Source organism: Musca autumnalis, unplaced genomic scaffold (genome assembly GCF_047663935.1).
Source record: "Musca autumnalis isolate F117 unplaced genomic scaffold, ASM4766393v1 scaffold_3, whole genome shotgun sequence".
Classification (NCBI taxonomy): domain Eukaryota; kingdom Metazoa; phylum Arthropoda; class Insecta; order Diptera; family Muscidae; genus Musca; species Musca autumnalis.
The window spans coordinates 91163167-91235255 of NW_027411866.1; the positions used below are offsets into that span (position 1 = coordinate 91163167).

The 72089-nt window shown below is 33.8% G+C and overlaps 1 protein-coding gene across 7 annotated transcripts; it reads right to left on the minus strand.

Moving 5' to 3' along the window:
- Positions 1-25867: 25867 nt before the first annotated feature.
- Positions 25868-47618, minus strand: LOC141396875 (cytokine receptor-like). 7 transcript variants are annotated; one of them, XM_073972560.1, is made up of 14 exons: positions 47291-47599; positions 46963-47190; positions 37746-37828; positions 37160-37314; positions 36492-36603; positions 36188-36318; positions 31467-31638; positions 30469-30958; positions 30103-30409; positions 29569-30043; positions 29399-29510; positions 29141-29322; positions 27736-29078; positions 25868-26867 (listed from the first exon to the last, which is right to left on the minus strand). In XM_073972560.1, exons 2-14 carry the CDS (start codon positions 46971-46973, stop codon positions 26658-26660), a joined length of 3783 nt encoding a protein of 1260 aa, XP_073828661.1. In that variant the 5' UTR covers positions 46974-47190; positions 47291-47599; the 3' UTR covers positions 25868-26657. The 7 variants fall into 7 exon arrangements, with proteins under 7 accessions (XP_073828661.1, XP_073828660.1, XP_073828658.1 ...); XM_073972559.1 differs by having other exon boundaries at positions 46963-47618; XM_073972557.1 differs by having other exon boundaries at positions 31467-31701; positions 46963-47599.
- Positions 47619-72089: the final 24471 nt, after the last annotated feature.

Sequence of the window (72089 nt, forward strand, 5' to 3'; positions counted from 1 at the left end):
GACAAATTATATCGAAATCGGTTCCGATTTGAATATAGCTCCCATATATACTTTCGGCTAATTTTCTGTATTTTATGCACAAAATACGCTATGTATGTTCAATTTCAATGAAATTTGGAATGTGAGATGGGATTTGGTCTAAAAATAAATTTGACAAATTATATTGAGATCGGTTCATATAGGAATATAGCTCCCATATATATTTTCGGTTGATTTCATGTTTTTGTTACGTATGTATGTTCAATTTAAATGAAATTTTGAAGACTTAGCAGTCAGTAGAAGTCATCATTATTTACACAAGTGCTTATAGTTGGGAAGGAATTGACCAAGGCTACAGCCATTAAGTATAATATATTTGAGAGACTTCTTAAGATTTATGTTTTATTATGTTATATCTAAATCATTAGGAATACTTATAGGCGGAAAGGCTTTCGGAGGAGTGTTACTTTACACCAATGTAAAGGTAATATTTTGTTCTTCCATTGACAGGCTTTGCCGGTGGAATACCCCTACTAGAAACCGATATATTCACAAAGAATAAAACTTTGAATTTGTCTCCACATGAGTTTTTCCCCATTCCGACCCCTAAATATTATCCGACTATAACCAAAATCAATAGGCTTTTTCCTCTGTGGGGCCCCCATCAACCCCCCAGATTTCGTGACTATCCGATTAAAATTCCAAACTGTAGCGTGATTACAAAAAATGGAAAAAATTGGATATATTACTGACTTTTGCGATATCTCGGTTGTTTGCCCACTTACGCCAACATACTTTACAACAATATAAAGGAGATCTTATCTTCTTCCATTGACGGGATTTTCTTTGACCACCTATGACAACCTTCTTTACATCGTTGTAAAGGTGATATTTTCTAATTTCTTTGCCTTGGTTTTGATTTTGATATAGCTCTTATAGAAACAGAGATATTGGCTTTGAAATAAAACGTTGACCTTTTCTCCAAAAAAGTTTTTGCCCATTCCAACCCCTGAATATTATCCGACCATCATCAAAATCAATAGGCTTCTTCCTCTGTGGGACCCCCATTAACCCACAAAATTTCGTGACAATCAGATCAAAATTGCGACCTGTAGCGCGATTTCGAAAAAAAATTAAAAATGGGATATATTACCGACTATTGCTCTATCTCCGTTATTTGGCCATACTTTGCATCATTGTAAAGATGAGATATTCTTCTTTCATAATCAGGCTTTGCTTTTGGAAGCTCCCCAACCAAAGCTGTGATATTCGTCATTATAATTAAAATCGCAAAAATGAAAAGTTGGTTTGTATTAGCCACTATTGCGATATCTTCGTTGTATGACGACAACTTACTATACATCGTTGTAAAGGTGATAATTTCTTCTTTCATTAGCATGTTTTGCTTTTGATATACCCCTTATAGATGCGGAGATATTCGCTTTGAAATAAAAAGTTGACTTTTTCTGCAAATAAGTTTTTTGCCCATTCCGACCCCTGAATATTATCCGACCATCACCAAAATCAATAGGCTTCTTCCCTTCCGGGAGCCTCATCAACACCCAAAATTTGGTGACTATCCGATCAAAATTGCGACCTGTAGCGTGATTACAATGTTTAGATGGACAGACGGACGGACGGACCCACATAGCCAGATCGACTCAGCTCGTCGAGACATTAATTTTGGTATATATAAGTATGGGTCTACGACCATTATTTCGATGCGTTACAAACTTTTTGGCCAAAACCAACTTACACTCCACGTCAGTAGAATAGAACACCTAAATTTCTTTTAATGTTAGCTTATTTATCCCGAAGCGAATTAATCTGTGCTTTTAATCTTGTGGGTATTTAAATACTATGATGTTCCGTATCAAACACAGAAAAAATTGTGTTTCTAGCTCTTCGCGAAATGATTTTCTGATAAATTTTGCGATAGTATTATAAAAATAGGCATTTATTTTTGGTCATCAGGATAGAACAGTCATTTTATTTTCGCGAAATTTTGAAATATTAACGCCGAATATTCTTTCAGTCGATAAAGCAAGGCTTTCTAATCCAACGAAATCCTATAAATAATTCCGCGAACACCGAAATAACAGCGTAGTAGGGTTTAAAATTACAGATTTATATGAAAAAAATGGTCGCAAGGTGCAAATACTCATTACCGTGGCGTGTTCCCAGTCGTTTTGTGCTCAAAAAAACACTGATATTCAAAATATATTATATAAATGAAATACGCAGAGTTATTCTAGAAGAATGAGCAAAGTCTATTTTAATTTCATAAATATAATTTTATTTTTTAAATTATGATGTTGAGACATTTTAGTCGCGTCTCTATTTTTTTTCATTACCGTGCGCCAATTTGTTTATAAAAAAATGCTTTAAACTGGTTTTTTATTTATATGTAATCTGTCAATGTAACGACAATTCCCGTTAGTTTTAAAGATAATCGACAGAAGTGAAAAATATAGTCAGTTGTTTCAGAACTGTTGAAGTGTTTAGTTTTTTTTTTCGTATTTGTATTTGTATTTGTCATTCCCGTGCCGAATAGTTTTTCTTTTATATATATTATAATTTCCAAATTTGTGGTAATGGTGTATTCATTTCTTAAGCCTTCATTGAATTATATTATATTTTGTAACAAATTTTGAAGATTAAAAAACAAAAAACTTTGTTCCACAACATCCCATACGGGACAATGGAGACTTCTCTGATATCAATGAGTGCACCCCGATTCATATTTAGCTCAATGATATGGAACCTACTTTTTATCGCCGAGTCCGAACGGCGCGTCTTAAGATACCACTTGTGGAGAAGTTTCTCAAGGCTGAAATACTCAGGAAATGTCGCCAACATTACTGAGGGGTATTTTGCCACCGTTGAAAAATGTTTGACGTTGCCTGGCCGAACACCCGACCTTCTGCGTGCAGGGCGGGAGTGCATACCATTGCACCACGGTGGCACCCGTGAAGATTTCCACATTTAAATCCAAGAATAGTCACGTTTCCATCATTACCGTGGGTATAATTAATGTAAATTTGATATTATTCAATCTATAATAATTATTAAATAAATTTATCATAGGATTTCAGATGAGATTTCATTTGATGTATACACAAAGGAATTGACAGCTGAAATAATAAATAAATAACTAACTATATTCAAATATGAAGTTTTTTATATAAAAATTTACACATATGCATACGCATTTGTAGAAGTACAAACAGAGTTTTGAGCACAAAACTTCCTTTATTTTCGGCGATTTTATTAGTATACTCTTTAATTAAATACTTCTTGGATAACATTTATTTTAACTTATGTTCCATATCCAAGTAATATTTTTATTGTTCCTTTTCTTTTCTCCGGAAAACAGCAATTTGGTGGAGTTCTACATATCAGACACAAGCGTTGAAATTAAAATTAATGACATCAATCTGTTGTTGGTACATTCTCTGCTTAGTTAGTACGCACAACTCTTGCTTATGAGGATTTGTCTGGCGCTGTTATAAAGAAAAAATGTTTCCAAAAGCATCCACCCATCAACAACGCTACACAACAAATGCAAATGAAACCATAAACTGTTAAAAAAATAGATATGAGACTCCTCATAAATCAACATATGTACATTAGGGTTATAATTTTTTTGCAATTTTAGCAAATATCAAAAATGCCACCGCATCAGTGTGACCATTTTAGCATTTTTGCAGCTAAATTTAGCATTATTTTTTTGTATTTAGCCGCAAATTTTCGATTTAGCATTTTCTTTAGCATATTTCAATTATCAATTTAGCATTATTATATCCTTAAAATCCCAAATATATTAGTACTTTTGCCTAAAAACCTGATAATTTTTAGTTAATTATTATACATTTAATTAGTAATTTAGGCATGGTATAAAATATGGCAGGAAATGAAAATGTGAATAAGAAAATAAAATAAAACGAGCAAAAAAAGTTAGGTTTGGCCGGGCCGAACTTGTTATACCCTCCACCATGAAATATGCTGAACTGATATGGAATAATTAGTTTTTCTTTTTGTTACGAAAGTACCAATGCCATTATTTTAGATAGACAAGTTTTTTGACCACTGGGACTTTATAAATATCAAATGGCATCCAATTTTGCCAAAAATTTTGATTTAAACATAAAAAGCGGGACCACCGAATCGTGGGCATGTCTCCTCGATTTATGTTGAAGAAGTTTTATATCCACTTTGAACCCAAATGACACCTAAGTACCTTAAATCGGCCGGTACCAGTTTGGCGGTGACGTTTGTTGATCACTGCGAAGTTTAAATGCTAATTACAGCCAATTTAAACCAAAAATGTATATAAAAACTTAAAATACCTGAAACCGGACAGTACCGGCATATGGACCGATGTCCACAATTTTTATGGAGAGGTATATTGAAAACTCTAAATACGAAATTACAGCTAATTTTGGTGTATCAGTTTTTTGGGAATCTTAAATACCAAGTCATAGCTAATTCGGCCTGAAAACGCAGCCAAAAACAGCAAAAATACCAGAAAATACGGCCGGAACCGTTATAAGGGGGTATACCAAAACATGGACCAATATAGTCCATCTTCGCCTGCAAACAAAAGACGCATGTTTCCGGAGTTTCCTATCTCAATTTTTGTGATTACCACAGATGGACATGCATAAATCGACTAAGAATTTTACCCTGATCCAACCTGCTGTAAAGCAGACCAACCAAATTTTGGTGTGTGCATTCGTTGAAATTCGACGACACATACTAGTAGAAGAGGTTTGAATTGTTTTCGCAGACACTTTCGTCGGAGTTGTGTGAGGTTGCCAAGGAAAAACTTCTCACTGAACTTTTTTATTTGCTTACCTTTATACTTCGAGCTGACGATTGATGTTTGGGTATAAAAAGTTTCTTGTTGAAGAAGTTAGTCCCAATTTACATTAGGCGAGTTTACTTGCGGCAATTGTCAGTTTGACGGAGAGAGAGGTGAGGCATATGGTAACCCTTTGCCTCTCAGCCCTCTCTCTCACCTACAAACTGACAATTGCCGCAAGTAAACTCGCCTAATTGAAAAATAACTTCGGTGGAGAATATCCACAAACAAGAAACAAGGGAACTGATGAGATCCAGTGGCGTGGATCGAAACTATAGTATTCCCTGCCTTACCCCTTGGCGAACAATGCCAAATCTTTTCCACTAATAAAATAGTTGTTTTTAAATATTAAAACAACAACAATGGGGTTAAGCCAGACCATTTTGAAAAAAACAAAATTGCAAACGCTATCCCAATAAAAAGCGCCACAATCTTTCTGATCCAAAATATATATACTTTATAGGGTCGCAAATGATTATTTTAAAGCGCTTTAAACGGAAAAACAAACTTAGTTTACCTTCCATATTGTGGCGGAGGGTATATATTATTAAAAACGACGTTTTTAAATTTAGCATTATTTTTTGGCGTTTTAATATTTATTTTAGCATTTTTTAGCATAATTTCAAAGCAGATTTAGCTGCAACACTTTTTTAGATCTGGTCACACTGCACCGCATAGCTGTGTAGAGCATAAAAAACAACTATGAAATACGGTGTAATTTTTTCTCTATCGCGAAAAAGGTTTCCGCACCAAATGCGTTGATGTTCAGTAATGCACTATTTAATTTTATTTGTTATAATGATGTATACGCTTTTCGTAATAACTTATTAATAGTTTTAATCTAATTTACAATCAATATCAAACCATTCTGGACCAATTTGTTATCAAATCGCGATATTTCAGAGAATTTAATGCACCTTTGACAATATTGCAATTCTTTGTTTTCTCGGGAATTTTATGTTTATATTTCATTTGCAACGAATTCGCTTAAGTTTTAGACTGTTTTTAATGACTTTGTGTGAGAAAATCGTATTTTTTCTATATTTATTGAAACAAACAAATTTAAATTTTTAAATAGAAAAAAATATCAAAGGGGCTTGAGCAATCGCAGTCGATGCGAAAACTTTTTTCAGCGAATCGAACTAAAAACCGTTATCAGGATAATACTCCGCACATGGTACTGGCTTGGTATTTTTTTGGTTATAGCCCTAATGTACATACCCAGCAAAACAAAAGGGAAATTCTTCAATGTATAATATTTATTTGGCGATTTGTTTAAACTAGATAAAACTGAGCCGTAAAGCATGTCAGTTAATCACTTCATACAGGATTTTAATTCGTATCTAAATCATTTTTCGCAGTTGCTAGGGTTTGTGGCAATATTCTTTGCATGTCATCTTACATTGTAGCTATTTAGAATTTTTTCTCTAACATTTTTTATAATGTCCCCCCGGAATTCGGCATTTCCCGGGAAATTTTAAAATACGAGGGTGCATCAATGTTTCCGTGATTTATTCATTTTCCCACCGTCACCATAAATGATCAAAGACGTAACTAACAAAACCATAAGATTACGGGAAAAGCAAAAGACGTTATAAAACGAAAGGCAAATTTTTCAGAGAGTAAACACGAAACAATTATGGAAATATGGATAATTCGTTTCAGGCAATTTGGAGTCTATTTACCCATGTCCGTCAGTCCGTCTGGCTGGTGCGCACGACAACTCTCGAACGGATCAACCGATTCGAACCAAATTTTGGGTATCGTAATATTTTGTCCAAGCTTCGGGTACCTCCCCCCACAAAAGTTCAACATTTTTCTGTAAAATTGTGTGAACGATAACTCTCGAAGGGAGCAATCGATTGAGTCCAAACTCTGCACATCGTATTATTCCTTCCAGATATACATCGGGTTCGAATATGGACTATGTCGGTCTACTCCTTCGGGTACCTCCCACACAAAATTCGGATAAAGTGAAGTTTAAGATCTCCTCTCAGATCGTTTTGAATTTTTTTAGTAGGTTGTCCTTGCGGCTCCCTTTACAACGGTAAATTTTTTTCTTGCACAAGTCCATACTTCCTGAGATATTGTCCTAAAAGCTCCAAGAAACCCTGACGGCACCAACCAAAATGGCAAATCCGCAAGATAATTCTCGCATGGAGTTTCTGACTGGTGCAGGCTTTGCACATTGTATTATTTCATCCAGTCATGTATCAGGTTGGAATATGGACTATATCGGTCCACTCCTTCGTGTACCTCCCACACAAAATTCGGAAAAAGCGAAGTTTAGGAGCTCCACTCGCATCGTTTTAATTCTTTTGTTCAGTAGGTCGTTCTAGCGGCCTTATTTCCAACGGTACAATTTTTTCCGGAGTAAGTCAATATTTCCTGAGATAATGACCCAAAAGCTCTAAAACCCTGCTAACACATACTAATAATTCTATTTTTATATCCTATACACAATGTGGAAAAGGGTATTATAAGTTTGTTTTGGTAAAAATTCATGTAACACCGCGAAATATTCGTCGGAGACCCCCAATGTGGTATACCAATCTTCATATCTCGACGAGATAAAGCGATTTTGAGATGTGTGTCCGTTCATTAAAAATTGTAAACAAGCTTAAGGCCGAAATTATGGACCGATTGTAACGAATTTTTTAAGGAGGTTGGGTTCGGGCCAGAATAGAAATGATTTGTTTTTGGTGATGATCGGGGGATGAAATGGACCAAAAACAAAATTTTAACCAATTTTGTAGCGGCTCTGTAGGTCAAAATAATAACCCGCAAAATTTTAAACAAAGTTTGAGTTTATGATGAAGAAGAAGCGTACGAACCAACGTGAAGACCAGATAATACTTAGCGAGATAAATGGACTGAAACTTTTGTGTGAAATTGGTAAAAATTTCAATAACGTAGCGGTTAAACAACGGAAGTAGTAATACAACATAAGTGGGTTTCATTACATTTTACGTGAACTAAATTTTCCTTTCCTGCTACAAAAATGTCTTTGTCATGCTAGATAACTTTTTGGTTTTGGTCATAAGTATTACACATTACATCTCTGATATTTGATAATTAAATTTTCACAATCATTGAAAAGAAGTTCCGTGGAGAGCGATTGTCCAGGGATAGTGGTATAGGGTATCCCATGGTCGGCTCCGTCCGACTATAGACTTTTCTTACTTGTTTTTTAAATGTCTTCCAAACCTAGTTTAACGTAATATAATATTTCGAGGCCTTTATGAAGAAGTATGGTTAATAAAAATGTTTGGTATATGTCAATGATTTGGTATAGCTCCACATTACGGTACCTACAGATATTAAAACAAACTCGTGATACAAAATCAATATATTTTATATACGAACTAATTATTTTTGTTTTTTTTTTGTCAGTGGCTGAGGATACATCTCCGTCAGCACAGCTGGCTGATACTTTCTTACTTCTGTTTCTTATACTTAAGATTGCTTCAAAAAATGGGACTTTAAAATATAAAATATCCTTTCGCACTTATATGAAGCAGGACAAAAAATGCGTCGTTATAATCCAAGCCAATACTTCCCGCGAACTCACAGGGGATGTCTAGACAAACAACCCTGGAATAATAATCGAACAGTCGATAGAGTGGAGAACCCTGTTATAACTAGTCTTCTTTTGACTTAAATCCTTAAATTCCAAAGAAGGAACGCGATATGGGACGCACTTCTGACTCAATATATTTCATGAAAAACTGTCAAATGGGATGATAAGTAAACCATGGACGTAGCCAGATCTGCATCTCGAGACCATTTCGGGGGATCCAAAGGACAAAATTTGAACTTTTGCAAGTAAAACATACAACAAATTTCTAAAAATAACAATTACACCAAGGCCAGACTGAAACAAGATGGAAATGGAAGCGGATAGGGTGCACACTCCGAAAATCACAAAACAATACCGCAAGAGCAGCATTAAAATGGAAACCGAAAGGAACAAGGAGACTTTGGTGGCCGAGAACACTTGGCACCGAACAATGCTAGCAGAATTGAAGAAAATAAACAAAAAAAATCATTTGACGAAATAATATAATATGTACCGATTAGAGATAGGCGCGTGCCTAAAAAATTAGGCACGGACCAAAATTTTTAAGCATTTCCACGCACAAATAAAGGCCTCCACTCACCTATCAGTCTGCTCGACAGCATTTGTGATAGTATGTGTAAATTTTCGAAAATTTGAGTATATATGTGTGAGTTTTTCAAGACTGATGAAAATCAAAATTGTTTTGATTTCAGTCTGGGTGAATTGTGTTTATTTTTAAATTGTCAATATACAATTTTCAAAAAGAAATAATAATGTTTGTGAAGGAACAAAGCAAAATGTTTAATTAATTAATTTTTGGAGGAAAATTTCAAGATTTCGAGAATTGACTGAAGGCTTTGCTACACACTTGTCATGCACACACATACAAAAAGGGTTCATCGCCCCGATAGCATGTCTGATAGGTGAGTGGAGGCCTTAAGGCGTTTTTCAAGAAGGCACGAACACGCACGCACGAAAACTTTTATGAAAAAAAAGATATACAGTATAGTCTGGATAATCCGGACACTCGTTAATCCGGACATTAGAATTTTTTACATTGTAGTCTTGGTAATCCGGACATCTCATATTTGTTGTACCTCGATAATTCGGATGTTTAGTAATGGTAAAAAAAGTCGGATGTACACAAAACTTGAATTGTGTAAACCTAGATAGCTTTACAATTTCTTATAAACTACCTAGAATTTTTATTTTTGCTTGCTATTTATACAATTTTGATGAACTTAATTGCTAAGGTAAAATGTAAACTAAGCATTAATAAATAGGCAATAAATTTACTTCAGCCAATAACCCATGCAATGTGAAACCAATCGAGTTGTTTCTTTATTTGGGTTATTTGCCTGCATAATGTAAACAATTATAATTATTTGCTGACATACATAAAACTATTAAATAATAAAGAACTAAAATGTGTATCTAAACAAATATGTTCTTTTTGAACACCGGACATCAATATTTTTTCCTATCTTGAGCATTCGATTTTTTTTATTTCATCGACGTTTTCATTCTTAGCTATAGCAATTGGTGTATAAATAAGAAAACTTAAGTTTTTCAAAGTTTTCGGTCCACATATCGTCTTTTTGGGTAGCCACTGTTGACTCAGTTATACAGTCAATATGGAATTAAATATTTGAATCCGTCGAATGATTATTTCTACACTTTAACTATCGATGGCTGAAGCAACAGTATTTTAAATCTAGTGTTGGATAGCCTACTTCCCTTAAATATCGATGTTGTGTTTTCCTTTCCTCTAAAGGAATTAGTTCATTAGGCCTCCGATTAGTGGAACTGTGTAATGTATTCCAATGATATTTTATCTAAAATGTTTTAAACATTTCAAGCGATGGGATTAATAGCTTAGTTTATGGATTTTTAGATTCTCTAACTCATTAAAACGCAAAATTATGAATTATATTCTTGTAATATACAACCAATAGATTTAAATGCCATTGTCTTATTCGAAGGCAATTTTTTGGTTTCGACGACAAGGTAAAGTCAGTTTCTGATGTTCATAGAAATGGCTAAAATATATTCACCATTATATTATGAATGCATTTGAATTCTAAAGTTATATCTCGACAACGAGATTTTGGCAACGGTGGACGAATTGAAAACGGATGGTGTCAGATTGACACCACTCCGTGCTCAGATTGACACCACTTCCGCGTCAAGTTGACACCGTATTGAGACCATTCGGTGTCATTATTTTATATCCGTTCCATTATCCGTTTTTATCCGTTCCCTTAGAAAAACAATTGAAATTGATATTTTTTAAAGATGTGTTTTATTGAAAGAAACAATTCAAATTACATGCGTATAATATAAAGAAAATAATAAATTAATGTATATAAAATAAAATAAAGTAAAATATAAAGGAAATGGGTGGGTAATATCCACAAAGTAAATAAACGATGTCACATTAACAGATTTTGTATTATACACAGTATTGATATAATAAAAATAGGATGAACGATGGCACATACGAGGGCAGTTCGGAACTTCTTAGCCTAGCACAAAAAGCGCGGTATAAACAGAAAAAAGTTAAGTGTTTTGGAAACTTCCATCTCTGTTATGAACACATGTTAAATTTTGTTTCGATCTGGCAACTCCTTCATATAGAAACAGGTGTTCAAAAAAGACGCATCCGCAATTTTTTTACAATGGAAAAATTAGAAATGCGTACTGTCATTAAATATTTACATCAAAAAGGTTTATCGGAACAAGAAATTCATAATGAATGTGTTAGGTGAATGTGTTAGGTGAAAGTCTTCCTTCATATGCAACAGTAAAAAATTGGGTTGCTGAATTTAAACGTGGTCGTACAAACATTGAAGATGAACCACGTAGTGGACGTCCAAAAGCAACAACAACAACAGAAATTGTAGCCAAAGTGCATGATATGGTATTAAATGATCGACGAATAAAAGTGCGTGAAATTGCTAATATCATGGGCATCTCAAATGATCGAGCCCATTTAATTTTGCAGGAAGAACTACAGATGAAAAAGCTTTCTGCAAGATGGGTGCCGCATTTGTTAACAGTCGATCAAAAACGCATAAGAATGAACATTTCTCAAGCTTGTTTGGATCGTTTTAAGCGAAATAAAATGGATTTTAATCGTCGTTTCGTAACTGTTGATGAGACATGGATCCACCACTATACTCCAGAGACAAAAGAACAATCCAAACAATAAACTGAAGCTGAAGGAAGTGCCCCAAAAAAGGCAAAAAGAATTCATTCGGCTGGTAAGGTTATGGCAACGGTTTTTTGGGACTTCAAAGGTATTTTATTGATTGACTATCTGCAAAAGTGTAAAACAATAAATTCAGAGTACTATTGCAACCTTTTGGATCAATTAAATGTACAAATTCGAGAAAAACGTCCTGGCTTACAACACAAAAACATAATTTTTCATCAAGACAACGCACCAAGAGTGTTTTAACAATGGCTAAAATCAACGAATTAAAGTACGAGTTGCTTGACCACCCACCTTATTCTCCTGATTTAGGTCCCAGTGAGTTTTACTTGTTCCCAAATCTAAAAAAAAATCCTTGCTGGCAAGCGTTTTACCTCAAATGAAGATGCAATTGCAGTTGTAAACCACTATTTTGAAGACCTTGAGGAAAACTATTTTAATCAAGGTTTACTATTTTAATCAATTGCTAGAAAAGCGTTGGACTTAGTGTATTGAAGTTTCAGGAGATTATATTGAAAAATAAAAATATTTTTGAAAAAATATTCTCTTTCATTGATAGGCTAAGAAGTTTCCGAACCGCCCTCGTATTATGATATGTTAAAGATAATGTTTGAAAAATGTTAAAAATGTATCCAAACAGCCGAGAAATAATTTAAACATTAATAATTTATGATTAAAAATATATAGAAACCTTAAATGACAGCATCAGAGAAATCCTCCACAATTAGCAATGGTTGTTTAGTTAATCCACCATTGTAATATTTTCCTATGACTGTATCGATTTGGCGTATCCAATCATTAATTGAGCCGCTCAGTGCACACTTCGACTAACTCCACTTTTTGAAAATTTTGAGATTTTAGTGTCAAAGCCTTTGATATAGCCATAACTATTTATGATTATAATATCTTTCCTGAATAATAAAGATGAGCACCTTGAAATAACAAGTTTTTTTTTGACCACTGAATAATATGCAATTTTTTCAGTGCACACTTCGATTAACTCCACATTCAAATGTAGCTCTGCTCGCAACGTGTACATTTTTACATTCAATGCTCTTTCGGCTTTTGTTGAAACCATAGATGGTCTTTAGGAAATTATGACGTATATGATATACATTTTTGACGTATATTACATACGTCGGAAACGTCGTAAACCTAGGCAAAACAAGGTTTTCGACAAAATAAACAAAATCACTTGTGCGGTAGATGGCGTGCGTCATCCAATTTATTGTTCAATTATTTTAGTTATTTTATTTATTTTACATTTTAAACAACCAGAAAAGGATACGTGTCAAATTTGTGATGCTATTCTTATAAAAATTCAATCTTCAGACGATGAGGGAATTAAGATGGCAAACATTGAAAAGGAAACTCTCTTAAAAGAGGCTGAACGAGCTCGCAGTCAAATGGCTGCCGATAGAATGGCAATATCGGAAAAATTTTTCGTATTTTCTTTTGACTTGGAAAAAGCTTTAGCTTTCCCCAAGTTGACAACATCCGTAGCTTATTATAAGCGAAATTTATATGTTTATAATTTTGGATGTCATGAATTTAATAAAAATATAAGCCACATGTTTGTTTGGCCAGAAACTGAAGGATCTCGTGGGTCGCAAGAAGATTTATCTTGTCTAATAAAGTAGGTACATAAAGACTAATGCTGCAAACTTCGAAAAAATAATAACATATTCGGATTCATGTACCGGGCAAAACAGAAATATTAAAACCGTCTTAAGTTTATTAAAACTTGTACAAAGTACGGAAATCAAGGCTGAATCATTTGAAATGAAATTTTTAGTAAGTGGACACAGCTATTTGCCCAATGACTCAGATTTTGCCATTATCGAGTCATGCGCGAAAAAAAATCAAAACATTTTTTCACCAGAGGATTGGTACCATATAATCAAAACCTGTAAAAACACAGAGCCATTTCAGCTAATAGAAATGACTCACAAAGATTTTTTGTGAACAAAACCTTTAGAACAGTCTATAATTAACAGTAAATTGGCTTAAAATGCGCTGGATAAGGCTAGAAAGGTCCAAACCCTATCTCATACAATCCAAATGTGATAATAATGAAGACACAGAATTTCAAACCATTAATATAAGAACATCTTTAGTGGGTAGACCGCAAAGTTTAAAAATATAGATCAACCTTTTTTATATCCTAAAGGTAGAACTGTGACTAAAGAAAAATGAAGAGAAATGATGGACCTACTAAAATTTATTCCTCCGGTTAAACACGATTACTATAAGAACTTGTGAACAAATCAAAATTAAGAATCCTTACATACTGATGGAGAAGACATTATTTATAATATAGCTGAATCATCCCAATGAAGAATGCCGCTAACATAAAGCTAACATGAATTAATTACAAATATTGTTTTATAACCGAACTGCCAACATTAATTTTTATGTAAAACCTGTAATATATGTGTATAAAACTAAGTTTTTTGTTAATAAAAAAATAAAAAAAATCATGACCTAACTTTATTACTTTTTTCAGTGCACACTTCGAATAAACTCCACCATTACCACAACATTACTAACGATTGTTTGTTGACTATTTTTTTTATTTTATTTTATATACCGTTAGATGAAAGCTATACCTGCTATTATACATTCTACATTATATATTTGAATCCATATTATCAGGGGAATTTTAAAAAACAATATACATTTCAACATTGCTTTTCTCATCTTTTTGTTTTATGGAGTTAGTCGAAGTGTGCTCTGAACGCCTCAATTGCCGGTAGATGCAATACAAAGTTTTTTTCGGGAAACTCTTAACTGGAAAAATTAGGTAAAGTGTGACATGCTTCGGAACTTGTAGGTCCTACATTAAAAACACATTAACAACTTTATTTACAACGTATCTTATATTTACCATTTTAATCTGAAAGAATTACTCCGGCTTTTGATAAGTTGGAACCAGGAGTGCTGGCACGTGTCTCATTTCGTTTCCACCAATCATCTATTTTTGATCTATTTGTATGGCAATATCAATAATTCATACCTCTCTTTTTCCAAGCAAAGACCTTTTCTCTAACGGTAGAATTAGACGTGACATAGCCATAACGCCACAACCATAGAAAGCCAAAACATAATTGGTTTCTTATGGTTATGGCTATGGCATTATGTTATGTCGCTACATTGATTTCCATAGGTTAGGTTCAATCAGCGGATTAATATGGTCTTATGGCGTTATGGATATGTCACGTCTAATTCTACCTTAAACTCCACATGCCGTCTTAGTGGCGGTACTGCTTCCTCTAAATCTTCGTTTTGAAGTACGGCAAATTTCTAAATGTTACTTGTGAAGCTGAAAGATTAAAAAAGTTAACCCAGTGTAAATTCCACTATCATATTTCGTATACAGTTGAACATTTTATTTTTACAATAGGTGTTTTAGTTTATTTTTATTTACTTTCCTTTTAAGTATTCATAAAACGACTCCATATTTATGCCTTTTAAGAATTCCTTAAGCTTATTATCGTCGTCACTGTCTTCTGTAACTTGCGTGCTTGGAAAGCATGTATTGCTGACCATCATAATATTACCATTGATCGCCACTAACTCCGCAATGATATTTAGCTGCTCTTCTGTATAATTTTTTGAATAATAATAAATTTTATTTTAGAAACATTGTGGCGTTTTTTTATTGGTATAGCGTTTGCAATTTTGTTTTTTCAAAATAGTCTGGCTTAATCCCATTGTGGTTGTTTTAATATTTTAAAACAACTATCTTATTAGTGGAAAAGATTTGGCATTGTTCGCCAAGGGGTAAGGCAGGGAATACTATAGTTTCGACACTGGATCTCATCAGTTCTCTTGTTTCTTGTTTGTGGATATTCTCCACCGAAGTTATTTTTCAATACATAACTTCTTCAACAAGAAACTTTTTATACCCAAACATCAATCGTCAGCTCGAAGTATAAAGGTAAGCAAAGAAAAAAGTTCAATGAGAAGTTTTTCCTTGGCAACCTCACACAACTCCGACGAAAGTATCTGCGAAAGAAATGGTTGCAACCCGTGATATTTGCTTAATATGAATTCGTTTACCTTAGGTGTCAGGTTGTTATCTAGTGAACGTTCGATATTAATGCTTTTAACTTACAAAATTATGTGTTTTTGTGACTACTCGGTAATCCGGTAATCGAGACTATACTGTATGTACATATGTACATACATATCGATGCCTTACTTTCTCAACCTCGTATCTTAAAAAATATGGTTTTTTCAGGAGAGATAGAAAGCGATTATTTTTTCGATCCAACCACCGATTTGCGTAAAAGTTTAAATGCAATTATTAGAATATTAAGTACATATAATAATAATTGTTCCACAAACATCCCAGGCCCCGCAAGGGAGACTTCTCTCATATCAATGAGTGCACCCCGATTCATATTAGCTCAACGAACGGCGTATCCTAAGACACCACTTGTAGAGAAGTTTTACATGGCTGAAATACTCAGGAAATGTCGCCAACATTACTGAGGGGTATTTTGTCCCCGTTAATTTGATGTTGCCTAGCCGGGGAATCGAACCCACGACCTTCTGCGTGCAAAGCAGGTGTGCATACCATTGACCACGGGGGCACCCATTGAGTACAAATATGTCCCGATCTATCAACAAATTTCGTTTCTTATCTCCCCTGAAAAGTTTTATTTTTTAAGATACTAAGTTGAGAAAATAGGGCATCGATATGTACTTCTAATATATACATATTACCTAGAAACTAGTACGTATTTACATATTCTTCTTTGTCCAAGTTAGGACTTAAAAGTCAAGTACGTTATCTCTTTTCTCTTCGTTTAAATTTTTAAAAGGCCAAAACAACGTCGGTACCTTTATCGGTTATAAATACAGACGTCTCAAAATTGTCATTAATGCTAAATTCTTTAAGTATGCTAGTTATAAGCAAAAATGTTTTCTACCATTTTCTTCTGGCCCTCTACTAAAAGCGCTACATAAAAGCGTTACCTTTGATTAATGTAGTGCGCACTTTAAAAAATAAAACTTCTTTGATTATGATCATCGGTTCCAATGTCTGTTGTCAACGAAATTTCAATACAGTCGATATCTGCCATGATATGATCCTTTAATTATATGCAATATGTATTATTCTACTTTAGCTTTAGACTCACGGTTGTTGTTATTTCTGTTGATTTACTAAAATAATCAACTTTATTTATGTATAGTGGGCAATTTTGTTGCTGGGTGTTTAAGAAACTATGTGGAGATGTAGGAGTTAACCGAAAAACACTAACAGATTCATTGTCTTACTTCATGTAAAAACAAAAAGAATTTACATTCAAAATGTAACTTGCACATTTGTATTATCTTTATCAACGATTTTGGAAAAATATGTTACAGCAACAAAAAAAGTTTATGTCAACTTATGCTAATTGTGAGTTATTAATACCACGTAGTTATATTTTGATAGTTGTTCGTTCGAATAAAGTCGACTGTTCCTCTATATTAAACAAACAAATGTTCGCCTACTTATGTATGCGGGCGATATAGTGATATTGGCTGATAATCCGAAAACTTTTCAAACGATGATTGATAAACTAGAGACGTACTGCGAAAGGTGCGGATGGAAGTGAACCAAGGAAAATCGGAAATAATGGTATTTAGAAATGGCGGCAAACTTTCTGCAAATCAAGAATGGACATACAAGGGAGATACCTTGCGAGTGATTAATGAGTACATGATCATAGCGATCATGAATACTCACGTAAGGAGCTTCTCAGGAGTGAGTTGCAGCTCACTTCTCACTTCTCGACCTATCACAAATGACAAGGAAGGAGCGAAAAAAGTGAAGAAGGGTTCACAAGTTGGAAAATTGAAAATAGTGCCGCATTTTGTGAACCCTTGAAAATATAATTTGTGTTGCCATATCGTTATTTTATTTACAAATAATTTTGCAATAACTAAATTCGTAATTTTTTTATAAAACACTACTTTATTTTAAATTAAATTAATATTTCTAAAACGACAAATACTTTTTATCAACAATCCACTTTAAAAATACTTGGTAATTGATAAAAATATTAAATGTTTGATATGTGGCAACATCTGTAACAGCTGTTTTTTTTATTTTATTTTGACAGACATGTAAAAATTGTTTATTTACGCCCGAAGAATTTTTGCAATTTGCAAAAAGGTGAGCAAATATCGTTTAAAGGTCATTAAATGGATGAAAATGTTTAATATTGCATTTTGGATGATGACCGAAACGACAAACGCTGAGGAATACAAAGAAAACCAAGCAAAATGTCGTGGAAGTTGTTCCATGCGATGCCAATATCTCACTGGATCTTTTGTATTAGTTCAAATGAAGTTGTGAAGGTCCCATCTTCAGCATTTGAAGGAATTTCAAGAATTGTAAATAAATACAATACGTGAAATATCCGATCTTTTCTCCAGCATTAGGACCAACTTTATGAATGCTAAGTGCTATTCAATTAAATTCCTTTCTTCAACATTTAAACCAATTTCATAATGTTATCTTTCTTTTTGTTGTGTTTTTATTTATAACATGACAAAGCGTTAGTGATGTCGTGCCAAGTTGGGTTAAGATACCATTCCACTTGTTTTTTGAAGATGCCATCCAAAATGATTTGGATCTTTTGGGGGTAACGGTCTTGTAAAAAGAATGAGCGAGGTGGTAAAAAGGTGACATGTCACTTGCACTCATGCTTGAATATCATCATTGGCATCGAATATTTTGCTGGGAACCTTAGCGAACAAGGAACAATTCAAAGACACTTACGATATGTCACTTATTATCTTGAGTTGCCGCAAAGTTTGTAAGTACCTACAAGGAACAACATTTGCAGAAAGTGGTTGCTCCTGATTGGGCCCTCTTCCATTCCTGTTGCCATCCAATGATTCTGAACCGCTTCCCATATCTGATAAATATTGGCCAACTTCAACTCCGCCTCCAAATTACGCCAAACTTGATTGAGGTCTTCCTCGCTTCATTAAAACACGGATGATTATGTACAGTTTCCAAAAGAACTTCTAATTGTTTTTTACTTTCCACGTAAAACACAAATAAATGCAATTAATTATCATTACAAATGCAAAATATTCGTTTTCGTCGATTTTTTTTTATAAAAAATGTCCAACTGTTCAAAATGTTCAACTCACCTTGATTTCTGTAGTGAGAGAAAATTGCCTCACAATCTCACTTTTTTGACATTTATGATAGCTACATTTCTCACGAACGTGAGTTTTGTTCTCCCATTATGATGTTTATAATAAGGGAGGAGGCGAGAGTGAGAAAACTCACGGTGAGATGATGTTTATGATTGGGCTGGATGAGTACAAATACCTCGGTATAACATTGACACCAAAATTGTCTTTTAGCAAACATCTTACGAAAAAAGAAGCAACTAAAATGTCCATAAATTCGACGTGGAAATCGTTGATCTCCAAACCTTCGATCCATTTTACAGCAAAATATGGGGAGATTCCCATTTCGAAGATGTCGAAAAACTGTATCGTTATTTTGTTAAGCGAATACTGAGACTACCAGAAAATACCCCCAACTACATAATCGCGTTGGAGACTAGATACGAATCAGCATATGTATACACGTACTCTCTTCATCTTCACTATTTGGCTAAAGTTCTATTTGACTTCAAGTGCCTCACATACTCATACTCACATACCTCACATACTTGCGCTACAACTGTCAAATAAAAACTTGTATTGGTACAGATATTTCATGCAGCAAAGTGCAAGAGGAGCGTAATATATGGAATAGCTGCTAGTCAAAAATTGTTGGAGGAAATCAAAAACAGATCTCTAAACCTACACATCCAAAAGGCTATGCAAAGCGAACATAGAATATACAGATTTCTTGATCTAGATATCGGACCCTTTTATTGCCAAAAATATAACCAAGAAATTATTACGCTCATAATGAAAGCTAGAGGAGACCTGCTATACTTAAAGTTGACAAAAGTTCTATTCTCAGATTTGGTAATTGTTTTAATTGTGCATAATTTTACTGTGATAGGGAGGTGCTCCGAGTTCAATGCAATATCCACATGGCAGGTGGTGTTCGCAACTAAATTTGCACTCACTAAAGTCGCGACAGGGGAACTACGACAGGTAGCAGTAATGCGGGTAGGCAGAAATTTGTGTCATCTACCTGTTCAGCTATGATGTTTCCTCTGGCGTCACAGCCTAGCTCGGAGTGCCTGATGTCATGGTGCGCATTTAGGTCTCCCATGACAATTGTATTCTCATCCTGGAGGTAGGGAATGATGACTGGTTTGTAGCCTGTTTGGCAGGCAGAGTCAGGGGATGTAAATATTAAGGTTTGTTATTCCCTGAATCTTCAACAGAGGCATATCATTTATGAATTGTGTTGCGAGATTATTCATGGGGTTACTAAATGAAAGACTATATGATTGAGTAGAAAAACACAGTATCCTCTTAGAATATCAGTCCGGTTTCCGAAACAGCTATTCTACTATCGACAACATCTACAATCTTGCTTCAATTGTGAATATAAAATTTAATTTTTTATTGATTTCAAGGCTGCTTTTGATAACACTGTGCAACACGAAAATTATTAACCATATTCTGACACCGCAGTGTGATAGAACACAAAAAATGAGAAGACACGTGTCTCGCCGTTTTTTCCCTATCTAATCAACTTTCGCGGTTATAGGCCTACAAAGGTTTGAGGCTTTGATGTAAAAAGGGCCATTTAGTCAGGACTATATCTTCCAAACCGTTAGGAAATTTGAATTTATCTCGGAGGCAACGTTGTAGCTCTTGTCTTAAAGAACAAAAAATGTGAACGCATATAACCTATCAAACTTCATCTGCAAGGTCAAAATCGCCATGGTCAAATTTCTTTTAAAAATTTTTCTCAAGTTTTGTTATACAGCTTTCAAACCGATCAAATTTGAAGCAAACAACCAACTACAAAAATCTACCTGAGATCCCAATAAACATCTTTGTAGAATATACGGACTCTGTAGAAACGGATCTTAATGGTCAAAATAGCAAAACAATTGCGATTTTTATCCTATTTTCTAGGATTCTGCTCCATAGATATTAAACCGTTCAAAATTCAAGAAAACAATCAACCACTATAGCGTAGCTAAGGCATCAATAAACAACTTTCTGGAATATGCGAAATGTCTATGAACGGTTCTTAATGGTAAAAATAGCAACAATCTTTTGAAAATATCCAATTTTTATACTTTTTTCTCCGACTCTGGTCCAAAGATATGCAACCGCCCAAAAATTAAGGATACCGTCAACCACAAAAATGTACCTAAGATCTCAATACACAACTTTTTAGAACATATGAAGATCCTAGGAATGATTCTTAGGGCTGAAATTCACGAACAATTATATTTGTTTAACATTCCCCCTGCTCAGGTTTGGAAATAACAAACTGTTAAAAACTCAAGGAAATTTGAAAGTTTTGTTATTTACGGACCTGAACAGGAAAGAATGATCTAAAATAATCGAATTTTGAGCTTGAAGAATCGTTCCTAGAATCTTCATTTGTTCTAGAAACTTGTTTGTTGAAATCTAAGGTACATGTTTGTAGTTGACTGTATCCTTAATTTTTGGGCGGTTGCGTATCTTTGGACCGGAGTCGGAGAAAAAAGTATGCAAATTGAATATTTTCAAAAGATTTTTGCTATTTTTACCATTAAGAACCGTTCATAGACATTTCGCATATTTCAAAAAGTTGTTTATTGAAGCCTTTGCTAAACTATTGTTGTTGATTGTTTTCTTGAATTTTGAACGGTTTAATATCTATAGAACAGAAGCCGAGAAAAGAGGATAAAAATCGCAATTGTTCTGCTATTTTGATCATTAAGACCTGTTCCTAAAGGGTTCGTATATTCTAGAAAGATGTTTATTGAGATCTGAGGTACATTTTTGTAGTTGGTTGTTTGTTTCAAATTTGATCGGTTTGATAGCTGTATAACAAAACTTGAGAAAAAATTTAAAAGAAATTTGACCATGGCGATTTTGACCTTGCAGATGAAGTTTGATGGGTTATATGTGTTCAGAATATGGTTAATAAAACATGACTCAAAAAATTACACACAGTGTAATATTCCAAGACATCTAAAAAATATTTCAAATTGGTGTATCGCAAAAATTTGCAACTATGATAGAGAAAATCTACAAAAACTCTCAATCGGCAGTATGGAATGGAAGGCAACTTTCTGAATTCTTCGAAACAACCAAGAGTGTGAAACAGGGATGTCTTCTTTCGCCGTTATTATTTGCTATATATAACGACCTCCACGATTTCATTGGAGGTGGCCTACTTGTTGTGGATCTGAACATAAAACTGCTCTTATATGCAGATGACATCGTCTTTTTATCAGATGATATTGTAATACTACAGAATATGATAAACAAATTAGAGAACTATTTCAAAATCAGGAGTCTGGAGGTGAATCTAACCATATCTGAAATTATGGTATTTAGAAATGGTGGAAGATTAAGTAAGAATGAAAAATGTTGCTAGAGTGGCATGGAAATAAGGATTGCGAATGAATTCAAATATTTAGGAGTTATTTTCACTACCAAAATGAAATTCAAAAACAAGCATATATTAACAAGGAATAATGAAGAAAAAAACGCTATAAACTCGACATGGAAGCAATTCGTGGAAAGATTAGACGTGAACATTAATTCCAAGTGGAAATTGTTTTTATCTATTTGCAGATCTATACAAACGTATGCAGCCCAAGTCCGGGGATACTCGTACTTCAACGACATTAATGCTGTACAAAGATACTTCCTCAAGAGAATTTTGCGAGTCCCAAGTTTCGCACCAAACTATATAATTATGTTGGAAACCGGAGTAGAAGACACACATATTTATACAATGGGTTACATCTGGATTATATAGGAAGAACTCTGTTTCGTTACAATCATAACTGGCCTTTAAACCGGTTATCGGAGCTCACCTTATCCAAAAATACCTTTTGGGCAAAAGAATTGGTCACACTGTCTCAAACGTTGAGACAGTTTTTTGTTCCTTTTTTCCTTTCTGGTACCGCCGCAATCTGTAATACAAATGCGAGTATAAAAATAGTGCGTCAACGCAAATATCTTGCGCTAGCAAAATACCAAACGCATCGCAATACAGAGTAACCCCCCTGTAATATATGAAGAACGATTGCGAAGAATGGAGAATAGTCCAAGCTCAGCTATACTTTAATGAAAAATATTCATATGAAAAACTGATGTGGATTTTTAAAGCACGTATTGGAATGATTCCCTTAGGATACAATAAATTTGATTCGGAAGACTCGAACAAGAAATGCAAAATCGTTGAATCATTTCATGGGCATCTGTCCAATACTTAGGGAATTTCGACTACAATTTTGTAAAAAAGCAACTCTCGATATCGATGAAATTATTAGAATACTTGATGGAGAGGAAGATGACCATTGGGATAATTTATCAAACTACTTAAAAATATCCTATTAATATCGGCAACTTATATTAAATGAATTGTTTTAATTAACTATTGCTGTTTTTTCATACTATGCGACAGACGTATTTATAAACATTGTCGCGAATAATATTTTTCTTTTAACTTCTTAATATGTATATTTTGTGAATTGTAAGTCATTTAACGAACATATTTATACAATAAAGAAGTTTATAATACAATAAAATACAAGTGGGGTCTGTTGTGGTTATTGGAAGCGGTCTATAGGATAGGGAATCGTGGTTTATAAAGCTATTCCACCGCTTGTATCTCTGTATCTATATAGTCTGAGGATATAGTAGGAAGTAGATCTTAGTAAGTTGTTCCTATTGGATATCTTAGTTCCCTGGATTGCGGCGAGTGGAATACCTTTCCTATTCATATAGGCCGTGGTCTCTGTTATTTTCCTGTTTAGACCATTGCAGTTCCATTGGAGGATTTTTAGACCTTGTGGATTGCTGGTTGCAGAGGTGGTGTTTGTCAGGATATTGTTATCTCCAGGGGGTTTGCAATGGTTTGGTGGGTTGCTATGGTATGTGTGGGGCAGTGTCAATTGAGCTCTGCGACAGCAGGGATCAACGAAGTCCGGAGAGTGCTGTGCTGAGTTTCAAAGGCCTGAGCATCTTAGATGTGTTTCGGCGTGGCAAATGGAGCGTTTAACTCTATTGCACATCCTGCAACATGACCTCTCACTAGTATTTATGTTATGTGTTTGGTTATGAGTTATTTGGGGTGTTATTTGGTTGCATGCATTTTGGGTTATATATATTATAGGGGAGAAAGTAGGAGGGGTTGGTGAGGTGTTTTGGGTTATTTGTTGTGTTGATGGTGTGGGGGTTGGTTGGGCATTAGTGGGGGTGAAAGGGATGATGACGGTGAGGTAGGATTTGCACAAGGTGGGCACCTGTATGCATTTGTGTAATCTCGGGTCCTCCTGAGTCCTGAGCATTTGAGGTGTGTCCATTCTAGACATACGTTGCATTTCACCGAGTATCTTCGGATGACCTGCCTCGAGCATACTGGACAGACATATTGCACTGGACTTGGATTGCTTTCGATGTCACCGGCGCAGACAGACTGAGCAGACAGGCCGGTGTTGTCTGCTTAGGAGAAAAATGATAGGGATAGTGTAGGAAATTGAAAGGGGATAGGTATACATACTTTGATTCCTGTATTGAGGATGTAGCAGTCCTTGGGCAAGGTGTTCCTTGCTTCGGTCCCGGAACATATGTAGATTCAACTGCTGTGAGGACCGATGTGCAGTCGTTGTCGTAGTGTTGTTTTTGATACCAAGTAACATTTACGACAACGACAATTTTTTCTTATACAAAATTAAATTTTTTTTAAATTGTAAAACAAATTGTTTCATCTATTGTACAAGAATAAAGCAAATTGCTTTGCATGCATTGTAAAATGAGGATTCTAACAGATTTTCTATAGAAAGTTTGTCATCTGACAAAATACGAGTTTTTTCTTAAGAAAATAAAGGTTTTACTACCTTGTATTTTTGTTGTATTTATTTTAGTTGTTTTCCAATATATTTTAATAATCATTGCCTAAAAATTATTTTCAAATTGATTTGATTTTCTTTTTATATGCTGTCGTTAACAAAATTGGCCACGTCTCTTTTGTCATTCCTCAACGCCATACGTAAAACCGATTTGTCGTATCAAAATATTGTTTTTAACCCAAAAAATTAATCCTAAGAACGATGAAAGTGCTTCTTTCGATATTTTATGGATCTAAGATGCTGTAAAATACAAAAATGTCCGTAGTATATAATTTTTCATCATATAAAAAATGTAAACTACGCCTACGACAACGTCTATGACACTTGCATGCATACGACTACGCCAACCGTAATAAGGGTGATGAGAAAACTCACGATGGGATGATGTTTATGATTGGGCTGTTTATGTTTTCTCCAATATCAGTTAAAAACTTAGTACTAAATAAATGTCATTCATAGCGCAACGTAAATGAAAACACCGCGTCAATTTTATAAATATTAGGCATAAAAAAGTACTGTACTGCTCTTATGAACACTTAGAACTCAGACCAACTGTGGAAGATGGTGTTTACAATTTGGAAGTAGTTAAAGACTTCATCTATATCGGCACCCCTGTAAATAGAACAAACAACATCAGTTGTGAAATAAGAATAATAATAATATTGGCCAACAGATGCTACGTTGGACAAAATAAGCAAACTGCATTTTCTCTTTTACTGGTAATGTTTCTATACATTATTTCATAAAAATTTTATGTATCATGGATTTTGTTTAGTCTTCTTAGATTTTTGTTTTTGACAAGAACAACCGGGTCTAATCATTGGTCACGAAGCACGGTTTGTCTGGGAAAAAATTTCTTCAAGGACATGTCATGGGATTGAGCGATGATGAACCACTAAAAAGGCATATAAATACGGGTCGCAAAATGGTACATGCAAAATGAGCCAAAAGTAAAAAATTGGAAGACGATAACAAAATTCATGATTTTCAAAATTATGAAAGAAAAGCAGCAAATAGGGAGGAGGAGTACAAACTTGTTTGACAAATGTTCTTAAGCGGGTCACCCAAGTAAGTGGAAAGTCAAAATTCAGTAGTCAACTTAAAATGTAAAATTGATTTTTTTTGTGACACTATTTGACTAAGTTACCGAATTTATTTTGTATCGATTTTATAGCCCCCTAATATACAAGAATTTTACAATAAATACAACAGACGAAAACTACACAAAGTGTAAACTGTTTCTAGGTTTGTTAAATATTTATTTCGTTATACAAAATATTGTTTGTTTTAAGGCCACAAGGTTAAACATTTTTGCTTTCTTGCTTGTTTTTTTTTTTTAATTTAAAGCTAAATATTAAAATTAATAATACACTTTCATATAACTTAATATGCAGAATATATCTATGTAATATAGATAGTTACAAAGTGGCCTAACATAGGCACCATCTACTGTGTAAAGGTTATATTTTTATATATATTTTCCTTTAAATAAACTTACAATTAAATAATAATATTAATTAAAATCCTGTAAAGCAGATATATACTGTGATGAAAGCACACAACGACGTTAACAAATTTTACGATTTAAAATGAATATTTTGCCAGCTGCCACATACACTGTGTGTACTGCAATGCAAAATGTAAAAGATACGAATGAATGATGTTTTGTGTGTATTAATGATTACGATGAGCGAGATAAAAACGAAGGCACTTTCCATTTCTTTTTGTCCTACAACTAGAATTAATAATTACAATATACAACAACAAATATACGTTTATATATGTTTTCATTAATACATATGGATATATATGTTAATGAAAAATGAAGTCTTAAATATGATTAGATTTTACAATGCTTTAAAATACATATAGATGAAATGTTATATAATGTAGTCGAATGATATCTTATTCACATTAACTCATGAAAATGGTAAAGTTTTGTAAAACTAAAAAATCTCATTTTGTACAGGAAAAATAAAGAATATAGAAAACAAATTTATAATAAGGCGGGTGAATTTTAAATAAAGCTTAATTAAATTGCTGTTGTTGGCCAAACGCTGTTCGCAGTTCGTCCCGTGTAACATAGCCAGATATGGGCGGTAACATATTGCCCATTCCTCCGCCACCATCATTTACTCCACCTCCAATCATGTTATGTGATATGTGACTGGGAATCATGGTTTTACTGAGTGCTTCCAAAGTTGTGTAACCATTTGTGCTTGGTGGCTGAATGAAATTCTGAAAATAAAAGATATTTAATTACTGATCAGTGTATACATACGATTAAATAATGTTTGTATGTGCCCTAAAGACTCTAAAACAGCTGAGCACTTTTTCACAGTATTTTATGGCATATCTGAAGTAATAGTACTTCTAGGAACGTTCCGTGCTCTAATACATTAAAGGCCTCGTCACATAAGGTCCGTTGAGTGTCGCGTCACAATAACAACATGAAAACTTCAAGAAAAAAGTTGGCATCGCTTACACATTTTTCATGTGGTTGTTGTTTCGACGCTTAAAACGACACTCAACGGACCGAATGTATTTGAAGTAACGGATACTTCAACGCAATTAGATCTAAATTGACTTCATCATTGAAAAAGGGAGGGATTGGGTAAGGACTTAGAAGCACAGGACAAAAATATTGCTTTATAGAAGCCAAGGGTGAGCAGATGGCCATATGGCTATAGGCTAAGCGTTAATTTGATAGAGTTAGGACTTACGGCAACAATAACCAAATGGCCGAGTTATATTTAAATCCGGAAGCAGTTTAGATATAGCTCTATTTTACGATTTTTACCCACATTTTTATTGTCCTTGGTTACCAGAAATATTTTTTTTTTTGGTGTTTTTTAAACATGAATTAATTAAGAAGTTGTCGTGTGATCGATCTGAACAGGTTTTGCTATACTCGTCATGAATAAACGTGGAAAAATATAGTAGACCCATGTCGGACTTTGTAAAAATTGCGTATTTTGAGTACTTTAAAATTCCTGATTTTGGCGAGGTCTTAAAAAATGTCATGATAAATTCTAGACCTGCGTTAATAATGATTTTCGCAACCTACAGATTATTATTTGCTGGTTATTATATAAAATGTACAAACCTTTTGAAGCATATGTGGTGCAACATAGCCCGAACTGTTGACTGGTGTGTCAACAATTGTTGTTGTAGGAACTGTTGATATCGCCGATATTTGCGGTGTGGTGACTGCTGGTGACATAAATTTCGGCGCTGAAAAATTGCATATATCATGCAGCTTGACATACCCATTTTGTGACGGTATGAGTTGTGTATTAGCGGGGCGTTCAGCTGTTATACTATTTAATTCAGATATTTGTTTTATATAACCATTTTCTGTTGGTATAAATGATGGAGGCAGTTCGGTATTCTTATTTCCATTTAAAGCCAAAAGATTAGCCTGTACGTATCCACCATTGTTTTCCGATGCGAGAAACGATTTGTCAAGTGATGTACTCGAAGAATTTGATTTTAAGATACCCTCGTTTGGTTTTAATCGTTCCATCACCATGTAGGCATCATCCACAGTTGACACTTTATCCAATATACCATTGTCACGATCATTAACTCGAATCGTCTCCACATCATAGTATTGCGTAGAGTTGTCGGAACCAATGTATCCACTGCTTTTACCTAACGAACCACCTGAAGTTAATCCATCTATGCCTCCTTCTTCAACATTTCCTCCATGATCTCCATTCTGGTAGATACTGCTAAAATCATTACTAATTGAAGAAAGTAAATGGCGACTCTCGGTATTAAAGAAATCTTTATTTCGACGAAAGTCGCTGCCATCATCTTTTGTTGGATACCCCATGTCATCCAAACCCGGTGGAAGAGCACAAGTTATATTGGCCATTTTTTGGTATTTGTTACGAGCGACATAAAATGCCGCCAACACTCCCAAAGAAGAAACAACCACTAACAATGCCAACATTGTTATGCGACTCAATTTGGTATCTGAACAATTAGTCACAGGTCCCTTCTCCCAGACTGACTTGTATTGCACATATTTTGTCTTATCACTGTAATTGCGTATCAGTGCTAATTTATGTTCAGTCATTCCACCATCCTCACATCTTAAATCATCGTTATCTGTGAAATAGCCATTTGTATGGATCACTTCATTTTCAGAATCCATTGGATTCTTTGCGGCAAATATATACTGATCGATTTCTGTTTCACGTAAAGCCACATTAACAGCTCTCACTTGAATCGTAAAGCGTTGATCGGCATCTCTACATACAGGCAAAGTGAACTTGCATGTTGTGTTTGCAACATTCGATATATACTGCCTTTGCATTACGTCTTTATGCCAAACCATTATGGCCACCTGATAAAACTCTACACGACCAGAGGGAACTTCAGGTTTAGACCATTGTAAAATATTTCTTGAATCAGTTATTATGTGGCTTGGATTGGAAGGAACTGAAAGAAAAATACAATATTAATAGATGGATGCATGAAAGCTAATTTAGCCATTGACTTACTTCCCACCAATGTTTTAACATTAATGTCATTACTGTGTTCGGAAGGAGCATTTGTATATGCTACTATGTAAATTTTGTAATTGGTAAAACTGCTCAAATTCTCTAAAGTAAATGTCAATTCTTTCTTTGAACATACAAATTTGTCTAATTCGCAGTCAATGATGTGATTTTCATTGTTGTACCTGTGAAATTACAAAAAACACAGGAGACATTAGTCTAATTAATACAAAAGAGAAATCGATTTTTAACCAAACTTACTCTATTCTGTATTTCGTTAAAATTCCATTATGGTGCTCTGGTGCAAGCCATGTTAGTACCACTGAACTACTTGTTATGTTGTGAGCTCTCAATTGTAAAGGTTTGGATGGAGCTGGGAATAATTTAATAAAAAATTACAACTTGATTACAATGTCATTAAAGTAACCTACCTTCCTCTGTGGTGTTCACAATTAGAGAATCGCTTAGTTTGCCTGTTTTAAATTCCGAATAAACCAGCAATTCTATTTTATATGAAGAATATGGCTTCAATTTGTCAATTACAAACTTTTTGGCTCTTCCAGATATTGGATGTGTTATGGGCTTATCAGCGCATACAGCCTTTTCGGCAACATTTTTGTGTTGACGATGTAAACGACAATAGGTTATATTGTAGCCTTTCAGCAATGATGTACATATATGATCAGATCTCAGCTGTATAGTAATTGAACGAGATGATATGGACATAAGTTCGGGTTCCATTTTACCAAGATCCGCTGTCCTATCAGCTGCACACATCCAATGCATGCCCGAATTAAAGTCTCGATAATTCGCAGACACGGCCAAATTAAGACTTTGATCATCTTTTTGTGGTTTAACAATGTATTGGGTAGAGTTTGGACCGACATGCTTGAAATTGATGGTACCCTGAAAATAAAAATAAATTAATTTAAAAAATTGATTCAACAAGATTCACTTAAACATACCTCGCATTCATCTTGTGTTGCTTTCTTTGATTTACACCAAAAAACGGTGTAGTCTACTAAACCTTCAAGTCTTTTGGGTGGACCCCATGATAGAGTGTATGTACGATTTGTGGAATCATACATATTTTTTATCCACTCTGGCGAGGTCCAACTTGCATTATGTCTTGGCCAGGCAGGAATAACAATTGTGCTATTGTTGGGCGATTCACCTTCGGAATTGCGACTTTTTATAACGAATTCATAACGACGCCGCTTATGCCAGACAAATTTAGCTGATATCAAATCCATTTCTATAGGTTCCATAGAACTGTGGAAAAAATTTAATAGTTAATAAAGGCATAATTAAACAAATTTATTTCGACTTACTGTTCCACACCATCAACTTTAACTTGTTTGATAACATATGTAAAATTTGGACCATTCATTCCATATTCAGGCAATTGATGCCAATAAAGTCGAACTTGTGTTTGTGTGGGAACAACATAGAAACTACCTTCATCTGTTAATGGTGCAGCATCTGGCGGACATGCAGTTGTTTGAAATTTCTGAATATATGGTTCACTCCAATAAGAATCGTCGAATCGTGCCGACTTCTTGACGCGCACCCTTACACTGAGTTCATACCAAACATAAGCAAAAGGGATATCTCGCAAAATTATCTTAAATTCTGAATGATTTTGACGTATTTCATAATTGGAATGGCTCATCCAATCAACACTACTATCTTTCGGTCTCAAGCGGATATCATACTGTAGGCCTTTGGCTTTATAAAGGGAATATTTATTGTTATGCCATTTGATAATGGCCGAATGGCATGTTATATCCTCAATGATGTATTCTGGCCTTGGTGGAATAACTGTAAAATTAAAATGATATTTTATAGCATAACTTTAAGAACAATGTACTTCCAACAAAGGGACAACTGAAATCTTCTCTCATATCAAACAGTGCTGCTGCTGGAATATTTTTTACTCAATGACTTGGATTTTCCATCCTTTTGTCCATTCCGAACAATGTCTCAAACAAATTACATCAATATTTCTATGGACGTTGTAAAAGTCCCCAAAATTCAAGCCATAGTTTATTGAACTTCGAAAAATGTGATGCGGTGGTTAACATGTCCGCTTGGCACACAGAATATCGAACTACGGTGGCTAAACACCTTATCATAGAGTTGATGACACTTCCAGAGTATTTCAGTCATGTAATTATGTTTGAAATCATGTTCCGAATCGATTAGAGGAAGATCCCTTAACATTGAGCTTAAAGTAAAGCGAAGAGCACTGTTTTATATGATAGAACTCTCTCCGTGCCTCTTCTTCAATATTCGTAGTATGCATATTGTTTTTTGCTTCAGTACTTACCACTCTCGTAATTATTGACCCAAAAACTTTGCATATTTGTGCCCACACCATTCTCACCCCTCAACGTAAAATTGAAGAATTCATGAGTGGATCTATAGTTATTCTTTTCCTGTGTCATATTACATATGGCCTGCTTTTCTTGGATTTCCAGAGGACATGTCTGTACGTAGTTCTGTGAATAAATTGTTTGATAAGCACGTTTTCCGCTTTGGTCCATGTAATATGTGCGATATAACTACAAGTTGGGTGCGTATGTGTACCAAATTTAGGGGAACACACAATTCAATAGAACACAAAAGGAGAAGTGATGGAGATGAAGAACGTGCCCGAAGAATAGAAAAGCCCGTGATAGTGTACATGCATGTATAAATCCGTGTGTTATTGTAAATATTTGTTATTGTATTTTTACGCTCATGTTAATTGTAAAATAAATCCACCACAACCCACAACCGACGAAGAAATTTCCATTCATTCATTTACATATTTTGCACAAAACGATCATTTTGGTATGCGTGAGTGTTCATGTGTTCGTGTTTGTGGTGATCATTATTGTTTATTCAAAATTCCATACGTTAATTGATTGAAAACGAACAAACGTATTGCGATGCAAGGCGTCGTGGTTTATTATCACAGAATTTTGTTTGTTAATCGATTGTTGTTGTTAGTAGCCCGTATACATATTGGATAAATTCAGTGCGATAGGAAATATGTATTAAGGATGAAATAACAGAGTGTTGGATAGTAGGGTGTGTTATTGTGATTAGTAATAATACGTTTTGAGAGTATATTAGTTACAGCAAGAATAGCAAATAGCATGCAAAATATTCCCAAAGTATGTAAAAAAAGAAAAAAATCAAAATAAGAACAAAATATTAGTTATAATCATTTTTTTAATAATTGGTATGTAGAATTGTTTATTATTTCTATTGGCTATCGTATTTAATGTTTTCTTTGGATAAATTTAACCACAAATTTAATCCACATTGTAAATGTATGTATGTATATACATTTGTAGATACCAATAGAAATGTCCATAACATAATTCCATATACCAATGACATTAAATATTATTAATATTTGTTGGATTCATTAAGCATTTTTAAAGAAAATGTCATATGATTTTAATATTGTGAGAATGCGTAATTAAAAACGAACAATACAAAATAAATAAATCTAACTCATTTTAGTTCAGAAAACTGATTTTTAACCAGAAATTAAGGGATTGTACATATATACATAAACGAAATGCCAAACTTAATTTTAATTTCACTTATAAAAGCAATCAATATTTTAAAATGTAATTATCGAACTGCATGAAAATATGTTTTTGTAGAAATTCCAAAGGGAAAGTAAGTCCATATCAACATTAGGCAATTTTCCTTGCGGCAATTGTCAATTTGATGGAGAGAGAGGTGAGGCGGCATATGATAACCTTTTGCTTCTAAATACCCTCTCTCACCAACAAACTGACAATTGCCGCAAGGAAAATTGCCTAATGTAGATATGGACTAATATCTGAATTGCAAGACATAACTATAGAATTTACATGATTACTAGGGTGTTTTTAAAAAATAGATGTCGGATTTTTTATGTGACAGCCCCCTAAGTGTTGAGTTTTGTGAGATTTTAAGATTGTCATAGTTTGAGCACAATCGGAATATGTTAACACGTGCCACTGGGGCCTCAAAGTTTCCATAGCATTTTGTATGGAGCCAAAGGTGCGATTCTGTAACTTTTTTTAATAACGAACCGACATCGGTAGTTAACGAAAATATTCGGTTGAGTTAACGAATGTCCTATTCTGTAACTTTATGTTACCGATTGTAGAAATCGTTAACTCATACCGACGAATATCGATTGGAAGGAAATGTCAAATATTATATTTTTATATTAATTAAAATATATTTTGAAGCTGAAAACATTATTTCGTCGCGAATACAAAACATGAAGCGTTTAAGAAGGAAACAATTCAGACTTTTGAAGGAATGTGGCTCAAATGTGTGTCTTTTGGTTGGCTACGGATGCCAGTAATGAAGCATTTCTTAAGATGTTTTTATTGTGTGTGTGTTTAAAGTAATAAAAGTGATAAAACCACCATTAATCTTTTTAAAAGCGCAGTTGTATTTTTTATTTAAAAGTTGGGATCATATTTTGGGTTGTGGCGCTCTGTATCAAAATTCAGCTGTGATATTTGACATGACTTAAGCCCCTTCAGTGATCGTGGATCCACGTTACCGTCATTTGAGTTTATCAGCCCAATCATGAATGAAAATTCCGTGCGGAATTTCTCTCTTTTCCCTTCTTTGCTATCACAAACAAAAAATCCGCACGGAAAAAAATTCCGATGGAGAAAAAGTAGGTATCATGAACGCTCTCAAACATGTGTTTTCCTCCAAAAAAATCTCCCTTGCAAAACTGAAGGGAGTTTACAAAAAATCTTAGTATTTCCCACAAACTTTGTACAAAACATGCAAAATAAACACTTTTGTTGGGTTTTTATACTAAAATCTTCAATTCGCGATGGAAATTTATTAAAAAATTAACATATTTCACAAAATAACATTAGTTTGCAAACTCGGTCACTCTCAACTTTATCAACGAAGGATGGCAGAATTTTGCACATACAAAACTCCGCTTCGATATTGTTGAAAAACACTGGATAAATGCATATTTGCAATTATTTTTACTTCAAAATTCATATTTTTTCAATTTTTGCCATCTTTTTATTAAAAACACTCGTTTTTTATACATTCATGATAGTGGCAGTTCGACAGCACAATGCACTGTTTCCTTGGAATTTTACAATCTTATTTGATGATTCTCATAACAAGTAACATCTTCTGAATTTCTTTGATGTGTAAAAGCGTAATTTATTTGATTAAATTTGTTTATTTTGTCTAAAAACACAAACACTTGACATTTTCTCTTTGTTTTCACAACAATTAGGGCACACAAGGTATGAAAACGACCCTTCAGTGCTGCCAAATTTAATGATTATTTTTCCCCAGCTATTCATGATAGGAGGAATGTTCTCTCGAGAAAAAACTATTCCGCGAGAACTGCATTCCGCAAGTATATTCATGATTGGGCTGTATATATTCACATATTCAATTCACGCCCACATTAAAAAAATTTCTCATAGCGGAGAGTATGAAAAATTCGAAAATCCAAGCTTATACGTCATGTTTAGCATTCTGATTGTTAGTGATGCTGGGTTTAAATCTATGAGATTATCACAGAACAAAGTATGTTATAGTAATACTCTTCACGTGTCACGTACTATTTTATTAACGTCACGCGCCTCCTAGAAAGATAGTGTTAAGGACATTGGTATAGGTCTTACATAGCAGTACCACACTTGAGTTCTTTTGAAGCATTAGCTAACGTTTTTCCTCTTTAATAAGTAAAACAAAGGTTAGCGCAGTCTTCATACGTAGGGTAGTAGCATGGGGCAGCTTCGCCAATGTTGCGCCTTCGCCGATTTAATTGATGCTACATGTAGATCTTCCAAGGGAAAGTTATGAGTTAATCGAAGATCTACAACTTTCTCTTTGGTGATCTTTATGCAGCTTAAATAAAATCGGCGCCGGCGAAAGCACAACAGTGGCGAAGCTTCCCCCTGTTATCCTACATAGTTAACCCTTATGTAAATGCCTTAAAAAGATTTTTCTCAATAAGGCGGAATTTACCTTGTGTACCGTCTTTATTGACATAGCATATGTTCATATAAAACGCCGTTGTTAAAAGAATTCAGCAAAATATTGCAATAATTTACTGTCGTTAAGACTTAACAACTACTTTTTTTTGGTTGTTAACTTAACAATAATTTTCGGTAATTAACGACAAAATTTACCGACAAAAATTGTTAAAATTGGTTACAGAATAGCACTTACCGAAAATTATCGTTAACTACCGACATTCGTCGTTAATTCTGTCGTTAAGGAGTTACAGAATCGCACTACTGAATTGCAAGACATAACTATAGAATTTACATGATTACTAGGGTGTTTTTAAAAAATAGATGTCGGATTTTTTATGTGACAGCCCCCTAAGTGTTGAGTTTTGTGAGATTTTAAGATTGTCATAGTTTGAGCACAATCGGAATATGTTAACACGTGCCACTGGGGCCTCAAAGTTTCCATAGCATTTTGTATGGAGCCAAAGGTGAAAATCGAAAAATGTGTAATAATCAACAGGGGTTGTTATATAAACATTAAGCTGTATGTATATCCGTTATGATGTCTATAATATCGTAATAATGTTTTAAGATGCTCCAGACGCAGAATAGAAGCCCAAAACATAGATAGGAAACTGAAGCAAAAAACATCTCAAAACTTGGGCCAGTCACTAAACAGATTTTGGACGCTTAAAAAATGTTATGTTAAATGTCCTTACCTCACGTAAGTAAGCATAAATTTTGCAATATATTGTATGCAGTTATTTTTGTTAAGGAAAAGGCTTCAAATGCCCAATGAAATTAATAAATAACATTGTTCAACTTATAAAGTTTATGGATATCTATATGTATGTATATATTTGATTAATTACTAACTAAAGAAACCATAACATCCATACGAGCATATTAAGACAGTGTTAAATACTACTAATACTACCAGTGCAGAATAATGTATATCCTAAATTCAACTTAAAACAAACAACAATGAATAGAGAGGAGGGGAAAACTTAAGAACAAACATATTTTTCACATATTGTCAACTTACCGCCGATTGAGCTGTATAGTTGAGACTATATTTTGTAAGTATAACATTGTGTGGTATGGTAAAGTTGCACACCATATATGTGTAGTCATATCCTCGACATTTAAAGTCTACAACGTCCAAGGGAGCAGTACCTGAATAAATAAAATTAAAGCAAATATTGTTGATAAGAGTTAGACGGTCGTTGGGTATTAGGCGGACGTAAATTTGTAAAGGATTAATATTTGTGCATTATTTAAATATGACACAATTTCTCACGTATATAGCATAAAAACGGACAGTAAGGAAACGATGGACGATAACTTACCAACTGACACATGAGTGACGCCAATACCCATTCCACCACTTTTGCACACATAATTACGATCCTGCTCAGTGGCATTTCGTAACATGAAAACAATTGTGTCTTCACTGATAGCCTAAAAATAAAATATTTGTTAACATACATATTTTTAAAAACGTCTTTGGGTATTTTTTGCCTTTTATTATTAAAATTGGGGTAAATATTCGGATTGCTTTACATCCGAATATCGGATTCGCAAATAAAAATAAAGAATACGTTAATGTGCTAACATTTATAATCTATAGATTGTATTCAATAAAATCCACATATTTTTTACATTTTTAGGGTTGGGAAAATTAAACTTTCGAGTGCAGTCTAGACTACTGGTAAAATCTCTTTTTACACATGCATACATATACATACTTATGTACAATCGAATACGTTTTTAATAAACACCGGACAAAAACGTCCTGCATAACAAATATTTTGGACTCGACTAGTTCGTCACAACTGTGTTTTACTGCATTATAAATATTGAAGCACTCATAAAGACTGCTTTTCTATCAGCACATAACCTCAAAAATTGCAAATAAAAAAACAATCAATATAAACCCACAACATTGATAATAAATGCATATGGAGTGATAACCTTTTATTGCATTCTTATCGATATACAGATAACAGCTACATACCTCAATATCCGATTCAGGCACCCTTTTTCCCGTATCTTCTTCAACGAAATACAATGAAGAGCTGTTAACTTTGTTGCCGAATTTCATTAAATTCATGCGACATGTTATGTTTGCATTGCTGTTGATTTTTATCTCAAGTCTGGGTGGTTGGGTTTCTAATAAAAAACGAAAGAAAAACATTTCAAATCATTATGAAGCTAGAATAGGTATGAAGAAGATTATGCAAATATGCCAGTGCAAACAACCAAGCTAGCCCAAAGTAAATAAGTAAATATTTAACTATGACTATACCAAACAAACATAAAAGTTTTTGCAGGGGCTTGTTTTTAGAATGTCAAGATTGTGTTAAAATAAAAACAATAACAAAAAGTTTAACACACATATGGACTTCGTATGCCGATAGCGTCCACAAAGTGTGAAAAATAATATAATAAACAAAAATATCAAAAATGTGTTTTCATTATTTATTACCAATTTGCTTATTTTGTTTTAATGTTAAACAAATTTGCAAATTCTCTTTTTATGAAAAGGTCAATATGGCTTATATTCCTAGGAAAATAGAAATTATAATATAACGCTTGCTTACCGCCAGGGGAATTGTGAAAAGCACAATGGATACAACAAGACAGCATCATCACGATTATCAATAACTGCAGCCATGATGAAAAACTACAAATATAAGAAAAGAAAATTTTATTCAAATTTAATTTCATGATGAGGGCAATATGGTTTTCTTAAAATATATTAGGTCTATAGAATATAAATTTATTTTTTGATTAAAAATACATTTTTTATAACAATACGAATTACTAATTTTTCATATTTCTGGTAGAATATACCAAAAGAAATTCTAATCCCATCAAATAGAGAGAATTACCACGACTCCATTGACTCCGGACTTTGTATACAACTTTTCGCTCATCAGCCCGGAACGAAATGTCAGAAGGAAATCGTATCATATACATATTTCCGAATTTCTATCGAAATCGTATGAAAAACATTGAGACATTTAAAGGAAAATTGTTTCCGAAATGTCGCTCGGAACGAAATGGATATAATTCCTTCGACCGTTTTTATTTTTCAACATTTTGTAAGGGAAACCCATTTACTCGAATTTCACAGGCAATGTGCGAATTCTCCTCCTTTAATATTGCATTCTTAGGATTTCAATATCTGACTTAAAAGGGCTCAGAAGAGATTGCAGTTTTCTGAGCCCTTTTCTGAGAAGATTTCCAGGTGTAGAACTCAATCTTCAACGTTATTAAGATGTATTGTGATTTTACACAGTTGCTTGTTGATTTGATTCACTATGCGATTTTCGGCGTTTTCAAGCATATTCTTAAGTTGTTCAGTTAGCCTTAGGCTTAACTTTGTGAATTGTTCTTGTAGCCTTTCATTTAGTTCCTGAGCTTTGGCGTGATGATTTGAATCTCCCCCTATAATTCTTGAGAAAATATCTGTGTGCCTCTGTTTAACGATATTACAGCTTTGTTTTGAGATTACATGTCTTCAGTCAAATCGAATGGAGATTCTCTTGTAGAACATTTCGTCCGCGTTGTTGCTAATTTTTTACCAAAGATGATATTATTTAACATCCACGTAGTATGCAAAAATGTTTTAATTACGAATCTCTAAGACAAATTGTTTTGTTTTGCAGTATTTTCAGTATGGTTATGTATAAGGTATTGGTTATTTAGACGTCTAGTTGCTACATCTAAAATATTTACCGTTAAAAGCTCTCCTTAAGCTGAACATGTTAATAACTAATTTTCTTGAAGGATAGATCCGGTTATACAAATTTTTGAACCGGATATTCCGTTACTAAAATCTGATTTGCTTACTAAAACTTTGCTGGTTTCGGTACTAGAACGAAAAAAAACGTGAACCATATTAAAAGAAAAATATCACTACGCATAAATATAAAGATCAGTTTGTGGAGTTTAAAATCTTTTTTTGGAAGAACGTCCATGACCTCCGATTATTTTGCACCTGCAGACCTCAAGTTATATATTTAACAGTGCCTGGTCTGTGGAATGTAAACCCAAGCCCCAGTTTATACAAAGTTTAATGCGATAGGTTCAGTAGCTCAATTATTATTGAGATCTAAAGGTGATTCATACGGGAATGAGTGGAACAGTTTTTCCTAAAATTTATTAAAACTCAAACTTTCTTTTGGTTTTTTCTGTTTGAATAAATGACACACATATGCAATTTTTGGATTCTGATATTAGCCTATTTTTATTTTATTTCTAAAATCAAAAGAACGAATTGTTTTATTCAAACACTTCTATCTTACATATAATAACATTCATGATGATCACAAAACTGAACTTTGAAATCATTTACACTATTATTACTTTTCTTTTTATTGTGTTAAACGAATTATGAACTTTGCGTTGCAAGCGAATACAGCATTGGAAAATTGAATTGACGTTCATTGATATCGTTGGCTATAAATAGCACACCACAAAAAATGTAACAATAAACTACAAATGTGTATTAAGGTGTGTTTCCTGCTACTGTGACATTATTTGTACTAAATTCAGGAATTTCAGTCATTCTAATGAACAAAAGAATTACAGGAATTTGCGATTACAATGGATTCTGCATTTGGCCTATTTAGGACAATAGAATTACATTTTTCTTTTCAAAATGTATTTACTTGTAAACTATGACACAACGCAGACATACGCATGTTTGGCTACAACACAATTGTATAACACCTCGGGTGACTTCTTTTAGCCATTAATAAATTTGCTTATACATACCATTTGTGGGTGCGTGCACATTTAAACGGAAGTAAAGCAATTAGCCGTATACAAAAATGCCAAGCGTGTCGTGAACAGGTAACATTTAAATAACAGTGCACCAGCAGAACACCTTCCGAGCATTTAAAATCGATTAGAAGCCTTACATTTTGGCGATTCGTAATTTTCAGAAATAGAAATTCCAACAGGATTTACTAAAAAGGATTTTCTTCTCTCGCTTTATATCGTGCGTACCCTAGGCAGTCAATGATAAGTACTGATTACAAGAACTTTAAAATGTAAGCGCATTTCACTGCAGAACACTAGACTTTCCACACCATCATTACTGAAAGGTTATCAAACATATCCAGAGTAAATACTACCTAGCAACCAAAAAAACACACACACACACAAAATATCAGCTGCCACATCCCGAATACCTGTGCGTGTCGAAAGCAACTGGAATTATTTGGAGAAAATGATAGACGATAAACCAATCGCATTATGTGAAACTGGCACCTCCTATTTTACTTAGCAGCATCTTATGTGGTCAAAGATAAAACATAATGGAAAACGCTGTCTTGCAGGCAGAGTGACCCGTAAAGAAAGTTAAGTTAAAAAACCTGCAATTAGAGTGTCAAGATAGAATGAATGTCTATTGATAATGTATGTACCTGAGAATTCTATACAATATGCAGTACAGAGATTGCATTGGATTTGTAATACTACCTATAATGTATGTGGATTGAAAATTCCCATAGTAAAGGTTGTAATTATTATACTCTGTAGTGGAAAGCGAAGCAACTAAAATATAAAGAATCAATCCATATATGCGTGGATGAAAATTGATTAAATTTTAAATGAATTTTGTTCCTAAATTGAGCTGGAAAAAATATTGAGGAGTGAATGAGGTGAAGACTAATGTTCCTGCTGGAAATCTAACGGGGCTGACTTCGATAATTGGTTGTATGCAGCCTGTCCCCTCTAATCTTACAGTTGGCCTGGAAAAAGTTCTTTTGACTTATTATGCTTATGTTTGTGTAAAATTCTACCAATTTCATTATAACTCGATTCTATTGACTGCCAAAACGGAAATAAAAACAATTTTTCAAGTAAAAATATAAGGATTTTCCGGTTCATTTGCATGCAAGTTACCAATTTGGCTTATATTCGATAGCAAGAACGAGATTATTAGTCCAGTCAAAATGGACATGCGTATAAGGGGGAAATAGCAAAAGTTCCCACAAAGCTGCATTTTGACAAAAACCTAGAAGTAACGTCCTAACCCTGCGTTTACACGCCAGTATTGGCAAGACAATAACAAAAATACAAACCTTTTTCACAAATACATTTATAAATTTTCAAATATGTATAGAGAAAAGTATGCATGTATTGGTGAAAATGGTTCGTAACTTTGCTATTGTCTTGCCAATACTGACTGTGTGTAAACGCCTAGTAAAAGTGCGCATTGATCACATTTGTGCAAACGAAGTTATTCACAGTCAAAGGTCATTTTGGAGGTCTTATTCAGTTTTCTTAATTTTTCTCAAAAACTTATCAGAAATCGACTAAAGTAAACGTTATAGGCTTTAAAATTGTATGCAAAAATTATCTTTATGACTTTTCACCATTGCGCTATCGTGATATAAGTCTCAAATTACACATGTGAAAATGAAGCCGCGTAAGAACATCATGAAGCGGACCAGTTAAAATAAAATGATTTCAAACGATACCCACTTTGCAGTAATCGGTTCAGTAGAAAAGGGTCTAACCCAGTGCACCGGATCCGCCGTCCATGAAATTTATACGTAATCAGCGCAAAAACCCTATCTTTTGACAAAAATTTAAAAAATCGGAGAGTTTTCGTTGGGGTTCTTCCCGTTGGGCTTTCAATTACACATGTGGGTTAAATGGACTAATTTGCATAAAATGAGTCTAACATGGAATAATTCTACTAAACACGATCCGATTTTGTTGGAATTTTTTTAATTTCGGGTACCGACCCGGTTATTTTAAGGAATTTTTATGCCTGCAATATTTTCTCTATTCACTTTTTGATTAAACCCGCCGTTTTCAAGAAAAAATTTGAAAACCTAAAAAATTCCTATTTTTACCTATGACACCAAAAAAATGTTTTTGCACACATGGTATTGATGGGAACTTTTAAAACATTGCTTCTAATGGCAAAACCTAGCTCTCCTCCAAAATTCAGCTTTTTGAGAATTTTTGTTATTTCAATGTTTATTTTGACTGTGTAATAGTCCGGTCAAAATAGACATTGAAATAGCAAAAATTCCCACAGAGCTGAATTTTGGTGGAGAGCTAGGGTTTGCCATTAGAAGCAACGTCCTAAAAGTCCTCATCGATCCCATGTGTGCAAAAAAAAATATTCGGGGTCAAAGGTCAAATTTTAAGGATTTTTTAGGTTTTCGGATTTATTTTTTGAAAACGGTTGATCTAATCAAAAAGTGACTAAAGTAAATATCGTAGACAGGAAAATTATCTACAAGTTTGACTTTTATAATTTTTTTTCCTAGGAGGAACCATTCTTGAGATATAGCTGTTCTAAAAAACAAATGATTTTTATGCACTTATAAGGGAAATATGCACATATTCAGACGAACCGGCGAAAAAAGGGAAGTAATCGGGTCTGTCCCCCAAAAAATATATATTTTCTTGAAGAGCGAAATTATAGCTATCTTCTAAAAAAAATCCAACAAAATCGGAGCGTGTTTAGTAGAGTTATTCAATGTTAGAATCATTTTATGCGAAAATAGCCCATTTAACCCACATGTATAATCGAAAGCCCAACGGGAACGACTCTAACGAAAACTCTCCGATTTTTTTCAATTTTTGTCCGAAGGTAGGGTTTGTTGCGCTGATTACGGAAATGTCTAATTTTCAACGGTTGCGGATCCGGTTCGCCGGTTATTCGACCCGAAAGGCCAAATTTAAAAACCGGGCTAGACCCGGTTCTGCTGAACCGATTACTGCAAAGTGGATATCGTTTGAAAGCTTACAAAAGTATCTAACACATAGTGTCGTTACTTTAACCGGTTCGCCTCATAATGTACTTACGCGGCTAATTCTTTATTTGACCTTTAAGTAAGGTAAGTCTTTTTTATGAATCATAAAGACCAATCTTGTAGACAATTATTGAATCTACAACTTTTACTTTAGCCGACTTTTGCTAAGTCTTACCGTTTTTGAGAAAACTTAAAAAACTGAATAATGCCTCCAAAAATGACCTTTGACCCCGAATAACTTGTTTTGCACACATGGGATCGATGGGGACTTTTAGGACGTTGCTTCTTATCGCTAACCCTAGCTCTCCACCAAAATTCAGCTTCGTGGGAATTTTTGCTATTTCCCCCTTATACGCATGTCTATTTTGACCGGACTATAATAGCTGAATTCATAAATACAGCGTTGCAATGCCACCGAAGTAAATGTCAGATATCTAAATATTTATTTTACATTATGAATATTGTAAATAGTAGATTTATGTAAGAAGAATAAATTAATGGTAATTAAATTAGTACTTTCTCAAGTGTAGTATCCATCAAAATATTTTTTGACTTTACTTCTGACGAGGTTTTTACTCATATTTATACGCATTACCCATTTGCCTTTCAATCTTTCTAGGTACAAATGCCTGGGCATAAGATGAATGTAGCGACTGAACTCAGAAAATTTTGAAATTTTATCCACAGATAGGACTCGGTATGCTGATTACGCCAATGTATGTATAGATCATGTCTGGAAAGCCCGTATTTCTCGAGATATAGGCTTCCTAAATTCGAAAGCCCATACTTTTGTTTTCGAAAATTCGTTTGGAATAAGCTATTAATATATTGCAAAAGAAATTGTGAATATTAAATTCCAAATAAGACTACATTTATTTATGCATTCACAAAATCGATCAATGTTGACGCTTTTTTGTTTTTATTGGCCAATCTACTGTTTTGATAAGGTGGTTTCACTCGAATACAAAGAGAGATAATAAAACAAGAAATAATTTCTCAGAATTGCTAAAAAATTAGGCAAAACAAGAAATATTTATAAATTTCAGATAAAATTTGAAAACAAAATAGAAACGCCAACAGCATTTATACTTAAATGTAGCTATGCTAAAGAAATACATACATATAATTAATTTTTAATAATAAATTTAAATTAAAAACAAACAAAATTCTCAGAATTCAATCCAATACTTTTACGATTCAAAATGATTTGTAGCTGGCTGTTGCCTTTTTTCGTCATTCCGCAGACGATACCTGTTTGTGATCAAAACAAACCAAAAAACGAGAGAATATTTTCCATATTTATGTATTTTAGTATGTATAGTGATTTAACTACTTATCTCTACATTTATATCCAACTTTTACGAGGGTACATATTTTCGATCCTCTTCTTAATGCATGAAGGCACTTAAAAAGCTTTTAAGACCAATATCTTTGAGGTGACAGATACGCAAAATGACAACGTACAATATACCCCACAATGGAGGGGAACTGTTATCATTTTTTATCTTAGCTAGTCTTGAAAGGTAGGTAGGTATGTATAAAAAGAAAAAAAAAATAAACACGAACTTGCCAACTGAGGTCAAGCAGAAAATCTGTGTACGAACGATCAGCAAATGAATTAAGCAAAACAAATGGAAAAAACAACAACAGCTACAAAGTACAGCGGACGTCAAATATGAAAACAAACTTAAAATAGGATTTAGTAAAAGGGCTTCTCAGAAAGCAGCAATATTTTTTATAAAAAGACAGCGACGAAGCATTTGGCCAAACATAACCAACGACTACCCACACGATTACATCTTACCATTTACAAAGTGCGATATGAATGAAGTGTTGCCATCGTAAAAAGAAAAGATAATAGCAACAAGGGGTCTTGCTAAAACTTACATTTAGCGAATGTACATAATTGATAAGGTTAAAGTGGTTTTCCTGATAATTGTAAACAAAGATTTTCTTTCAGGTGAAAATTATATTATTTTAAAAGATGAACATGGTTTATGTGACCAACGTTATCTTTCCCATCTTCATATGTCCACATAAGGTTTGTCATGTATGTATTATTGGTCTGATGTTGTCGGTGACTCGCTATCACGGCCACGGTTGTTAAATCTTGTCAAATGGTTGGGGAAAATTACATGCTTAGGTGGATCTTTTCGGGGCTTTAATAAAGTGTATATGTTATTCCCCTAAAAATACGTCATGTTAGATCACTTTCACCCATGATTGACCAACATCTTTGACATCGAACAGTTTGATGGGCTAAATTAGCTAAATTACATAACTCGGGGGCTTTAATAAAGTGTATATGTTATTCCCCTAAAAATACGTCATGTTAGATCACTTTCACCCATGATTGACCAACATCTTTGACATCGAACATCGGAACTGGTGATTTGACTTTCAAAACGGTCCCCATACATATGTATGTTGTAATATCTTTCTTCGGTTCAGTAGAAAAATCAAAGTTTTTGCTATACTATAGTGGTTCCACTGCTAAAGCCATGACAAGGTCGCCCAGGAAGCCCAGCTTACTTCCAGTTTAAATGTTTTGATTTGAAAATGAAAACTAAACATTTTGTTTGAAGGCAAAAAAATACATATTTTTAACATAGGTAGTCCCTAGGACTATGATGACAATCGAGAGGTGCTCCTAAATTTAAGCCAAATATTATACATCCGGACATACTTGGTCTAGTCCTTTACTGGTAAAAGTGGTAAAAGTAGTAAACACATCTGATAGGCATTGTATGCTATCCAAAGTAAGGGAAAGCTTTTCGTGGAAAAGTGGTAAAATTTTAAAATTCTTGTACGTAAAGGAGCTGAGCTACGGAGTAGACTGAATGTTTGGACTGTATTCAGATTGACTTTTGCCAAGGTAGGTCACGTCAATTTATGTATATTGATGAGTAGGAAGTCCATACTTCCCGAGATATACATTCCAAAATTAAAAAACCCTTGGTTTTGACAAAGTTTAGTTTAAATCGAAAAATTTTCAGATATAGCAGGCCTTCGGCCTGGGATTAAAGACTTTCTTTTTTGGTTTAAATCGAATCGGCATTACTTTGCTTTTGCTACCGCTCTCGAAAAACAGGTAGTGTTTGTACAGATTCCAACTATATACTATTTTCTTCTGGGAAATGTTGTTGTAGCATATAACCCTACGTAAACGCATAGGTTTAATGCTGGGTTGGCAGCCGCTGGCCGAAACACTATGGACACTATGGTTTCGGGTCAATCCGGTATGAAAGAACCCGCTGCCGTGGGATTGTCTGGGAAATGTATACTTTCAGAGATATGGCCACTTGAAGTTCCCTCGTTTAAGGACCGGCTACTTAGAAAATATTGAAAGATATTTTGTACCCGTACCCGAGATTTGCACCTATCCATAAGAGAAAGTCTTAAATCCCAGGCCGCAACCTGGCTACTTATATATACAATTAAAAATATTTTTCAGGGAGCGGTAGCTAAAGGATAGAAGTTCCGCCGCCTCTATCGTGACTTCACCAGATCAAAATGTTCGAGGTGTAACAAAAAGATTAAAATATATCCCCTTCATTTTTTTGTAGAAAATACCTGCAGTTTTATTAATTCAGTTTATGCAACCATACTATATTTGGCAACCCTGCTTTGAATTGTTCAAAATTCGTCTGTAGCGTTTCGATGTTGTTTGTGTGTGCAAGTTAGTTGTTTTGAATTTTTAGAAAGAAGCAAGTAAAGAAGCGAACAGAGATGAAAACAAGTTTTGTTGTTGTTGTTAATTTTTTTGTGCGTACAATACCACGATACGATAGATTTCAGCTCACGTCCATCATCTGTCCGTCCGTCGTTACCAACAATAACAAAATAATACACCCGCAATAAACAATTTGTGATTTGTGGATGCACACAATATTATTGAACAAAGAATAAGAAAATATTATTTTTCACTACTTCCTCCAATCATTTGTTGTGTGTATTCACATTTTCATTAGAAGAATATTTATTCCACATAAACATAAAATTTTTCATTCGCATTTTTTCGTCTCCTTACCACGCTTTCATTATTGCTGCTATCCCGTACACACTCTTGGCGTTGCAGTTTTATATTGCTTTAATGCAATGTTCAGACTTCCTTCCTTCCACTACGATTGTACTTTTTAAAGAGGCATTCTATAGTGCACACATAAATGAAGTGACAAAGCACCCGTTCTTCCATTCACTCATTAGCAAAAACAAATATATTTTCCAGAGTTGGCAACCCAACTAATTAATTAGAACACTTCAAAGAAAATTGATTTACACACAAACGCTTTCTTCTTCTTTCAGATAAAAATAGAGTGGGTTGATTTTCATTTGGTTCGTTGGAAATGGTTATGTACCGATAATAATTCACTTTTCTTTTTGTACGCCAGCCAAAACACACGGTTACATTTGGAATGAACGTAGGAAGAGAAACTGAACAAAAACACTTGATATTTTATTTTTTATTCTCTTGTTTTTTTTTTGCCCCTCGTTATGGGCTATTTTTGTATCGTTTTGCTTTATTTATTTTTCCACTTGCATGCAATAATTTATTTGAATAAAATTAAAAAAAAAAAAAACTTATTTCGAAAACTTTATTGTTGTAATAACAAAATTATCCGCAGCGGTTTCTATGCGTCTTTTTCTTATGAAGAATATAAATTACTAAAATTTTCGAAGATGTGTTCAGCAGTTTTATGAAAATGTAAAGAGAATTAAGGAATTAGTAAGAAAAGTGAGAGAATGAAGGAATAAGTGAAGAGAGGGAAAGAACTTAGACCATGTTTACATTACTAATGATTACACCTAATTTACACCGTAACCTAAAATAAGTGTTTTGGAAAATATGCCATTTATTGCATTTATTTATTATTAACAATGTAGTAAATACATAAGCTGTGTTCTTTTACTTACCTGAGGTTAACATTTTTACCATTTTTGACCTGCAAAGCGTTCCTTAACCCCGAAAAGTGGCAAAACTGGAAGCAATTTTTAAGAGAGTGAGAGAGGAAAGAGAGCGAAATGGCTTTCTCTTCTACCACAGGCCAGGGATGGAAAATTAAAAATTTCAAACAGTACTAAAATGGTACTTTTTTCATTGAAAAGGTACTTTTTTATTTTTTTTACGAAAAAATATTTTTTTATTCAGTAAAAAACAACAACAAATGTTTAAATCCATGTAATCTGATCCAGATCCGTGTCTGTTAAATTCCAGATACAGCTCTCAATATTTAATATGGAGCTTTTTTATTTGGTACAGAAGCTTCAATTGAAAATGGGCTCTATAAGTTCACGTTTTGATATAGCTTCCATACAACGGCACCTCCCGATTTTCGGTATTTTGAAGGTTTGAGCAACATTATCATACCAAAATTGTTGAAATTTGTGGGTCGATCTTGCATTGCCACTAAACTTGAGTTGCGTTGTCAGTTGTCTGCGCGACTGAGGTGAAATGTTGTACCATTAATGTCAACTCAACTGGGTGGTCGATAAACATGTTATCGATCAGTGTTTTTTCAAACTTGTGACCTCTATTCGCAAAAAAAAACATTTTAAAAATAATTAGCTTTGGATAACTCTTTTGTGTATTCTGGACAATATTTTAATATTTTGGCTGAGTTTTCGAGCAAATTTGAAAAACAACCCAAGATTGGAATATAACCTGCCCATTGAATCTTCGGATCGTCAAGTTTTATTTGCTGTCCCAAAAAATGATAAGTTCGGTGGAATTATTTTTTGATGATGAAGAAAATGTACAGGACATTGCATCTATTAGAAGAAATTTGAGGGACAAGTCGAATCCATTGGAATTGCCATTTGCACTGTAAGCTGATGATCATGTGGAAAGATCTGTATAATCAGTAAATTATTTCAGGTTTAAGGCGTATTTTGGATTACGTTGTGGAAACGTTAAAGGATGACTTCAAAGAAAGTTACAGATCAACAGGAATACCCCCACTTTTAAAAGTGTGCGCAGCGTTGCGATTCTTGAAGGACGGAAATTTCCAAAAGTCCCATGGCAATGATTTCAATTCAATTGCATGACCCATTGTCGAGAGTATTGAAGGAAGTTGTCCACTTGATAGAGGACAAATTGTGCCAAAATTGGATCGTTTCGAAGTTGACAAAGGAGGAAAAAAGGCAAAATAAAAACCATTTTTATTCAAAAACGAAATTCCCTGGTGTAGTTGGCTATATAGATGGAGGATGTTCGTCGTTTGTACTTAAACTGAACCTACTGTATTTGTCACCAATTTCATTTGCAAAAGATTTGCTGCTGTCCGCTCCAAAGGCGATAAATTCACTTTTTGTGATGGACCACCACCAGTGTCGTTGAAGTTTATTTTATTTTGAGGCATTTTCTTTTTCAACTTTAAAGTGAATCCAGACTCTGTCACTCTTCAGGTGTTCGTGTTGGAGGTTCATGGCTGTTTAAACTGTCCGAAATGGACCTCCACGCTTCATCCGCTGTGGCTTTGGTTTCACCAAAACTGCCGAACTCCTCGGGCTAAGTTTGGATTTTCACTTAGTTTATCAATTAATATTTCGAACTGCTGCTTTGTCGTTATTTTCACCATATTAGCTTCGTTCCCGTACTTTTTAATAGTAAAACTCGTAAAAGAGAGAAATAGAGAAAAATTGTTGTCACAAAAAAGTTTTTTCAAAAAGTTCGGGAACGGAAAAATGGAAAATACGTCAAAAAAACTGGAACAAATGTCAAAGTCGGCGTATCAGCCAATCAGACGCCGGCAACCATGTTACTATTTTTTTACTCGCCCAAATTTGTCGTGTAAAAAGTTTTTAAAGAGAGCGTCATTCAGCGCCATTTTTGTTTAAAGAGAAGTGAACATTTTACAACTTTTTTGTGTACGGGAACGCTTTTTCGAGTAAAATGTGTAAAAGTCGTAAAAATTGTAAAAACTTTTTAGTTCTGGAACACAGCTATTGATACACAAAATTAATTAATGATGCAAAGAATCAATAATTGTTAACAAAATGTTTATTTTTCCTTCTATGTATTTTACTTCTTGTTTCTTCGAAAATGTTCACTGCAACTGAAAATTGGTGGTTGCTGAAAAACAGCCGCTTCGTCAACTGAGATTCGCAACTTCAGTTGAGAGTTGCCATACGTGGATCAATTTTGACAACTGGCAACGCCACTCAACGATAATTGTTATCGATGATCGACCCCTTGGTATTTAGTCTTCGTTGGGGCTACAAAACTCTCCCCCAGAAATTTGTCAGTACGGGTCCACGTTCTTATATAGCCCCTATAGAACGGTATTTTAAAAGTTTTAGGCTCATTATCCATTCCGAATTACTGAAATTAGATACTTTGTATTCGATAAGGATATAAAATATTCCTATAGAGAATGTGGGTATAGATGCACATTTTAAATAGCCTAGAGCTGGCAAACTATCGACTATCATTTCGATCGCTGTCGTAGAGCCTTGTTTATATTAAACTCTGAATATAATCAAAACGATAAGTAACTTGATATTTCGGATTATCAAAGGGTGGAAGAACTCCACGAAGAAAATCATCAATATAGGTTCATATTTTGGTAAATTCCCTACATATGTCCAGATTTTTAAAATTTCTAGAAATTTTATCTTGAATTTTAGAGTATGGAAATGGTACTGAATTCGCCCCGGGGGTACTTCGGTACTTTTTATAGTGAAATGGTACTGAAAAAAGTACTATTGTACTGAATTTTCCATCCCTGCCACAGGCTACCAGAAAAATTGCTGCAGGTAAAAAATGGCAGAACTGATTTTTCGACTTTTGTTTGACGATTATTTCACAATGAAGAAGAAAATGGACGAAAAACAGAAGAAAAAGTCGAACACTGACAAAACTAAATTAAAAACTGTGAAATATAGACGAAAATTGATTTTTTATGTTTGTTTTTGACATTGCTGCCAGATCTACCATTTTTTCGTTCCTTTACTTTTCTGGTAAAAATGCTCATGAGAGGGAAATTTTAAGCAATTTTGACACTTTTCTCTTTTACCACTCTTGCCAATAAAAAAGTAAAGGAACAAAGCTATAGTAAAGCAAGAGCAAGCAAGCATTGGCTACTGTGGTAGAGCTGGCAAAAAATCGATGGCACTATCGATAATATCGATTGTTATTTAAAAATTCAATATCGATAGATAGTTTTGCCTATCGATATTATCGGAATAAAAAATCCTAGCCAGAAATCCATTGAAATAAATAGAAATTTCGCTGCTTTTCGGTTATGTGTGTGTAAGAAAGTAAGTCCGTAGTCACACGTACACATTTTTCGGTAAAATAAAATGTATTTTTTAAATTTTTTACAAAATAAAAGCAGTTGTTTATTCTCCTTTACATTTCTGTGAACTACTTTTGTATAATTTCAAGAAAATTATTGACATTTCCGCCATTTTCACCTACAAATTAATGGCGATGACAACTTAACGATAATATCGATAGCAATCGATATTTTAAAACATTATATCGAAAATATCTAATGTTGGGAATATCGATGGTTTGCCAGCTCTATACTGTGGCCATCAGCTAGAGCTTGTAATATGCTGTTTATATTAGAGCTTTTTGCAGGGTTAACCTTCTTTGAGAGGATTTGTTTAAAATATAAGCAATGGAATTGACATTTAAAACCCAGTCGGTTTGTTAAATCCGGTTATATATAAACGGGGTATAATAGTTAAAGGTTACGATACAATTAGTTTAGATTATAAAACTGAATTTTGATATGAAATTATAAATTGTTTCAATGTTGGCAGGTGTCGGTGATTTCAGGATATCCAGTCCTCGGTTGATAAGGTATGTGTGGTAATGATGGGAAAGTTGGTTGCAATTCTGTAAGATGTGCTCTACTGTACAGTTACTTACGTACTTCCCGCAAGTATTGTTAATGTCCTTGTTAAGATGTTGATGCGTGGATATACTCGTAGTATGTCGCATACGTAGTCGTAAATGGGCTTGATACATTTAGGATTGACATGATTGTAATGGTTATGTCTGAATAGAGATAATTTGTTTGCTCTAATATCAAGGAGCTCAGTTTTAATATGAGCTCTCAAATCCATTTTTTTCTGAAATTGTGTCATACACTAGATGAGCTGTACATCCACTCTTAGCCGCTTCATCCGCGTAACCATTTCCTTTAATGCCAACATGCCCAGGCGTCCAATATAATTTAATGTTGTTATTTTCGTATAATACATCTCCAATTGTGTTAACTGAAGCTCATTTAATAGGTCTGTTCGTTTACTCAATAATTTGTACAAATTTGTACAAGTCCAGTAATTTCTTGTAATCGACTAATGTCTTTTGCATGGTGCTGTCGAGTAAACGAACAACGTCCAGTAACAATTTGTACAAATTGTAAGTAAAGGAACACACATAATATTTGATAGATTAGAAACTGCTTTTATTAGGCCGCCATCAGACCATCTGCTTTTTCACATGTATGACATCAGCTGTTCTGTATATTTGTATGCCCAAAGTGACAACATACATGTGAAAAAGCAGATGGTCTGATGGCCGCCTTAGTGATAAACTATCAGAACAAATAACTGTTTTAGTTTTTGTTGATGTTACGAAGTTGATGGCTTTAATTATCCCTGCAGCCTCAGCTGTGAAGGTGGATGCAAAGTCTACTAGTTTTTTGGTTTTTCAAACGTTGCCTTCAGCATCAACTACGGCGTATGATGATACTGTGTTTGTTTTCGATGCGTCAGTGTATAGGAACTGCCAATCAGAATGTTGAGAAGAAAAATTTAGAAAATGTTTAGAATATGTTTCATTTTTTTTACAAGACAGCTTATCTTTGAAATTGATTGCGTTGTTTGTAAGAGAGTAACTAGGCGTTTACACCAGACAGTTTGTCTTCAAATACAACTCTGATTTACTAACACATACATACATTTGTCGGCTGTCTTCCTGCTGCCCATCATTTTTTCATAGGCAGTCGGGATAACAAATTTTTGACATTTTTGTAAAAATTAGTGAGATATTTGGTCTGTTCCAGAACTGCAAGAATCTACTAATTTTTACTATTTTTTCCGATAACATAAAGGAAAAATTGTTATCATAGTAAAAGATAGTAGCTTCTTGCAGGTTCTGGAACAGAGCAAAAAATTGTAATGTGTTGAAAACAAAAGAACATGAACAAAAACAAAATATGTGAACGGAAAACAAAAAGAAATCGACGATTTTCATTCCAAGTTTCAGAACTGTTTTTGCAGTTGTCTGCACGCATAAGTCCAATTTACATTAGCAACTTTTTCGTCATTTGTTTCGTCATTTATTTGCTAAAACAGGCAATATTTTGCGTCATTCACCATACAAAAATAAATGACGATAGCTACGTCATTTATTCTAAACAACGCACGAAAACACCATACCATGGTACAATTATGCTAAGTTTACATTTACGAAATCCACTCGATTTCAACTGTCAATTTCATAGCTCAAACGCCAAATGAAATCTCATCTGGATTTCATTTGACGTTTATCCCATGGATTTGACAGTTGAAATCGAGTGGATTTCGTAAATGTAAACCAAGCATTAGAAAGGTAGATGCCTCAGCCCAGCTGATCGAATCTAAAATGTCAAAAAACTATGAATTCGCCATGAAAAATCAAAACAAAAAACCATATGATTCGGTAAGTAAGAGATAGCATGTCTACACTTTATAGACAAACACAAGCGATAAAAAGAGACAACAAGAGACCATTTGGTGAAAATTTTGACAGTTTACATTACAAAAAAAGTTGCTTTGTTGTAGCAATTCGCCGATGCATCTACCTTTCTTATTGTACCATGCACCATACTTTTATACGCAACCCTGCTTTTTCGTCATAAACTACCAAAAAATGCAACTGTTTTATGATGTCTTTGTTTGTTTTTGTGTGTAGAAAAACAGAAATACTCAAACGACGACAAAAGTGAAAATAAATGGTTAAAAAACTTGCAAAAATTATGTTTTTTTGTTTTTGGAATTAATTTAAGTTATTTGATACACATTTGTGTTGTGAAATTCCTATTTTTCTGAATAAATATATTGTGTGCGTGTGTTTGTGTTATTGTATAAGTGTGTATGTGCGATTGTGTGCGTAAAGGGTTGTTTACACCATCTATCAATGTCGTATGAGATGCCAAATTTTCTACCTGCGAATGTTGTACACATAGTTGCTCTGTTCCAGCACCTGCAAGAAGCTACTATTTTTTACTACGATAACATTTTTTCCTTTATGTTATCGGAAAAAATAGTAAAAATTAGTAGATTCTTTCAGTTCTGGAACATACCAAGTGTAACCACTATGAAAATTTTCATCTATCAAAATGATTTGGCAACTCATATGTAAATTTTTCATTTAAGGGTTGTTTACACTATCTATGAATGTCATATGAGATGTCAAATTTGCTGCCTGTGAATGTTGTACACATAGTGTGACCACTATGAAAATTTCCATCTATCAAAATGATGTGGCAACTCATACACATAGCCCAGAAAGTCTGCGTTCACCTTACTACTTTTCAAAAATGATGCTAAAACTTTAATAAATAGGTAAATGAGATCAGTTTTTCTTTCATAAATATGTTATTGGCACTCTTTAGTACCAGAATAATAAGAAAAATTCCAGAAAATATATTGTTATTGGGAAGATAACGGTAAAAAAGTGTTACAACTGCTAAATTAGAGCCCCAAAAAGTCTGCGTTCACTTTGTATGTTGCAATAATACCGTTAGTTTTTTTTTGAAGTTTTCTTCCATTTTTAATCAATATTGTCACAACTGGTCATTCTGTGAATTCGTTTGCATACTTAACTTAAAAGTAAAGTATTTCAAGAATGAAAAACAAGGGCAAAGAAATTGGCATCGATAAAAGGAAAATTCTAGGTAAATTATGGAAAAAACTATCGATATATTGGCGAAACTGTAGGTAGAACATATTAGTCTATACCTAGAGTGATAATTAACTACAAACAAACTGGAATTTTTACGTCAAAACCCAGATCTGGGCATTATATAGGAGCCAAAACCTTACGATCTCAGCAGTATGCTTTGAAACGTTATGTTGTTGCAACCAAAATTTCGTAGCTAAACCAAGTTCTTCTGCATTTTTGGTTCAAATTGCGCTTCATGATGTTTAGGTAACCATACTTGTCCATTGTCGATTCAATACATACAAGTTGGCCCACTCTAGAAGCTGCTACACACCCCCAAACCAAAACAGCACCCTCGCCATTTATTACAGTGTAAAACAAGATTTTGTTTTTCAAGCGCTGTTCGAGCTTTCTCCAAACAGTTTGAAGTCCTTTCATTGCAAACATATAGGAACATGCTTTCGTCCGAAAATATGACTTGATTCCGGAATACTGGAGGCTTGTTTATGTATTCATTAGCAAATTCAATATGATTCTGCCTGTTCACTAGTGATATGTACGGCTTTCGCCGTGCGACTATACCGTGATATCCAGCTTTATGCAGTATTTTTCTGGCGGTTTGTGCACAAATATTTTTTTTGGATGCTTTTTTCACATTTTCAAAAATTTTCGAAGTAATTATCGGACTGTTTGTTTTAACTGTATTAGTTATGTTACGCTCTTCCCGTTCTGATAATATTTTTGGCCGTCCAAAACTGAGCTTTGACCGTCCAGATCTGAGTTTAGACTTCAAAATTCCGATTTGTTTATAGTTAATTATCACTCTATGTATAGACTAATATATACTACCTACAGTTTCGCCAATATTTCGATAGTTTTTTTCCATTATTTACCTAGAATTTTCCTTTTATCGATGCCAGTTTCTTTGCCCTTGTTTTCCATTCTTGAAATACTTTTCTTTTTTAAGTTAAGTGTGCAAACGACCTCTCAGAATGACCAGTTGTGACAATATTGATTAAAAATGGGAGAAAACTGCAAAAAATTCAAAAAAACTAACGTTATTATTGCAATATACAAAGTGAACGCAGACTTTTTGGGGCTCTAATTTAGCAGTTGTAGCACTTTTTTACCGTTATCTTCGTGATAATAATATTTTTTCTGAAATTTTTCTTTTTATTCTGGTAGTAAAGAGTGCCAATAACATATTTATGAAAGAAACACTGATCTCATTTACCTATTTATTAAAGTTTTAGCATCGTTTTTGAAATGTAGTAAGGTGAACGCAGACTTTCTGGGCTATGTGTATGTACATTTTTCATTTAGAGAGCGCTCTATTCGGCCATGTATTTTCATATGCAGTTGAGAAATTATTGTTAGAAGAAAACAATTTTACCAAAAAATTAAGGAAATAGGTAAAGAAAACGAAAATGTGAGTGCGATTAAAGTTTTTAACAATATAAATTGTGTTATTTGCGTGATTTATATTTTTTGGTCATATGAAATTGTATGCTAGTGTGAAGGCAAAAACTAAAAGTGGTACGGACTTTGACAAACAGTACGGGTCCACGTTCTTATATAGCCCCTATAGAACGGTATTTTAAAAGTTTTAGGGTCATTATCCATTCCGAATTACTGAAATTAGATACTTTGTATTCGATAAGGATATAAAATATTCCTATAGAGAATGTGAGTATAGATGCACATTTTAAATAGCCTAGAGCTGGCAAACTATCGACTATCATTTCGATCGCTGTCGTAGAGCCTTGTTTATATTAAACTCTGAATATAATCAAAACGATAAGTAACTTGATATTTCGGATTATCAAAGGGTGGAAGAACTCCACGAAGAAAATCATCAATATAGGTTCATATTTTGGTAAATTCCCTACATATGTCCAGATTTTTAAAATTTCTAGAAATTTTATCTTGAATTTTAGAGTATGGAAATGGTACTGAATTCGCCCCGGGGGTACTTCGGTACTTTTTATAGTGAAATGGTACTGAAAAAAGTACTATTGTACTGAATTTTCCATCCCTGCCACAGGCTACCAGCAAAATTGCTGCAGGTAAAAAATGGCAGAACTGATTTTTCGACTTTTGTTTGACGATTATTTCACAATGAAGAAGAAAATGGACGAAAAACAGAAGAAAAAGTCGAACACTGACAAAACTAAATTAAAAACTGTGAAATATAGACGAAAATTGATTTTTTATGTTTGTTTTTGACATTGCTGCCAGATCTACCATTTTTTCGTTCCTTTACTTTTCTGGTAAAAATGCTCATGAGAGGGAAATTTTAAGCAATTTTGACACTTTTCTCTTTTACCACTCTTGCCATTAAAAAAGTAAAGGAACAAAGCTATAGTAAAGCAAGAGCAAGCAAGCATTGGCTACTGTGGCCATCAGCTAGAGCTTGTAATATGCTGTTTATATTAGAGCTTTTTGCAGGGTTAACCTTCTTTGAGAGGATTTGTTTAAAATATAAGCAATGGAATTGACATTTAAAACCCAGTCGGTTTGTTAAATCCGGTTATATATAAACGGGGTATAATAGTTAAAGGTTACGATACAATTAGTTTAGATTATAAAACTGAATTTTGATATGAAATTATAAATTGTTTCAATGTTGGCAGGTGTCGGTGATTTCAGGATATCCAGTCCTCGGTTGATAAGGTATGTGTGGTAATGATGGGAAAGTTGGTTGCAATTCTGTAAGATGTGCTCTACTGTACAGTTACTTACGTACTTCCCGCAAGTATTGTTAATGTCCTTGTTAAGATGTTGATGCGTGGATATACTCGTAGTATGTCGCATACGTAGTCGTAAATGGGCTTGATACATTTAGGATTGACATGATTGTAATGGTTATGTCTGAATAGAGATAATTTGTTTGCTCTAATATCAAGGAGCTCAGTTTTAATATGAGCTCTCAAATCCATTTTTTTCTGAAATTGTGTCATACACTAGATGAGCTGTACATCCACTCTTAGCCGCTTCATCCGCGTAACCATTTCCTTTAATGCCAACATGCCCAGGCGTCCAATATAATTTAATGTTGTTATTTTCGTATAATACATCTCCAATTGTGTTAACTGAAGCTCATTTAATAGGTCTGTTCGTTTACTCAATAATTTGTACAAATTTGTACAAGTCCAGTAATTTCTTGTAATCGACTAATGTCTTTTGCATGGTGCTGTCGAGTAAACGAACAACGTCCAGTAACAATTTGTACAAATTGTAAGTAAAGGAACACACATAATATTTGATAGATTAGAAACTGCTTTTATTAGGCCGCCATCAGACCATCTGCTTTTTCACATGTATGACATCAGCTGTTCTGTATATTTGTATGCCCAAAGTGACAACATACATGTGAAAAAGCAGATGGTCTGATGGCCGCCTTAGTGATAAACTATCAGAACAAATAACTGTTTTAGTTTTTGTTGATGTTACGAAGTTGATGGCTTTAATTATCCCTGCAGCCTCAGCTGTGAAGGTGGATGCAAAGTCTACTAGTTTTTTGGTTTTTCAAACGTTGCCTTCAGCATCAACTACGGCGTATGATGATACTGTGTTTGTTTTCGATGCGTCAGTGTATAGGAACTGCCAATCAGAATGTTGAGAAGAAAAATTTAGAAAATGTTTAGAATATGTTTCATTTTTTTTACAAGACAGCTTATCTTTGAAATTGATTGCGTTGTTTGTAAGAGAGTAACTAGGCGTTTACACCAGACAGTTTGTCTTCAAATACAACTCTGATTTACTAACACATACATACATTTGTCGGCTGTCTTCCTGCTGCCCATCATTTTTTCATAGGCAGTCGGGATAACAAATTTTTGACATTTTTGTAAAAATTAGTGAGATATTTGGTCTGTTCCAGAACTGCAAGAATCTACTAATTTTTACTATTTTTTCCGATAACATAAAGGAAAAATTGTTATCATAGTAAAAGATAGTAGCTTCTTGCAGGTTCTGGAACAGAGCAAAAAATTGTAATGTGTTGAAAACAAAAGAACATGAACAAAAACAAAATATGTGAACGGAAAACAAAAAGAAATCGACGATTTTCATTCCAAGTTTCAGAACTGTTTTTGCAGTTGTCTGCACGCATAAGTCCAATTTACATTAGCAACTTTTTCGTCATTTGTTTCGTCATTTATTTGCTAAAACAGGCAATATTTTGCGTCATTCACCATACAAAAATAAATGACGATAGCTACGTCATTTATTCTAAACAACGCACGAAAACACCATACCATGGTACAATTATGCTAAGTTTACATTTACGAAATCCACTCGATTTCAACTGTCAATTTCATAGCTCAAACGCCAAATGAAATCTCATCTGGATTTCATTTGACGTTTATCCCATGGATTTGACAGTTGAAATCGAGTGGATTTCGTAAATGTAAACCAAGCATTAGAAAGGTAGATGCCTCAGCCCAGCTGATCGAATCTAAAATGTCAAAAAACTATGAATTCGCCATGAAAAATCAAAACAAAAAACCATATGATTCGGTAAGTAAGAGATAGCATGTCTACACTTTATAGACAAACACAAGCGATAAAAAGAGACAACAAGAGACCATTTGGTGAAAATTTTGACAGTTTACATTACAAAAAAAGTTGCTTTGTTGTAGCAATTCGCCGATGCATCTACCTTTCTTATTGTACCATGCACCATACTTTTATACGCAACCCTGCTTTTTCGTCATAAACTACCAAAAAATGCAACTGTTTTATGATGTCTTTGTTTGTTTTTGTGTGTAGAAAAACAGAAATACTCAAACGACGACAAAAGTGAAAATAAATGGTTAAAAAACTTGCAAAAATTATGTTTTTTTGTTTTTGGAATTAATTTAAGTTATTTGATACACATTTGTGTTGTGAAATTCCTATTTTTCTGAATAAATATATTGTGTGCGTGTGTTTGTGTTATTGTATAAGTGTGTATGTGCGATTGTGTGCGTAAAGGGTTGTTTACACCATCTATCAATGTCGTATGAGATGCCAAATTTTCTACCTGCGAATGTTGTACACATAGTTGCTCTGTTCCAGCACCTGCAAGAAGCTACTATTTTTTACTACGATAACATTTTTTCCTTTATGTTATCGGAAAAAATAGTAAAAATTAGTAGATTCTTTCAGTTCTGGAACATACCAAGTGTAACCACTATGAAAATTTTCATCTATCAAAATGATTTGGCAACTCATATGTAAATTTTTCATTTAAGGGTTGTTTACACTATCTATGAATGTCATATGAGATGTCAAATTTGCTGCCTGTGAATGTTGTACACATAGTGTGACCACTATGAAAATTTCCATCTATCAAAATGATGTGGCAACTCATACACATAGCCCAGAAAGTCTGCGTTCACCTTACTACTTTTCAAAAATGATGCTAAAACTTTAATAAATAGGTAAATGAGATCAGTTTTTCTTTCATAAATATGTTATTGGCACTCTTTAGTACCAGAATAATAAGAAAAATTCCAGAAAATATATTGTTATTGGGAAGATAACGGTAAAAAAGTGTTACAACTGCTAAATTAGAGCCCCAAAAAGTCTGCGTTCACTTTGTATGTTGCAATAATACCGTTAGTTTTTTTTTGAAGTTTTCTTCCATTTTTAATCAATATTGTCACAACTGGTCATTCTGTGAATTCGTTTGCATACTTAACTTAAAAGTAAAGTATTTCAAGAATGAAAAACAAGGGCAAAGAAATTGGCATCGATAAAAGGAAAATTCTAGGTAAATTATGGAAAAAACTATCGATATATTGGCGAAACTGTAGGTAGAACATATTAGTCTATACCTAGAGTGATAATTAACTACAAACAAACTGGAATTTTTACGTCAAAACCCAGATCTGGGCATTATATAGGAGCCAAAACCTTACGATCTCAGCAGTATGCTTTGAAACGTTATGTTGTTGCAACCAAAATTTCGTAGCTAAACCAAGTTCTTCTGCATTTTTGGTTCAAATTGCGCTTCATGATGTTTAGGTAACCATACTTGTCCATTGTCGATTCAATACATACAAGTTGGCCCACTCTAGAAGCTGCTACACACCCCCAAACCAAAACAGCACCCTCGCCATTTATTACAGTGTAAAACAAGATTTTGTTTTTCAAGCGCTGTTCGAGCTTTCTCCAAACAGTTTGAAGTCCTTTCATTGCAAACATATAGGAACATGCTTTCGTCCGAAAATATGACTTGATTCCGGAATACTGGAGGCTTGTTTATGTATTCATTAGCAAATTCAATATGATTCTGCCTGTTCACTAGTGATATGTACGGCTTTCGCCGTGCGACTATACCGTGATATCCAGCTTTATGCAGTATTTTTCTGGCGGTTTGTGCACAAATATTTTTTTTGGATGCTTTTTTCACATTTTCAAAAATTTTCGAAGTAATTATCGGACTGTTTGTTTTAACTGTATTAGTTATGTTACGCTCTTCCCGTTCTGATAATATTTTTGGCCGTCCAAAACTGAGCTTTGACCGTCCAGATCTGAGTTTAGACTTCAAAATTCCGATTTGTTTATAGTTAATTATCACTCTATGTATAGACTAATATATACTACCTACAGTTTCGCCAATATTTCGATAGTTTTTTTCCATTATTTACCTAGAATTTTCCTTTTATCGATGCCAGTTTCTTTGCCCTTGTTTTCCATTCTTGAAATACTTTTCTTTTTTAAGTTAAGTGTGCAAACGACCTCTCAGAATGACCAGTTGTGACAATATTGATTAAAAATGGGAGAAAACTGCAAAAAATTCAAAAAAACTAACGTTATTATTGCAATATACAAAGTGAACGCAGACTTTTTGGGGCTCTAATTTAGCAGTTGTAGCACTTTTTTACCGTTATCTTCGTGATAATAATATTTTTTCTGAAATTTTTCTTTTTATTCTGGTAGTAAAGAGTGCCAATAACATATTTATGAAAGAAACACTGATCTCATTTACCTATTTATTAAAGTTTTAGCATCGTTTTTGAAATGTAGTAAGGTGAACGCAGACTTTCTGGGCTATGTGTATGTACATTTTTCATTTAGAGAGCGCTCTATTCGGCCATGTATTTTCATATGCAGTTGAGAAATTATTGTTAGAAGAAAACAATTTTACCAAAAAATTAAGGAAATAGGTAAAGAAAACGAAAATGTGAGTGCGATTAAAGTTTTTAACAATATAAATTGTGTTATTTGCGTGATTTATATTTTTTGGTCATATGAAATTGTATGCTAGTGTGAAGGCAAAAACTAAAAGTGGTACGGACTTTGACAAACAGTACGGGTCCACGTTCTTATATAGCCCCTATAGAACGGTATTTTAAAAGTTTTAGGGTCATTATCCATTCCGAATTACTGAAATTAGATACTTTGTATTCGATAAGGATATAAAATATTCCTATAGAGAATGTGAGTATAGATGCACATTTTAAATAGCCTAGAGCTGGCAAACTATCGACTATCATTTCGATCGCTGTCGTAGAGCCTTGTTTATATTAAACTCTGAATATAATCAAAACGATAAGTAACTTGATATTTCGGATTATCAAAGGGTGGAAGAACTCCACGAAGAAAATCATCAATATAGGTTCATATTTTGGTAAATTCCCTACATATGTCCAGATTTTTAAAATTTCTAGAAATTTTATCTTGAATTTTAGAGTATGGAAATGGTACTGAATTCGCCCCGGGGGTACTTCGGTACTTTTTATAGTGAAATGGTACTGAAAAAAGTACTATTGTACTGAATTTTCCATCCCTGCCACAGGCTACCAGCAAAATTGCTGCAGGTAAAAAATGGCAGAACTGATTTTTCGACTTTTGTTTGACGATTATTTCACAATGAAGAAGAAAATGGACGAAAAACAGAAGAAAAAGTCGAACACTGACAAAACTAAATTAAAAACTGTGAAATATAGACGAAAATTGATTTTTTATGTTTGTTTTTGACATTGCTGCCAGATCTACCATTTTTTCGTTCCTTTACTTTTCTGGTAAAAATGCTCATGAGAGGGAAATTTTAAGCAATTTTGACACTTTTCTCTTTTACCACTCTTGCCATTAAAAAAGTAAAGGAACAAAGCTATAGTAAAGCAAGAGCAAGCAAGCATTGGCTACTGTGGCCATCAGCTAGAGCTTGTAATATGCTGTTTATATTAGAGCTTTTTGCAGGGTTAACCTTCTTTGAGAGGATTTGTTTAAAATATAAGCAATGGAATTGACATTTAAAACCCAGTCGGTTTGTTAAATCCGGTTATATATAAACGGGGTATAATAGTTAAAGGTTACGATACAATTAGTTTAGATTATAAAACTGAATTTTGATATGAAATTATAAATTGTTTCAATGTTGGCAGGTGTCGGTGATTTCAGGATATCCAGTCCTCGGTTGATAAGGTATGTGTGGTAATGATGGGAAAGTTGGTTGCAATTCTGTAAGATGTGCTCTACTGTACAGTTACTTACGTACTTCCCGCAAGTATTGTTAATGTCCTTGTTAAGATGTTGATGCGTGGATATACTCGTAGTATGTCGCATACGTAGTCGTAAATGGGCTTGATACATTTAGGATTGACATGATTGTAATGGTTATGTCTGAATAGAGATAATTTGTTTGCTCTAATATCAAGGAGCTCAGTTTTAATATGAGCTCTCAAATCCATTTTTTTCTGAAATTGTGTCATACACTAGATGAGCTGTACATCCACTCTTAGCCGCTTCATCCGCGTAACCATTTCCTTTAATGCCAACATGCCCAGGCGTCCAATATAATTTAATGTTGTTATTTTCGTATAATACATCTCCAATTGTGTTAACTGAAGCTCATTTAATAGGTCTGTTCGTTTACTCAATAATTTGTACAAATTTGTACAAGTCCAGTAATTTCTTGTAATCGACTAATGTCTTTTGCATGGTGCTGTCGAGTAAACGAACAACGTCCAGTAACAATTTGTACAAATTGTAAGTAAAGGAACACACATAATATTTGATAGATTAGAAACTGCTTTTATTAGGCCGCCATCAGACCATCTGCTTTTTCACATGTATGACATCAGCTGTTCTGTATATTTGTATGCCCAAAGTGACAACATACATGTGAAAAAGCAGATGGTCTGATGGCCGCCTTAGTGATAAACTATCAGAACAAATAACTGTTTTAGTTTTTGTTGATGTTACGAAGTTGATGGCTTTAATTATCCCTGCAGCCTCAGCTGTGAAGGTGGATGCAAAGTCTACTAGTTTTTTGGTTTTTCAAACGTTGCCTTCAGCATCAACTACGGCGTATGATGATACTGTGTTTTCGATGCGTCAGTGTATAGGAACTGCCAATCAGAATGTTGAGAAGAAAAATTTAGAAAATGTTTAGAATATGTTTCATTTTTTTTACAAGACAGCTTATCTTTGAAATTGATTGCGTTGTTTGTAAGAGAGTAACTAGGCGTTTACACCAGACAGTTTGTCTTCAAATACAACTCTGATTTACTAACACATACATACATTTGTCGGCTGTCTTCCTGCTGCCCATCATTTTTTCATAGGCAGTCGGGATAACAAATTTTTGACATTTTTGTAAAAATTAGTGAGATATTTGGTCTGTTCCAGAACTGCAAGAATCTACTAATTTTTACTATTTTTTCCGATAACATAAAGGAAAAATTGTTATCATAGTAAAAGATAGTAGCTTCTTGCAGGTTCTGGAACAGAGCAAAAAATTGTAATGTGTTGAAAACAAAAGAACATGAACAAAAACAAAATATGTGAACGGAAAACAAAAAGAAATCGACGATTTTCATTCCAAGTTTCAGAACTGTTTTTGCAGTTGTCTGCACGCATAAGTCCAATTTACATTAGCAACTTTTTCGTCATTTGTTTCGTCATTTATTTGCTAAAACAGGCAATATTTTGCGTCATTCACCATACAAAAATAAATGACGATAGCTACGTCATTTATTCTAAACAACGCACGAAAACACCATACCATGGTACAATTATGCTAAGTTTACATTTACGAAATCCACTCGATTTCAACTGTCAATTTCATAGCTCAAACGCCAAATGAAATCTCATCTGGATTTCATTTGACGTTTATCCCATGGATTTGACAGTTGAAATCGAGTGGATTTCGTAAATGTAAACCAAGCATTAGAAAGGTAGATGCCTCAGCCCAGCTGATCGAATCTAAAATGTCAAAAAACTATGAATTCGCCATGAAAAATCAAAACAAAAAACCATATGATTCGGTAAGTAAGAGATAGCATGTCTACACTTTATAGACAAACACAAGCGATAAAAAGAGACAACAAGAGACCATTTGGTGAAAATTTTGACAGTTTACATTACAAAAAAAGTTGCTTTGTTGTAGCAATTCGCCGATGCATCTACCTTTCTTATTGTACCATGCACCATACTTTTATACGCAACCCTGCTTTTTCGTCATAAACTACCAAAAAATGCAACTGTTTTATGATGTCTTTGTTTGTTTTTGTGTGTAGAAAAACAGAAATACTCAAACGACGACAAAAGTGAAAATAAATGGTTAAAAAACTTGCAAAAATTATGTTTTTTTGTTTTTGGAATTAATTTAAGTTATTTGATACACATTTGTGTTGTGAAATTCCTATTTTTCTGAATAAATATATTGTGTGCGTGTGTTTGTGTTATTGTATAAGTGTGTATGTGCGATTGTGTGCGTAAAGGGTTGTTTACACCATCTATCAATGTCGTATGAGATGCCAAATTTTCTACCTGCGAATGTTGTACACATAGTTGCTCTGTTCCAGCACCTGCAAGAAGCTACTATTTTTTACTACGATAACATTTTTTCCTTTATGTTATCGGAAAAAATAGTAAAAATTAGTAGATTCTTTCAGTTCTGGAACATACCAAGTGTAACCACTATGAAAATTTTCATCTATCAAAATGATTTGGCAACTCATATGTAAATTTTTCATTTAAGGGTTGTTTACACTATCTATGAATGTCATATGAGATGTCAAATTTGCTGCCTGTGAATGTTGTACACATAGTGTGACCACTATGAAAATTTCCATCTATCAAAATGATGTGGCAACTCATACACATAGCCCAGAAAGTCTGCGTTCACCTTACTACTTTTCAAAAATGATGCTAAAACTTTAATAAATAGGTAAATGAGATCAGTTTTTCTTTCATAAATATGTTATTGGCACTCTTTAGTACCAGAATAATAAGAAAAATTCCAGAAAATATATTGTTATTGGGAAGATAACGGTAAAAAAGTGTTACAACTGCTAAATTAGAGCCCCAAAAAGTCTGCGTTCACTTTGTATGTTGCAATAATACCGTTAGTTTTTTTTTGAAGTTTTCTTCCATTTTTAATCAATATTGTCACAACTGGTCATTCTGTGAATTCGTTTGCATACTTAACTTAAAAGTAAAGTATTTCAAGAATGAAAAACAAGGGCAAAGAAATTGGCATCGATAAAAGGAAAATTCTAGGTAAATTATGGAAAAAACTATCGATATATTGGCGAAACTGTAGGTAGAACATATTAGTCTATACCTAGAGTGATAATTAACTACAAACAAACTGGAATTTTTACGTCAAAACCCAGATCTGGGCATTATATAGGAGCCAAAACCTTACGATCTCAGCAGTATGCTTTGAAACGTTATGTTGTTGCAACCAAAATTTCGTAGCTAAACCAAGTTCTTCTGCATTTTTGGTTCAAATTGCGCTTCATGATGTTTAGGTAACCATACTTGTCCATTGTCGATTCAATACATACAAGTTGGCCCACTCTAGAAGCTGCTACACACCCCCAAACCAAAACAGCACCCTCGCCATTTATTACAGTGTAAAACAAGATTTTGTTTTTCAAGCGCTGTTCGAGCTTTCTCCAAACAGTTTGAAGTCCTTTCATTGCAAACATATAGGAACATGCTTTCGTCCGAAAATATGACTTGATTCCGGAATACTGGAGGCTTGTTTATGTATTCATTAGCAAATTCAATATGATTCTGCCTGTTCACTAGTGATATGTACGGCTTTCGCCGTGCGACTATACCGTGATATCCAGCTTTATGCAGTATTTTTCTGGCGGTTTGTGCACAAATATTTTTTTTGGATGCTTTTTTCACATTTTCAAAAATTTTCGAAGTAATTATCGGACTGTTTGTTTTAACTGTATTAGTTATGTTACGCTCTTCCCGTTCTGATAATATTTTTGGCCGTCCAAAACTGAGCTTTGACCGTCCAGATCTGAGTTTAGACTTCAAAATTCCGATTTGTTTATAGTTAATTATCACTCTATGTATAGACTAATATATACTACCTACAGTTTCGCCAATATTTCGATAGTTTTTTTCCATTATTTACCTAGAATTTTCCTTTTATCGATGCCAGTTTCTTTGCCCTTGTTTTCCATTCTTGAAATACTTTTCTTTTTTAAGTTAAGTGTGCAAACGACCTCTCAGAATGACCAGTTGTGACAATATTGATTAAAAATGGGAGAAAACTGCAAAAAATTCAAAAAAACTAACGTTATTATTGCAATATACAAAGTGAACGCAGACTTTTTGGGGCTCTAATTTAGCAGTTGTAGCACTTTTTTACCGTTATCTTCGTGATAATAATATTTTTTCTGAAATTTTTCTTTTTATTCTGGTAGTAAAGAGTGCCAATAACATATTTATGAAAGAAACACTGATCTCATTTACCTATTTATTAAAGTTTTAGCATCGTTTTTGAAATGTAGTAAGGTGAACGCAGACTTTCTGGGCTATGTGTATGTACATTTTTCATTTAGAGAGCGCTCTATTCGGCCATGTATTTTCATATGCAGTTGAGAAATTATTGTTAGAAGAAAACAATTTTACCAAAAAATTAAGGAAATAGGTAAAGAAAACGAAAATGTGAGTGCGATTAAAGTTTTTAACAATATAAATTGTGTTATTTGCGTGATTTATATTTTTTGGTCATATGAAATTGTATGCTAGTGTGAAGGCAAAAACTAAAAGTGGTACGGACTTTGACAAACAGTACGGGTCCACGTTCTTATATAGCCCCTATAGAACGGTATTTTAAAAGTTTTAGGGTCATTATCCATTCCGAATTACTGAAATTAGATACTTTGTATTCGATAAGGATATAAAATATTCCTATAGAGAATGTGAGTATAGATGCACATTTTAAATAGCCTAGAGCTGGCAAACTATCGACTATCATTTCGATCGCTGTCGTAGAGCCTTGTTTATATTAAACTCTGAATATAATCAAAACGATAAGTAACTTGATATTTCGGATTATCAAAGGGTGGAAGAACTCCACGAAGAAAATCATCAATATAGGTTCATATTTTGGTAAATTCCCTACATATGTCCAGATTTTTAAAATTTCTAGAAATTTTATCTTGAATTTTAGAGTATGGAAATGGTACTGAATTCGCCCCGGGGGTACTTCGGTACTTTTTATAGTGAAATGGTACTGAAAAAAGTACTATTGTACTGAATTTTCCATCCCTGCCACAGGCTACCAGCAAAATTGCTGCAGGTAAAAAATGGCAGAACTGATTTTTCGACTTTTGTTTGACGATTATTTCACAATGAAGAAGAAAATGGACGAAAAACAGAAGAAAAAGTCGAACACTGACAAAACTAAATTAAAAACTGTGAAATATAGACGAAAATTGATTTTTTATGTTTGTTTTTGACATTGCTGCCAGATCTACCATTTTTTCGTTCCTTTACTTTTCTGGTAAAAATGCTCATGAGAGGGAAATTTTAAGCAATTTTGACACTTTTCTCTTTTACCACTCTTGCCATTAAAAAAGTAAAGGAACAAAGCTATAGTAAAGCAAGAGCAAGCAAGCATTGGCTACTGTGGCCATCAGCTAGAGCTTGTAATATGCTGTTTATATTAGAGCTTTTTGCAGGGTTAACCTTCTTTGAGAGGATTTGTTTAAAATATAAGCAATGGAATTGACATTTAAAACCCAGTCGGTTTGTTAAATCCGGTTATATATAAACGGGGTATAATAGTTAAAGGTTACGATACAATTAGTTTAGATTATAAAACTGAATTTTGATATGAAATTATAAATTGTTTCAATGTTGGCAGGTGTCGGTGATTTCAGGATATCCAGTCCTCGGTTGATAAGGTATGTGTGGTAATGATGGGAAAGTTGGTTGCAATTCTGTAAGATGTGCTCTACTGTACAGTTACTTACGTACTTCCCGCAAGTATTGTTAATGTCCTTGTTAAGATGTTGATGCGTGGATATACTCGTAGTATGTCGCATACGTAGTCGTAAATGGGCTTGATACATTTAGGATTGACATGATTGTAATGGTTATGTCTGAATAGAGATAATTTGTTTGCTCTAATATCAAGGAGCTCAGTTTTAATATGAGCTCTCAAATCCATTTTTTTCTGAAATTGTGTCATACACTAGATGAGCTGTACATCCACTCTTAGCCGCTTCATCCGCGTAACCATTTCCTTTAATGCCAACATGCCCAGGCGTCCAATATAATTTAATGTTGTTATTTTCGTATAATACATCTCCAATTGTGTTAACTGAAGCTCATTTAATAGGTCTGTTCGTTTACTCAATAATTTGTACAAATTTGTACAAGTCCAGTAATTTCTTGTAATCGACTAATGTCTTTTGCATGGTGCTGTCGAGTAAACGAACAACGTCCAGTAACAATTTGTACAAATTGTAAGTAAAGGAACACACATAATATTTGATAGATTAGAAACTGCTTTTATTAGGCCGCCATCAGACCATCTGCTTTTTCACATGTATGACATCAGCTGTTCTGTATATTTGTATGCCCAAAGTGACAACATACATGTGAAAAAGCAGATGGTCTGATGGCCGCCTTAGTGATAAACTATCAGAACAAATAACTGTTTTAGTTTTTGTTGATGTTACGAAGTTGATGGCTTCAATTATCCCTGCAGCCTCAGCTGTGAAGGTGGATGCAAAGTCTACTAGTTTTTTGGTTTTTCAAACGTTGCCTTCAGCATCAACTACGGCGTATGATGATACTGTGTTTTCGATGCGTCAGTGTATAGGAACTGCCAATCAGAATGTTGAGAAGAAAAATTTAGAAAATGTTTAGAATATGTTTCATTTTTTTTACAAGACAGCTTATCTTTGAAATTGATTGCGTTGTTTGTAAGAGAGTAACTAGGCGTTTACACCAGACAGTTTGTCTTCAAATACAACTCTGATTTACTAACACATACATACATTTGTCGGCTGTCTTCCTGCTGCCCATCATTTTTTCATAGGCAGTCGGGATAACAAATTTTTGACATTTTTGTAAAAATTAGTGAGATATTTGGTCTGTTCCAGAACTGCAAGAATCTACTAATTTTTACTATTTTTTTCCGATAACATAAAGGAAAAATTGTTATCATAGTAAAAGATAGTAGCTTCTTGCAGGTTCTGGAACAGAGCAAAAAATTGTAATGTGTTGAAAACAAAAGAACATGAACAAATACAAAATATGTGAACGGAAAACAAAAAGAAATCGACGATTTTCATTCCAAGTTTCAGAACTGTTTTTGCAGTTGTCTGCACGCATAAATCCAATTTACATTAGCAACTTTTTCGTCATTTGTTTCGTCATTTATTTGCTAAAACAGGCAATATTTTGCGTCATTCACCATACAAAAATAAATGACGATAGCTACGTAATTTATTCTAAACAACGCACGAAAACACCATACCATGGTACAATTATGCTAAGTTTACATTTACGAAATCCACTCGATTTCAACTGTCAATTTCATAGCTCAAACGCCAAATGAAATCTCATCTGGATTTCATTTGACGTTTATCCCATGGATTTGACAGTTGAAATCGAGTGGATTTCGTAAATGTAAACCAAGCATTAGAAAGGTAGATGCCTCAGCCCAGCTGATCGAATCTAAAATGTCAAAAAACTATGAATTCGCCATGAAAAATCAAAACAAAAAACCATATGATTCGGTAAGTAAGAGATAACATGTCTACACTTTATAGACAAACACAAGCGATAAAAAGAGACAACAAGAGACCATTTGGTGAAAATTTTGACAGTTTACATTACAAAAAAAGTTGCTTTGTTGTAGCAATTCGCCGATGCATCTACCTTTCTTATTGTACCATGCACCATACTTTTATACGCAACCCTGCTTTTTCGTCATAAACTACCAAAAAATGCAACTGTTTTATGATGTCTTTGTTTGTTTTTGTGTGTAGAAAAACAGAAATACTCAAACGACGACAAAAGTGAAAATAAATGGTTAAAAAACTTGCAAAAATTATGTTTTTTTGTTTTTGGAATTAATTTAAGTTATTTGATACACATTTGTGTTGTGAAATTCCTATTTTTCTGAATAAATATATTGTGTGCGTGTGTTTGTGTTATTGTATAAGTGTGTATGTGCGATTGTGTGCGTAAAGGGTTGTTTACACCATCTATCAATGTCGTATGAGATGCCAAATTTTCTACCTGCGAATGTTGTACACATAGTTGCTCTGTTCCAGCACCTGCAAGAAGCTACTATTTTTTACTACGATAACATTTTTTCCTTTATGTTATCGGAAAAAATAGTAAAAATTAGTAGATTCTTTCAGTTCTGGAACATACCAAGTGTAACCACTATGAAAATTTTCATCTATCAAAATGATTTGGCAACTCATATGTAAATTTTTCATTTAAGGGTTGTTTACACTATCTATGAATGTCATATGAGATGTCAAATTTGCTGCCTGTGAATGTTGTACACATAGTGTGACCACTATGAAAATTTCCATCTATCAAAATGATGTGGCAACTCATACACATAGCCCAGAAAGTCTGCGTTCACCTTACTACTTTTCAAAAATGATGCTAAAACTTTAATAAATAGGTAAATGAGATCAGTTTTTCTTTCATAAATATGTTATTGGCACTCTTTAGTACCAGAATAATAAGAAAAATTCCAGAAAATATATTGTTATTGGGAAGATAACGGTAAAAAAGTGTTACAACTGCTAAATTAGAGCCCCAAAAAGTCTGCGTTCACTTTGTATGTTGCAATAATACCGTTAGTTTTTTTTTGAAGTTTTCTTCCATTTTTAATCAATATTGTCACAACTGGTCATTCTGTGAATTCGTTTGCATACTTAACTTAAAAGTAAAGTATTTCAAGAATGAAAAACAAGGGCAAAGAAATTGGCATCGATAAAAGGAAAATTCTAGGTAAATTATGGAAAAAGATATCGATATATTGGCGA

Excerpts from the sequence above, each read along its gene's own strand:
- LOC141396875 (XM_073972557.1), bottom strand. Across the intron at positions 30,044-30,102 it reads CAACACAAGATGAATGCGAG|GGTACCATCAATTTCAAGCA; the intron begins GTATGTTTAAGT and ends TTTTATTTTCAG. Across the intron at positions 29,323-29,398 it reads TTAACGAAATACAGAATAGA|GTACAACAATGAAAATCACA; the intron begins GTAAGTTTGGTT and ends GTAATTTCACAG.